The sequence below is a fragment of the Eretmochelys imbricata genome, chromosome 9 (genome assembly GCF_965152235.1).
Source record: "Eretmochelys imbricata isolate rEreImb1 chromosome 9, rEreImb1.hap1, whole genome shotgun sequence".
Classification (NCBI taxonomy): domain Eukaryota; kingdom Metazoa; phylum Chordata; order Testudines; family Cheloniidae; genus Eretmochelys; species Eretmochelys imbricata.
This window is the reverse complement of record NC_135580.1, coordinates 9,134,618-9,206,300: the sequence shown is the minus strand read 5'-3', so window position 1 is coordinate 9,206,300 and position 71,683 is coordinate 9,134,618. Positions and strand designations below refer to the sequence as shown.

The 71,683-nt window shown below is 45.6% G+C and overlaps 2 protein-coding genes across 2 annotated transcripts; both read right to left on the bottom strand.

The window, feature by feature from the left end:
- Positions 1-14,883: 14,883 nt before the first annotated feature.
- On the bottom strand, positions 14,884-30,080 carry LOC144270603 (fetuin-B-like). The gene is made up of 7 exons (XM_077827198.1): positions 29,859-30,080; positions 25,905-26,015; positions 24,153-24,240; positions 20,228-20,394; positions 18,853-18,966; positions 16,145-16,234; positions 14,884-15,459 (listed from the first exon to the last, which is right to left on the bottom strand). The coding sequence occupies exons 1-7, from the start codon at positions 30,078-30,080 to the stop codon at positions 14,884-14,886; spliced, it is 1,368 nt and encodes a 455-aa protein (XP_077683324.1).
- A 10,636-nt stretch (positions 30,081-40,716) lies between these two features.
- AHSG (alpha 2-HS glycoprotein) lies at positions 40,717-51,215 on the bottom strand. The gene is made up of 7 exons (XM_077826765.1): positions 50,997-51,215; positions 49,391-49,501; positions 46,654-46,738; positions 45,213-45,376; positions 44,809-44,919; positions 42,103-42,177; positions 40,717-41,001 (listed from the first exon to the last, which is right to left on the bottom strand). Exons 1-7 carry the CDS (start codon positions 51,213-51,215, stop codon positions 40,717-40,719), a joined length of 1,050 nt encoding a protein of 349 aa, XP_077682891.1.
- Between the last annotated feature and the right edge of the window lie 20,468 nt (positions 51,216-71,683).

Sequence of the window (71,683 nt, the reverse complement as noted above, 5' to 3'; positions counted from 1 at the left end):
CACCTGGAACAGTTGGAATTCCAGAAGCACACAGAGGTTGCAAAGCTCTTTCACAAAGAGTGGATATACCTATCTTCCCTGACATTAAAAAGGGCAGACGCCATCCCTACCATACGATCTTGATGCTTTCCCCCACCGACCGGCTTCACCTGTACCTTGTCTTGATTAAATTGCAGGCTTTTGGCTTCCATCCCAGATCACGACATATGGGTCTGATGTCAAGAAGATGCATTGCTGCATGTCATCTGCATACTGATGGCACCACAGATCAAGCCATAGCATGATGGGATCACAAAGACATTGAAAAGGAGGGGTGACAAAATGTAACCTCCCACTTCTGCCTAACGTACCAGCTATATGTGGGAAAATGCACTCCCAGTGCTGCCCTAGGTACTTGGTGCGACATCTTTGGATTATCAGGGTTCCTGAGCTGAACAAGTTACCAGCAGTGGAATATAAGAGTATAGCCCCATTTTGCCAGACTGGTTAACTGAAGCTGGATTTAGCTGATAGGGCCATATGACCTTTTCTCAGCCAGTTAACTTGTGTTTGACAGTCCAAAGATATAATAGGTATTATTCTACTATAGGCAGACATTAATGCTTGGTTTCCACAAAGATTTACAGTAGAATATGATAAGATTGCCCAGAGGTTCACATGGAGGAGGTGTTTGTGTTGAGACGTGATTGACATATAGCTATGGAGAGATACTCTTACTTGTCGTTTCATTGTGCTGTGGGAGTTTACAGGCCTCCCAATGTCTCCTAGATAATAGAGAGCACTGGGTTTCCAGCACATCCAGAGCCAAATAAAGGACTGATGAATTCCCCTGGAAAAAAAGAGCAGACAAAGTACGTTTGTATGTAACAAGTTTGTTGTGAAGGAGGCAATCTAATTATTTTTTTATATTTGGATTACCCCTTATCCCTCAGTTGGTCTTCCCAGACTCCTTGTTATGGGCTTGCCTGGGCTGACAAGGATCCAGGGTATAGGTGAGTGAGAATGGGGGTTGTTGCATTTTATTCCTTTTAAAAAGAAAAGGAGTCCTTGTGGCACCTTAGAGACTAACCAAATTGGTTAGTCTCTAAGGTGCCACAAGGACTCCTTTTCTTTTTGCGAATACAGACTAACACGGCTGTTACTCTGAAACCTGTCTTTATTCCTTTTGATTTTTAGCCAACAACACATTGTCCCTCGAACATAAATATCGCCATTCTTTACTGTATCTGGCCCATGCTACAGATACATCAGTTCTTGCTGAAGTCAGTAACCAGACCTCCCATCTGAGCAATATTTCCTACCCAGATTATCTGAGAAGGGCTGCTACAGAAGTGCAGTCGCTCCTCCAAAATCAAGAACCTGGACTCTGCAATGCGTCTAATCTGTGCTGGCCTGGAGAAGTCTGGAATCGAGATTGAAACCACGTTCCTTGTGTGGTAGCATGACGTGTTACTAGTTATTACTGGTCCACTGAAACAATCTGAAGTGAATCTTTAATGAAAAATTGCTTCAGTGTAACAGAATAACTCTTTATTATTGTGATGTCCACTAGTGCAACGGAAGTTAAACTAACACTTTTACTTCTATAGTGCCTTCCATCCAAAAGTGTTAATGTACTTTGCAAACACCAGTTTAGCTTCACAGAACACATGTGTAGAGGGCAAGTATTATTATCTCTTTTTTACAGATGTGAAAACTGAGGTTAGATAACTTGCGCAAGGTCAGAGTCTGTGATAATCAGGAACAGAACACAGATTTCTTAATTGTCAGTCCTGTACATGAATCACAAGCTCACTCTCCTTCTAAGGTTTGATTTGATTTTAATGTTTAGCCTATAAACCCCAATAATTAGAAGGTGCCAATGATGTTGGGAAAATGCAGGTGGGAAGATAAAGCCAAAGGGAGGGAAGCAGGGGAGACCATCAGGATCAGAAATATCTTACTCTTCCATATTGGGTTTATGGAATTCCATTGGATGAATGGCAAGAATTACTTGTATATGGACAAATCAGTCTTTTCTATAATATAATGTTCGGCAGTCTGAACCAGAAGGAACTCTCCAAAACTCAAACTGAAACCTGCTCTTAAAAATCTCCAATCATGGAGATTCCACATCCTTCCTAGGCAAACACCTGTCAGAGACGGTCTAATAATACTTAGCCCTGCCATGAGTGCAGGGGACTGGACTAGATGACCTCTCAAGGTCCCTTCCAATCCTATGATTCTATGACCCAGTAAATAATCTGGGGTTAGAGGCCCTGGGGTGGTTTCGGTTGGATCCTGCACCCAGCTGATGTTGGGTCCTGCCCGGCACTCACCCCACAGTGGGTGCTCCTGCAGTTGTTGTGCTGTGGGGCTGGCTGGGCTTGGCTTTGAAATATTCTGTCGACCCCAAGGGGTTGAGAAATCCTAGGCTAAACAGTATTGTTGAAATAATGGGTGTTGCACAGGGTAGAATTGTCAATGGTTGGGCTGCAAATAGAACAAAAGCAAAAGTACAGCGGCCAAAGGGACTAATTTTGCTGGCTCTTATGGCAAGGGTTGTATAATGTAGTGCTATTAATATTGAGGAGCTCTCATGAGGACTGATGTTGGCTGGCTCTTAGGAGCCTTGATCCTAGTTAGCAGGTGACCTTTACGTCAAGAGAGGAACTGGGCCAGAGAGATAAGGGTAATGGCCTTTTTCCTCTAGGTAATCACTTCACTTCCAGCCCAGATTTGTGGTTATAAGTGATTATAACATCAGGACTGCATATAGAGATATAGATGATACATAGATAGAAAAGGGCAACAAAAACGATTAAGGGTATGGACCGGCTTCTGTATGAGGAGAGATTAATAAGACTGGGACTTTTCAGCTTGGAAAAGAGACGGCTAAGGGGAGATATGATTGAGGTCTATAAAATCATGACTGGTGTAGCGAAAGTAGATAAGGAAGTGTTGTTTACTACTTCTCATAACACAAGAACTAGGGGTCACCAAATGAAATTAATAGGCAGCAGGTTTAAAACAAATAAAAGGAAGTATTTCTTCACACAATGCAGTTACCCTGTGGAACTCCTTGCCAGGGGATGTTGTGAAGGCCAAGACCATAACAGGGTTCAAAAAAGAACTAGATAAATTAATGGAGGATAGGGGTGGCACCTTAAAGACTAACAAATGTATTTGGGCATAAGCTTTCGTGGGTAAAAAACCCACTTCTTTCAGATGTATGGGTTTTTTACTCATGAAAGCTTATGCCCAAATAAATTTGTTAGTCTTTAAGGTGCCACCGGACTCCTCGTTGTTTTTGTGGATACAGACTAACACGGCTACCCCTCTGATACTTGAAATCATGGAGGATAGATCCCATCAATGGCTATTAGCCAGGATGGGCAGGAATGGTGTCCCTAGCCTCTGTTGGCCAGAAGCTGGAAATGAGTGACAGGGGATGGATCAGTTGATGATTACCTGTTCTGTTCATTCCCTCTGGAGCACCTGGCACTGGCCACTGTCGGAAGACAGGATACTGGGCTAGATGGACCTTTGGTCTGAGCCAGTATGACTGTTCTTATGTTCTTATGACATACATGAAAAGAGCTTGTGATCTCACCCCACTTCTTAGCTGATAGTTCCTAACATCACAGGTGGTAGCAAAGTGCTTGGGACAACTTGCAGTTTTGCATACCTTTAATAATATTTGGGCAAAATTGGATGGACATTATTTTAGCCATCCATTTGCAAATTTCCATAGAAAATTAGATGGATGGCATCTTACGCCTGAACAAATTTAGAAGGAAAAAAGGTGGCTATTAATTATTAGAATTGCTATAGTATATTTGTCTATGAAATACTGTGTTCATGGACACTATGTGAAACCTTAAAATAGATAGGTAGCTGGATAGATCTGACAAAGATAATTCTGGATTTGTCTATAAGGAGATATGAAAAATCAAAAACACAGGACCTAATCCTTGTCCATGACTGTAAAATACATTCTTGGGCTTATTTTAAACAGAAACATTTTTCAGACATTAATAATAAAAATCCTTTTAAAAACAGTAATAAACCACTAGCTATTCATCATGTTAATATGACATTAATATGTAATTAAGAATGCAATTTTGGGGATTTAATAGCAAAATTCTTTCATATGATTGAATTTTACAGCATAGGCCAAAATTTTCAAAAGTAACCTCTGATTTTGGGTACCCAACTAGAAACATCTTGGGACTGATTTTCAGAGGTGCTGAGCCCTCACAAATCCAAGTGGTTTAGGAGAGGTAGGAATACAGGTTAAGGTGATGGGGTACCACTGTACATCATGGAAGTGGTAAACTTCAAAGAAATACAAAGTGATAGTATGGACAAAACAGAATCTGTCTGGGTCAAAATCACTTTGGGAAAGGATTGTAAAAAGAGGTTCCGGTGGAATAGTATTAGGGGTCTGCCATAGACCCCCCAGGGTCAGACTTGGATATGGATAGTGATCTCTTTAATATTATTAGAGAAATAAATGCTTTTGAGAATTGTGTAAGAATGGGAGACTTTAGCTTCCCAGCTATAGTCTGGAGAATAAATGCTAATAATAGTGGCAGGACCCACTTATTTCTGGATGTGATGGGTGACAGTTTTCTTCATCAAGTCATCACTGAAGCAACAAAAGGTGAATGTGAAGTTTAATCGTAGTGTTAATAATAAAATACCATTTATTTAAATATTTTTGGATGTTTTCTACATTTTCAAATATATTGATTTCAATTACAACACAGAATACAAAGTGTACAGTGCTCACTTTATATTTTTTATTACAAATATTTGCACTGTAAAAAACAAAAGAAATAGTATTTTTCAATTCATCTAATACAAGTACTGTAGTGCAATCTCTTTATTGTGAAAGTTGAACTTACAAATGTAGAATTATGTAAAAAAACCCATGCATTCAAAAATAAAACAATATAAAACTTTAGAGCCTACAAGTTCAATCAGTCCTACTTCTTGTTCAGCCAATCGCTCAGACAAACAAGTTTGTTTACATTTGCAGAAGATAATGCTGCCCGCTTCTTGTTTACAATGTCACCTGAAAGTGAGAACAGGCGTTTGCATGGCACTGTTGTAGCTACGTAAGATATTTACTTGCCAGATGTGCTAAAGATTCATATGTCCCTTCATGCTTCAACCACATTCCAGAGGACATGCTTCCATGCTGATGGCAGGTTCTGCTTGATAACAATCCAAAGCAGTGTGCACTGACGCATGTGCATTTTCATCATCTGAGTCAAATGCCACCAGCAAAGGTTGCTTTTCTTTTTTGGTGGTTTGGGTTCTGTAGTTTCTGCATCAGAGTGTTGCTCTTTTGAGACTCGTGAAAGCATGCTCCACACCTCATCCCCCTCAGATTTTGGAAGCCATTTCAGATTCTTAAATCTTGGATTGAGTGTTGTAGCTGTCTAGAAATTTCAGAGTCGAACCTTCTTTGCATTTTGTCAAAGTTGCAGTGAAAGTGTTCTTAAAACGAACAACATGTGCTGGGTCATCATCTGAGACTGCTATAACATGAAATATATGGCAGAATGTGGGTAAAACAGAGCAGGAGACATACAATTCTCCCACAAGGAGTTCAGTCACAAATTTAATTAGCGCATTGTTTTTTTTAACAAGCATCATCAGCATGGAAGCATGTACTCTGGAATGATCGCTGAAGCACCAAGAGGCATATGAATCTTTAGCGCATCTGGCCCGTAAATATTTTGTGATGCCAGCTACAACAGTGTCATGCAAATGCCTGTTCTCACTTTCAGGTGACATTGTAATTAAGAAGAGGGCAGCATTATCTCCCATAAATGTAAACAAACTTGTTTCTCACAACCATTGGCTGAACAAGAAGGAGGAATGAGTGGACTCGTAGGCTCTAAAGTTTTACATTGTTTTGTTTTTGAGTGTAGTTATGTAACAAAAAAAAATCTACATTTGTAGGTTGCACTTTCAGGACAAAGAGATTGCGCTACATTACTTGTATGAGATGAAATGAAAAATACTATTTCTTTTGTTTATCATTTTTACAGTGCAAATATTTGTAATAAAAATAATATAAAGTGATCACTGTACACTTCATATTCTGTGTTGTAATTGAAATCAATATATTTGAAAATGTGGAAAAACAACCAAAAATATTTAAATTTCAGTTGGTATTCTATTGTTTAACAGTGCGATTAATCGCGATTAATTTTTTTAATTGTGATTAATTGTTTTGAGTTAATTGCATGAATTAATTGTGATTAATTGACAGCCTTAGTAATTAACCATTGGAATATCTTGCCAAGGAATGTGGTGGATTCTCCATCTCATAAAGACTTTAAATCGAGATTGGATTTCTTTTTAAAATATATGATCTTGTTCAACCAGAAGTTATGGGCTTGATGCAGGAATTGATAGATGAAATTCTCTGGCCTGTGTTATGCATGAGGTCAGACTAGATTATCTTCATGGTCCCATCTGGCTTTAATACTATGAATCTGTGGAAAACCAGGTACCCAGAAACAGAGTTCACTTTTTAAAACATTGGCCACACTGTGCAAAATAATAGGAGTTTTTTTAATCTAAAAAGTGCTTTACTATACTTTACTGTATTTTACAAGTACTTGTATTAATACATGTGACAGGGACACTTTAAATCTTTAGAATGATTTACCTGGCGAAGGAACACAATGCAATGATCCAAATGACCAGAAAGCTCCAACCACTATAGGGAGAAAAAATGTTATATCAGTTAGTAATTTGGATGAAAGTTTGATGGATCTTCTCTTAGGAGACATGAAAAAGAGACAGCTGCCTCAGTGGCATTATTCATGGCTTCTTGTGCACTCCACATGACCATTCTGCAGGCAGGCATTTGTACATGGGTGGTAGCTCTCTGTGTGTTATTCCCCTCAAACCCACAGGATTTTTACCCCAAAGTTAATACTCATGGAATCATTTACTTTGGCTTGCTCATACTTGGTGCTTTGGATCCCTTCAAGGGGGATTATATGGCGAGTGGTGACAGGAGGGCTCATGGTGCTGAGACTGTTGGAGCCACATTGCTATTGAGACAACAAGGAGACATAGGCCCTGGAGACAGCTTCAGGGCATAGGGCCTCACCACAGACAGCCCTGATGTAGCTTCATATTTGTGGAGTTGCGAAGTTTAGAATCTTGGATCCAAACTTCCACCATGTTTGATTCTGGGGTTTTGGTTTGGGGCCATCTCTCATGAAGAAACTTACAATTAAAAACATCTAAACAAAATCAGACTCAATGTGAAATGTAGTGGAATGCTCCGTTGCTTTGGCCATTTTAAAATTAGACTGATTAAAACACTTGTAACATACGGTACAATAGGATGGGCCAGGTTATTTAACATGCCTTTTCCAGCTCTGATTTCTATGGTTTTTCAGCTTTCTCAAATAGGTTAAAGAAAGATGGATATATCAACTGTCAACATGACATTTAGTAAAGGGATTACTGGAACAAAGCTGCAGGCCAACCAAGAACATAAATAAATAGCCCTCCCTGTCACCTTTCTGCATTTCTGCAAAACCCCACGTAACCTCCAGAGACAGGTATGCAAGGTAGAGTTCAATCCAGTCAGTAACCCCATCCTATTTGAGCTGCTGCAGGAACACGTTCTTCTGTGGGCTGTGGCTGATGTAATGAGAGGAACGTGAGTGTTTCCTGTCTGTTTATCCAAAAGAGCATATACAGTCAAAACACCTTACCACATAAGGCAAAGGACTGGAAGGGCCTTCCTGGGTTATCAAGTCTAGTCTTCTATTGCAGGTAACTCCATCATATTATCCTGTTCATAAACATATCAAGCTGCATCTTAAAACTAGTTAGGTTGTTTGCCCCAGAAGTCCTATTGGACAACTGTTCCAGAATTTCACTCCTCTGAAGGTTGGAAACCTTCTAATTTCCAGCCTTAATTTATTCATGGCTCATTTACAGCCTTTTATTTCTTATGCCAACATTGTCCTTTAGCTTAAATAGCTCTTCACCATCCCTGGTGTTTACACTTCTGATGTTTTTACAGCTCTAAGCAGGGTCTGAATGAGCTTTCCCCTGACATCTAGCCATGAACTGTGATCCTGAAAACTTTTCTCGGTATTTGTGCAGACACACCTACTCTAATTGTGTTCAGCAGACAGAGCTGCTTTGCCAAAGGGATCAATTTTGGCTGGTTTTTGGGTTACGATTCACTTTATATTGAATGCAGGGGTAATGAGATGTTATTTGTATTGTATGAGTAATGGGCAGCAGAACTGTACTTAGCATGCTCTGATTGAGAGACAAGTATCAGAAGGGTAGCCGTGTTAGTCTGGATCTGTAAAAGCAGCAAAGAATCCTATGGCACCTTCTAGACTAACAGAGTCATCCTAACCTGAACCTCATTTGCTAACCAGGCTAAATCCCAGTGAAAATGAGAGGGGATGGGGAAAGGTGTTCTTAGCTGATCGTGTTACTACTGCCTCAAGAGGCCTTGACACCATTTAATCCTCCTGTCTAGTGTTTAAAGACAGAAGTGACTGGACTCAATTGAGAGTCCTTGTTTCTGTTCAGATCTGAATCAGGCCTTAGGCATTCAACTTATGAAATGTTTCCTGAAATAGGCTACATCCTAAAAATAGCAAAAGTGAAATGATATAAGGAAGAATAGGGAGGAAGGAAGAAAAACCCTTTTGCAAACTACTGTCCCCATCACAGGCTGCTGTTCCACTGCCATCGTCCTTTGGTTCAGCAAAGCTGGCGAGCTCTTCCCAGGAGCTCACAGAGTTCTGTTTGAGGACATGCACTGAATCCTCACATCGTCAGAGTCCAGAGCCTAATCTTGCAGTCCCTACTCAGGAGAGTGACCTTTACACACTTTAATAGAACAAACTGATCAACTTGTAAATTGGATAAATCATGTTGATCAACTTGAAAACCAATGAGAAAAAAATGCTGCCAATGCCTGATGATTCAGGGAAAAGGGAAATAGCAAAACAACTTAGCCTTGGTCTACACTAGGAGTTGAGGTTGAATTTAGCAGCATTAAATCGATTTAACCCTGCACCCGTCCACATGACGAAATCCTTTTTTTCGACTTAAAGGGCTCTTAAAATCAATTTCCTTACTCCACCCCCGATACGGGGATTAGCGCTGAAATCGGTCTTGCCGGGTCGAATTTGGGGTACCATGGACACAATTAGACGGTATTGGCCTCCGGGAGCTATCCCAGAGTGCTCCATTGTGACCGCTCTGGACAGCACTCTCAACTCAGATGCACTGGCCAGGTAGACAGGAAAAGGCCTGTGAACTTTTGAATTTCAATTTCCTGTTTGGCCAGCGTGGCAAGCTGCAGGTGACCATGCAGAGCTCATCAGCAGAGGTGGCCATGATGGAGTCCCAGAATCGCAAAAGAGCTCCAGCATGGACCGAACCGGAGGTACGGGATCTGATTGCTGTATGGGGAAAGGAATCCGTGCTATCAGAACTCCGTTCCAGTTTTCGAAATGCCAAAACATTTGTCAAAATCTCCCAGGGCATGAAGGACAGAGGCCATAACAGGGACCCGAAGCAGTACCGTGTGAAATTTAAGGAGCTGAGGCAAGCCTACCAGAAAACCAGAGAGGCGAATGGCCGCTCCGGGTCAGAGCCCAAACATGCTGCTTCTATGATGAGCTGCATGCCATTTTAGGGGGTTCAGCCACCACTACCCCAGCCGTGCTGTTTGACTCCTTCAATGGAGATGGAGGCAACACGGAAGCAGGTTTTGGGGATGAGGAAGATGATGATGATGAGGTTGTAGATAGCTCACAGCAAGCAAGTGGAGAAACCGGTTTTCCCGACAGCCAGGAACTGTTCTTCACCCTGGACCTGGAGCCAGTACCCCCCGAACCCACCCAAGGCTGCCTCCCGGACCTGCCAGGCGGAGAAGGGACCTCTGGTGAGTGTACCTTTTAAAATGCTATACATGGTTTAAAAGCAAGTGTGTTTAATGATTAATTTGCCCTGGCATTTGCAGCTCTCCTGGATGTACTCCCAAAGCCTTTGCAAAAGGTTTCTGGGGAGGGCAGCCTTATTCCATCCACCATGGTAGGACACTTTACCACTCCAGGCCAGTAGCACGTACTCGGGAATCATTATAGAACAAAGCATTGCAGTGTATGTTTGCTGGCGTTCAAATAACATCTGTTTTTTATCTCTCTGTGTTATCCTCAGGAGAGTGATATCATTCATGGTCACCTGGTTGAAATAGGGTGCTTTTCTTAAGGGGACATTCAGAGGTGCCCATTCATGCTGGGCTGTTTGTCTGTAGCTGAACAGAAATGTTCCTCGCTGTTAGCCACAGGAAGGGGGGAGGGATGAGGGGCTAGCCACGGGGTTAGGGGGAGGCAAAATGCGACCTTAGAACGAAAGCACATGTACTATGTATGTAATGTTAAGAGCAAGGTTTACCGTGAAAGAGTGTAGCCACTGTTCTAGAAAATGTGTCTTTTTAAATACCACTGTCCCTTTTTTTTTCTCCACCAGCTGCATGTTTTTCAAGGATCATAGGATCTTCTCCTTCCCAGAGGCTAGCGAAGATTAGAAGGTGAAAAAAACGCACTTGCGATGAAATGTTCTCTGAGCTCATGGTGTCCTCCCACACTGACAGAGCACAGACGAATGCGTGGAGGCAGACAATGTCAGAGTGCAGGAAAGCACAAAATGACCAGGAGGAGAGGTGGCGGGCTGAAGAGAGTAAGTGGCAGGCTGAAGAGAGGGCTGAAGCTGAAAGGTGACGGCAGCGTGATGAGAGGAGGCAGGATTCAATGCTGAGGCTGCTGGAGGATCAAACTAATATGCTCCAGCATATGGTTGAGCTGCAGGAAAGGCAGCAGGAGCACAGACCGCCGCTACAGCCCTTGTGTAACCAGCCGCCCTCCTACCCAGGTTCCATAGCCTCCTCACCCAGACGCCCAAGAACGCAGTGGGGGGGCTCTGGCCACCCAGCCACTCCACCCCAGAGGATTGCCCAAGAAACAGAAGGCTGGCATTCAATACGTTTTAAAGTTTTAAACTTTTAAAGTGCTGTGTGGCCTTGTCCTTCCCTCCTCCACCACCCCTCCTGGTGCTTCTCTCCACCACCACTCCTCCTGGGCTACCTTGGTAGTTATCCCCCTATTTGTGTGATGAATGAATAAAGAATGCATGAATGTGAAGCAACAATGACTTTATTGCCTCTGCAAGCAGTGATCGAAGGGAGGAGGGGAGGGTGGTTAGCTTACAGGGAAGTAGAGTGAACCAGGGGGCGGGGGGTTTCATCAAGGAGAAACAAACAGAACTTTCACACCGTAGCCTGGCCAGTCATGAAACTGGTTTTCAAAGCTTCACTGATGTGCACCGCGCCCTCCTGTGCTCTTCTAACTGCCCTGGTGTCTGGCTGTGCGTAACCAGCAGCCAGGCGATTTGCCTCAACCTCCCACACGGCCATAATCATCTCCCCCCATACTCTCACAGATATTGTGGAGTGCACAGCAAGCAGTAATAATAGTGGGAATATTGGTTTCGCTGAGGTCTAACTGAGTCAGTAAACTGCACCAGCATGCTTTTAAACGTCCAAATGCATATTTTATCACCATTCTGCACTTGCTCAGCCTGTAGTTGAACAGCTCCTGACTACTGTCCAGGCTGCCTGTGTATGGCTTCCTGAGCCATGGCATTAAGGGGTAGGCTGGGTCCCCAAGGATAACTATAGGCATTTCAACATCCCCAACAGTTATTTTCTGGTCTGGGAATAAAGTCCCTTCCTGCAGCTTTTGAAACAGACCAGAGTTCCTGAAGATGCGAGCATCATGTACCTTTCCCGGCCATCCCACGTTGATGTTGGTGAAACGTCCCTTGTGATCCACCAGAGCTTGCAGCACTATTGAAAAGTACCCCTTGCGGTTTATGTACTCGGCGGCTTGGTGCTCCGGTGCCAAGATAGGGATATGGGTTCCGTCTATGGCCCCACCACAGTTAGGGAATCCCATTGCAGCAAAGCCATCCACTATGACCTGCACATTTCCCAGGGTCACTACCCTTGATATCAGCAGATCTTTGATTGCGTGGGCTACTTGCATCACAGCAGCCCCCACAGTAGATTTGCCCACTCCAAATTGATTCCCGACTGACCGGTAGCTGTGTGGCATTGCAAGTTTCCACAGGGCTATTGCCACTCGCTTCTCAGCTGTGAGGGCTGCTCTCATCTTGGTATTCTTGTGCCTCAGGGCAGGGGAAAGCAAGTCACAAAGTTCCACGAAAGTGCCCTTACGCATGCGAAAGTTTCGCAGCCACTGGGAATTGTCCCAGACCTGCAACACTATGCGGTCCCACCAGTCTGTGCTTGTTTCTCAAGCCCAGAATCAGCGTTCCACCGCATGAACCTGCCCCATTAGCACCATGATGCCCACATTGCCAGGGCCCGTGCTTTGAGAGAAGTCTGTGTCCATGTCCTCATCACTCTTGTCACCCCGCTGACGTCGCCTACTCGCCCGGTTTTGCTTTGCCAGGTTCTGGCGCTGCATAAACTGCTGGATAATGCGTGTAGTGTTTAATGTGCTCCTAATTGCCAAAGTGATCTGAGTGGGCTCCATGCTTGCTGTGGTATGGCGTCTGCACAGAAAAAAGGTGCAGAACGATTGTCTGCCATTGCTCTGACGGAGGGAGGGGCGACTGACGACATGGCTTACAGGGTTGGCTTACAGGTAATTAAAATCAACACAGGGGGTGGCTTTATGAGAAACAGAATGGCCCCCTCAAGGATAGAACTCAAAACCTCAAGGAGAGAACTCAAAACTGGGTTTAGCAGGCCATTGATTTCACGGAGGGAGGGAGGAGAAAATGAATACAAAACAAATCTGGTCTATTTATTGTTTTGATCCACTTCATCTATCTTTATACATCTTGCTGGCAGCAGACTGTGCAGTACGACCACTAGCCATCGTCATCTCCTGGGTTCCCGGCAGAAGACGGTGCACTACGACTGCTGGCCATTGTCTTCTGCTGGCTGTAGATTAAAAGACAGTGCACTGCCGGTAGGACTGAATTGCCATGAGACAAAACTTAAAAGGGAAATGACCTGGCTGAGTCACTCCCATGTTTGCCCAGGTGCCCCTGACCTCATCGAGGTCAGTTAAAAGAGACCCTGGACTATGTCGACAACGGCTACCAGTCATACTGCACTGTCTGGTGCCAAAAGGCAATAAACTGTTGCTGTGTAGCAATGCAGTACCGCGTCTGCCAGCACCCAGGAGACATACGGTGACGGTTTGCTGAGCGGGCTCCATGCTTGCCGTGGTATGGCGTTTGCACAGGTAGCTCAAGAAAAAAGGCATAAAACGATTGTCTGCCCTTGCTTTCACGGAGGTAGGGAGGGAAGGTGGGCCTGACGATATGTACCCAGAACCACCCGCAACAATGTTTTAGCCCCATCAGGCACTGGGATTTCTACCCAGAATTCAAATGGGCGGTGGAGACAGCGGGAACTGTGGGATAGCTACCCACAGTGCAACGCTCCGGAAGTCGATGGTTGCCTCGGTACTGTGGACACACTCCACCGACTATATGCACTTAGAGCATTTGTGTGGGGATACACACAATCGACAGTATAAAAACGCTTTCTACAAAACCGACTTCTATAAATTCGACCTAATTTCGTAGTGTAGACATACCCTTAGGTTTGAGGAGTGCTGGTGACTCAGCAGCCTGCAAAATTGGGGGAAAGGTAAAATATTGCTATTTTTGCTTTTTCTGGGAAATACACAAAGGTCTGCTTATAACTAGAGAAAGAAACTGTGGCTTTAGTCTTATCTATTAACAGTCAGAACCATCGCCCTTCTACCTGGCCACAACAAGAGTTCTATGTCTTTTATTTTTCCTTTTCTTTCTCCTGTCTTCTCTTTCATTTATATTTGTCCATTGTCTGTGTCTTGGCTGTGTCTGACTTTGGTGAAATTGATTAACAGACCGTTTTTTCTGCATGACAAAGTTAGTAAAGCACAAAGGTTTTGAACAACTAGGGCCTGATCCTCCACCAACTTGAACCTTGTGTCTTGACATCTGTGCGAAGATAACATTTTACACCCTTTTGCCCAAGTGTAAGTGATGGCACAAGATGCCAGGCAATGGAGAATTGGGGTTATGAGTTTCAAAGCAGTCTACGGGATTTAGGCACATCTCTTCCATTGAAAATAATAGAAAATGTGCGTCTAAATCTCTTAGATTGCTTTGAATCTCTCAATGTGGTCTCCCTGTGTTATTATTAAGGAGTTAAGCTGGAAATCATCAAAAGAACCCTAGTTTTTAGCACCAGATAACAGGATCTTCTTCCCTATTTACAGACTGTTGCCATACTCAGCCAGTGTTCTACCACTTGTGCTTCTGGAATGCTGAATAGCTAGCATGCCCAGGTTTCACATTCTCAAAGGTCTGTGAGCAGTAATGTTGAGACTAGCCAGGGGTGCCGTCCAACTTGGACTCCTGCTAGCATCCACTAACAGATGTTAGGGGACCTCAACAGATGTTAGGGGACCTCAACCTGCACCTTTTCAGGGTGGCAATAGACGTTGCTACTTAGTATGCTCTCCCCTGAGGCATTTGGACTGTGTCTGTCCAGCATTCTGCCTTCTTCAGGCTCCCATGCCTTGGTCACTGCTCTGCAGCTGCCCTTCACTAACGCTCTCCCCTGTTGGGAAAAGCCAGAGTTTGACCCCAAATTCTCTTGCTGGAAAATGCCTAATAAAATTCCTTATCATAACCAGTCCCTAAGATCACTTTAAGCCAACACAACACCAGAGACCATAACTATAAAGAACATTTTATTAATTGAAAGTTCTTACATGCCAATGGGAAACATGAACTTTATTCAGTCACAGTTTGTCGTGGTGATACTTCTATTTTGACGGGGTTTCTGGGAAGCAAAGGGAGGATGATGGGATTAACAAACTTGGGCTCTCCTGGGCACGCATCTGATTGCAAAGGATCTTCAGGGAAAGGGAGAATGGCTGGGCCAGTAGCAGGCTTGGTCAAGCCTGGCTTTCCTTCTGACCTGCCTGTCACATCAGTGACACCATGTGTGTCTGGAAGGGCTGGCACTGGCTTTGCCTTCTCCGGGGGAACAGGCTTTCCATCTATATGTTCGCTCTGATTTTCTGGTAAGGTGTGGAGAGACACAGTCTCCTCTTTAGCAGGGAGAACTTTAACCCAACCCACTGTTTTTTCCAGATGTGGGGAGAAGTGGCTGGCTTCAGAAGGGGAAGGATGCTGATGCTCACGTCTGTGCTCTTGCTTATGCTCATGGTTGTCGGGGTGCTTGTGGGGGTGGTGGTTCTCCTTCCTTCCATGGTGGTGAGGATGTTCATGCCTTTCATCGTCATCTTGATCAGGTTTTTGAGATCTACCGCCAGGGTGCTGCTCCCGTTCTCCAAGGGCAGGAGCCTAAATTGGCAAACAGCAAACACATGCATATATTAAAGCTACTTAAAAACATTTCTCTGATATAAAGAAAGGCTCAGACGTAGTCTGTACTCAGGATCAGTCCAAATTCCAGCAGTAATGCCAGCCATTGATGTAGATGCACTGGTGCAAACTCCTATGGTAGACAAGCAAAGCAACTGCAGTACCCGGGGGAGATTACCCTTGCTTGGAAGTGGGGTAATTCAGCTATTTATTAATTTCACTCTCCCTGTGTTATTATTATGATTGTTGCTTTAGTTCTGTAACTGTATTATTTTCAAATGCCTTGTAAATTGTTTGGGATACAGCTTGATTTAATGACTATGGGTATGCCTACCATGCAATCTGAAGTGTGAGTGCAGCACAGGTAAACATATCTGAGCTAACTTTGATCTAGCTAGCTCAAATAACAATCGCAGTGAAGTCATGGGCACATGGACTATATAAACCTGCTCAGGACCCTGTATTGTATTGTATTGCCTTTTTTCACCATCTGGCAAAGATCCTCTTATCACAAGTTTCTTTCTGATTTGTCTGATGCATTTCCCTTATGCATGCAGTCCATTACTTTGTGAATAATCCTAACACAAAATGATCACACTTTATTCATTCCAATTTTATTTTATAAAGGACCTTTTTGCAAACTTTTAGTTAGATGGAAAAATACCTGTGGATTGTAGATTTCGCAGGATATGCTGACAAACTGATGATGATCAATTTGACTGTTTATTACAGAGCCTTTGCACAAACCAGTATGCTGGAAAAAGAAATGGCTAATTAGGAGAAGTGAGCATCAAACCACAATGTATCACTAATATTTAGATTTTAACATTGTAAAATAGGAGATTATAAGAAACATAAGAATGGCCCTACTGGGTCAGACCAAAGGTCCATCTAGCCCAGTATTCTGCCTTCTGACAGTGGCCAGTGCCAGGTGCCCCAGAGGGAATGAACAGAACAGGTAATCATCAAGTGATCCATCCCCTGTCGCTCATTTCCAGCTTCTGGCCGACAGAGGCTAGGGACACCATTCCTGCCCATTCTGGCTAATAGCCATTGATGGACCTATCCTCCATGAATTTATCTAGTACTCTTTTGAACCCTGTTATGGTCTTGGCCTTTACAACATCCTTCGGCAAGGAGTTCCACAAGTTGACTGTGTGCTGTGTGAAGAAATACTTCCTTTTGTTTGTTTTAAACCTGCTGCCTATTAATTTCATTTGGTGACCCCTAGTTCTTGTGTTTGAGAAGAAGTAAACAACGCTTCCTTATCTACACTTTCTCTACACCAGTCATGATTTTATAGACCTCAATCATATCTCCCCTGAGCCATCTTTTTTTCAAGCTGAAAAGTCCCAGTCTTATTATGAAAGTCCAAACAGATTTAGCTCCATAAATACATTTGCATAGATGTATAGCTAGTGCAAACTTTTGGTTTTTGTGCTGGCAAAGTTACCTAGGAGGACAGATTTCCCAGATGAATTTTTTAATCTCTGAGAAGGATTAGATGACATGATGGTAAAAATGCTGGAGCTGCCTGTGCACCATCTACACTAACTCTGCTGTTATTACCAGTGTGGAACTGCTTTGGTGATAGGGGACATTTTCAGAAAATGCCATTAGCGGCCAGGCCTATAAAAGAGTATTAGATTACGGTTCTCAGAGAAAAAAATCTCTCTTCACACTGATCAAGGAAACCTTGGTAGAATACTGATAGTAACAACAGTGGGGCGCGTCTACATGGTGCCACAGTCCCGACTACAGGGGTCTGAACTGTAGAGAGTTCTAACGTGCTGTTCTCTAACTTCCTCACGTGGACGCCGCTGGGTGTGAACTAAAAGGTACCTAGTGTGTGAGAATGTAGTCCTATTTGGTATGGGACTACATCAGTGCAAACTAGCTGCCTTTTAGTTCACGCCAGCAGGGTCTACATGGGGCAATGAGATTGCAACGCATTAGAGCTCTCTACAATCCACATCCCCTGTAGTCTGAATTCCAGTATCATGTAGACAAGCCGTAGATTTATACATTCTGGTAGGTAGCACAGTTCTAATCTCAGTGCAGGCTGAGGTTAAGAGAACAGAATCGATTGGCTAATGTGCTAATTTAACCTTTCAGATGTCTTCAGGTTCCTTCCTCTAATTTCTGAAGGTTTTCTATATTTGACTTCTTGAGCACAATGTACATATATTGTGTGTGTATTCTTAAAAATTCATTATTTGTGGCTGCTTGTACAGAAGAAGCCCTTGAGAACTAATAACTTTTGCAAAGTACTAGCTGTTGTAGGAGCAGCAGTGATCTGTATGCTCTGTATGACTATGCTATGTATAACCTGTCTGCTCAAAAGGTCTGTTACACTTTTCCCCCACTCCCCTTTTGTCTTCTCTCCCTCTTTGAATACCTGTGAAGTGGCTTTCCCCCTCCCCCTCCCTCCTGGAATGCTTGTGGGATGAATGGGCTGGTTGAACAGCCAGAAGATCAGAAGAGCTCCCAGGTAGACAAGGTGTCTGGAACTCTAATTAGGCAGCGATTACACACCCAATGCATGGACATTGTCTGAGGTGGAGTGTGACCAACCAGACGTGGCCAAGTCATCTAGAGACACAGGCCATGAGGAACAGGTCCTTAAAAGGGGAAGGGGCCACGTGCTCAGGAGTGCACTCACAAGCTTGTACCTCCCGTGAAGGCCCTTCACCTAGACCGCCTGGCCAGTGGTTTTTCACCCCATTGCCTCAGGAAGACTTACCTTCATCACACCGTTCATCGCGGTGCTGTAGGACACTTACCTTGAAGAATCCTGACATCTCCAGTGCCGTGCCTGTCCTGGGAGCATAAGTATGCGAGTGTGAGTGTGACCCCCCACCCCTCTTCTTTTGAGCTTAGCTATCAGTATAATAAACGTGCTGCTTTCTGCCAGACTCTGGTGGGTCATTAGTCCTCCCTAAGCTTACCAGCTGGCCCAATTTCAGGTAACACTAGCTCCTCTGCTCATTCTGTACTGTATTTGTCTGTGCCATTTACGTTCATGCACTTCTGAACAGTTATCCAGAACTTTGTCTGGGATACTCGTCTTAGATTGTAAACAATTTGAGGCAGAAACTGTTTTCAGTTCTGTGTTTGTCAAGCCCCTGGCACAATGGGATCCTAATCCATGACTGGAGCTCTGAGGTACTACATTAATATAAATAATAAATAATAATCATATATAGGGCTTGATCCAAAGTCCAGTGAAGTCAATGAAAAGACTCCCATTGACTTCAGTGGGCTTTGGATCATGTTCATAAAGAAGAAAAACAGAAAAAGATAGGCAAAATGCTTAATGCAAAAATTATAATATCCACAAAGTTACGTATTTTTGCAAGCAGAATTACTTACAGCCAGTTCAGATGGGAGGGGCTTGCACTTGGAGACATCAGCAATGGATTCATTTTTGGAGCAGGATGTCTCCTGGATTGTAAACTCTACAAAGTGTGAAGGACCAACGACCCACTGTCAAAGTTTTGTATGAAAAGAGAGAGAGAGAGCATTGACCGTTATTTTTAGCATTTGCAAATTTGCCAGGAAGAGGAAAAGAAATTCATAATCCCAATCCTGCACCTTTTGCATTGAATGCAAAACTCCCATGAACAACAGAGGGAGTAGGGTTAGACTTCTGAGTTTGTTAGCTGTATTGCAGGAGAATATATTTTCCATATTCTCCGAATGCTGCCCGATAGCCTGATCCTTACCTTTTATACAGAATTCCCCGTGAAGTATCACTCTAGCTCATGCATCAGTCAAAGATGGAACTAGATTAAAATGCTTTTTTCTTTTAAATACTATTAATAATTGATATTTACACAGAGACTTTCATCCAAAGATCCTCATTGTGGCTCAACCAACTTTCTATCTGTAGGTTTCAGAGTAACAGCCGTGTTAGACTGTATTCGCAAAAAGAAAAGGAGGACTTGTGGCACCAAAGAGCTCACAAAAGCTCATGAAAGCTACAGCTACAGCTAAAGCTACAGCTCACGAAAGCTTATGCTCAAATAAATTGGTTAGTCTCTAAGGTGCCACAAGTCCTCCTTTTCTTTTTTCTATCTATAGGTATCACTTGACTCTGTCCTGAAATGCAGCCACTTCTGGGTTGGAAAATGGAAAAATGTAAACAGCACACAGTGTGTCCTGCAATATGCACAAGGTCAGACTAAGATGATCATGATGGTCCCTTCTGACCTTAAAGTCTATGAGTAACACTACACAACTGTTATAGACAGAGAGTGAAGTCTATCCATTTGAAACGAATTTTAGGGAGTCAAGATATGATTGTGAGGAACACATGGAACTATCCAGGACACTGATAATTAGCACTTCCTTACTGTGCAATGATATGTTTAAGCTAATTTGGTGAGTTGCAGGTGTGCACAGAAACGGACCTCTATGCTACACTAAATACTTTATCATCTGTGCCTTTTGTTAGAGGTAGGCCTGAATCAAAAGCCCAGGGGGTGCAAATTGCCAGCAGGGACAATGAACTATGGAGCTCAAATCTAGATCTGAATTTTGCAGCTGTCTCTTATCTCTATAATAAGATGAATCAAAGCCACAGATCTACACAGCCTCAAACTTTGAAGGGTTCAGAATCCTATCCTGAACCAACTGTTGGTGCCCAAGCCCATCTTTGCACCTTATAGAGTAATTTGTAAAAAGTGCAGCAGTTGTATCAATGCTTTCCAGGGCCCAAAGCGGCCTGTGTGAATCGCAGCCTTACCTGCATTGAAGCTTTGGTAACGTTAAGGACAGAGAAATGATGAGCTTGCTCACTTTCCTTGTTGAATTTGGCCAGGCTCACAGCAGCAGTTTCCAGGTACTTGGGCTCCGTTGGACAGTCAGGGACTGGACAGTCAGGGCAAATCCGTAAAAATGAGCTTGATGGAACTTTGTAGAAAATAACAAATACACGCTGATAAGACAGGTGTCAAAACACTACAGTCCCATTGACAGATATAGGTAGGTAAGTAGGTTGGTGTGCATATTTCATTCTTATTTATTTCTTTAGGGTTTCAAGCCCCAGCCCCACACATGCCCTTGGCATTTCACACAATTTCAAACAACAATATTTGATACAAAGGTTATCGCCATTGATGTAGCAATTGAACTGTCATGGGACACCCCCCGCCCACTAATCCACCCCCACAAATCCACCTCATCAGCTCGCCCCCTCCCCAAACACTACCAAATAAACAATAGAGGGCTTGGCTCACTGTGGAGCAGCAATTCTCAACCTATTTACCATTGTGGGTCACATTTGCAGCTCTCTATGTATTATGTGGACTGCATCCACACAATATATATACTGCCAGTATGGGCCTGAGGATGTCACATGGTCTGCAGCTCTGTGCTGATTAGGCCGCAAGCAGCCCGTGGGTTGAGAACCACTATTTGTGGGGGTGGATCATGGATCTAGTGGGAAGTCTCCATCAGCAAGGGTCCCTTAGAGCACCAGATGCACTTTAAAGTTTATTTCTCCTCTTGGAAACCGCAGAGAAGATAGTGGTGCAACAGCCCTTGCATTTCCCTCGGGAATGCCTCCCATGCGCCCCACATGTACACACCATCCCCTCCTCACAGAGGGCTGTGGTCCCTGCTTAGGGTGACCAGACAGCAAGTGTGAAAAATCGGGACGGGGGTGGGGGGTAATAGGAGCCTATATAAGAAAAAGCCCCAAATATCGGGACTGTCGCTATAAAATCGGGATATCTGGTCATCCTATCCCTGCTGGCAGTTTGCACCCCCTGCATCAATGGGGGCAAATCAAACCCAGATTTTGGAACTTATTGAGAGGTGTCAATAGATGAGCCCAAACCATAATGTTCCAATCTGGGTGTTTGGTTCAGCCCATTATAGACCTAGGAGTCAGCCGTGAAGGTCAGATCTAGATACAGACACTGGCAAAGATCAGGAGTATTTATATCTGTGGTTTGGTTTGGACTCATCTCTAGTGTGAAAAGTCTATTAGGGCAGATGCTCCAAAAGGAATGAAGAGAAATGACATTAATAATTTTGGTAGGGTTTGCTATCCCATGTCCATTGCTGTCCCAGGCCATATTGATTACCAGAGGGTACATGCTGGAAATAATAATAATGCATTTCATTTTTCTGCAGCACGCTAGGTGCTTTGCAGAAATATTCAATAATCTCATATTGAAATATGAGAAGCAACGTATCTAGTGGTTAAAGCAGGAAACTGAGAGTGAGGAGAAAAGGGTTCTACTCCCAACTCTGTCACCATAGGATCTTATATAAATTGCTTTGTCTCTCTGTTTAGTCTCTTTCCCTAATGGTAAAATTGGGATTATGATATTTAGCTGCTTTCGTAAAGCATTTGGAGGTCCTTGGATGAAAGGAGCTGTGTAGATGCAAATGAATTGCATTATATTCAAAGTGCCACGCCAAACACAAAAGTCTTTCATCCTCTTTTCAGTTCAAAGTCAGGACCTTTCTAGTTATGATGTGTACCCATATTGGTCCTAAAAGTCCTCAGGATCAACAGCTTGTATCCTTCTGCCCTGAGAAAGTGAGGTAGGGCAGATGCCATTGAGAGAAAAATAATATGAAACACCATGATGCCATTTTTACAGTCACTTCTCAGAGTAGAGCCACACTTTAAGTAGAGCCCTGTACAGATACAAAATTTGTATCTGCATCTGATCCATGATCCACAAGAATGGTCCCTGGATATCCGTGGATTTGCTGGGCTCTATCTTTAAGCATTAAGAACATAAGAACTGCCTATTAATTTCATTTGGTGGCCCCTAGTTCTTGTGTTATGAGAAGGAGTAAATAACACTTCCTTGTTTACTTTCTCCACACCAGTCATAATTTTATAGACCTCTATCATATCTCCCCTTAGTCATCTCTTTTCCAAGATGAAAAATCCCAGTTTTATTAATCTCTTCTCATACGGCAGCCGTTCCATACCCCTAATAATTTTTGTTGCCCTTTTCTGAACCTTTTCCAATTCCAATATATCTTTTTTGAGATGGGGCGACCACATCTGCATGCAGTATTCACGATGTGGGCATACCATGGATGTATATAGAGGCAATATGATATTTTCTGTTTTATTATCTATCCCTTTCTTAATGATTCCCAACATTCTGTTCGCTTTTTTGACTGCCGCTGCACACTGAGGGGATGTTTTAGAGAACTATCCACAATGATTCCAATATCTCTTTCTTGAGTGGTAACAGCTAATTTAGACCCCATCATTTTATATGTATAGTTGGGATTATGTTTTCCAATGTGCATTACTTTGCATTTATCAACATTGAATTTCATCTGCCATTTTGTTGCCCAGTCACCCAGTTTTGAGAGATCCCTTTGTAACTCTTCACAGTCTGCATGGGACTTAAATATCTTGAGTAGTTTTGTATCATCTGTGAATTTTGTCACCTTACTGTTTATGCGTTTTTCCAGATCATTTATGAATATGTTAAATAGGACTAATCCCAGCACAGACCCCTGGGGGACACCACTATTTACCGCTCTCCTTTCTGAAAACTGACCATTTATTCCTATCCTTTGTTTCCTATCTTTTAATCAATCACCAATCCATGAAAGAACGTTCCCTTATCCCATGACTGCTTACTTTGCTTAAGAGCCTTTGGTGAGGGACCTTGTCAAAGGCTTTCTGAAAATCTAAATAGACTATACCCACTGCATCCCCCTTGTCCACATGCTTGTTGACCCCCTCAAAGAATTCTAATAGATTGGTGAGGCATGATTTCCCGCTACCAAAAACATGTTGACTCTTCCCCAACAAATTATGTTTATCCATGTGTCTGGCAATTTTGTTCTTTACTATAGTTTCAACCAGTTTGCCCGGTACTGAAGTCAAGTTCACCGGCCTGTAATAGCCGGGGTCACCTCTGGAACCCTTTTTAAAAATTGGCATCACATTAGCTATCCTCCAGTCATTTGGTACAGAAACTGATTTAAATGATAGGTTACAGGCTACAGTTAGTAGTCCTGCAATTTCACATTTGAGTTCCTTCAGAACTCTTGGGTGAATACCATCTGGTCCTAGTGACTTATTACTGTTTAGTTTATCAATTTGTTCCAAAACCTCCTCTAATGTCATCTCAGTCTGGGACAGTTCCTCAGATTTGTCACCTAAAAAAATGGCTCAGGTTTGGGAATCTCCCTCACATCCTCTACCGTGAAGACCGATGCAAAGAATTCATTTAATTTCTCCGCAATGGCCTTATTGTCCTTGAGTGTTCCTTTAGCATCTCAATCATCCAGTGGCCTCACTGATTGTTAAGCAGGCTTCCTGCTTCTGATGTACTTTAAAAAAAAATTGGTATTACTTTTTGAGTCTTTGGCTAGCTGTACTTCAAATTCTTTTTTGGCCTTCCTAATTGTATTTTTGCACTTCATTTGCCAGAGTTTATGCTCCTTTCTATTTTCCTCACTAGGATTTAACTTCCACTTTTTAAAGAATGCCTTTTTGCCTCTCACTGCTTCTCTTAATTTGTTGGTTAGCCACGGTGGCTCTTTCTCTTACTATGTTTTTTAATTTGGGGTGTACATTTAAGTTGAGCCTCTATTATGGTGTCTTTAAAAAGTTTCCATGCAATCCTTCCATGCTCCCCCAATCTTTTATTGTAAGAAACATATTAAGAATAACATACCTGGCTGTAAAGTGCACTCATAGCTATGCAGGTGAACAATTCTCCCTGGCTTGTTAATGTAGAGGATTGCTTTGCACTGCCCAAAACTCTAAAGGAAAATAAATATGTGCTGTGAATGTAGGCGGAATTTAGTTTTGGAACCTGTCAGTAGCCATAGAGCCTCTAAACAGTGCATTCTTCTTCATACATTTATATCATTCTTTACAAAGAAAGATTCTGAATTAGTGTTCAGCTAAGAATTAAGCAAGTTTATCTCCTGAAAAGACCTTTCAGAAATAAAAAGCCAGATCCTCAGGTGGTATAAATCAACTTCATTCTGTTGACTTCAGTGGAGCTATGCCCATTTATACCAGTTTAGAATCTGACTAATAGGTTCAGATTCTCAGTTGGCCACTAAGTACGGCTGAGAAGGGGGAGCACAAAGGAGATGGTTTTGGCTCCCTGATCATAGGGCTGGTGCTACATTTGCGCATTGCCAGTTAGCTGCCCAGCCTCCCACACAGTTCTTCTGGCAACTGGGGATTGCTGGGGTGCACTGGCACATTTCCTTTTTCTTGGCTTTGCCCCCTCTATTGGGGACCTTGAGGGATGTATACACAGAGCCCAACCATCTGAAAACAGCTGGAGTGCAGCCCAGTGGAAATGTCCTACCCACTCCCGCTATCTTCCAGCCATGAGTCTGACCCTTTTCCATGCTATGTTGGCAGCAAGGAGGGAGAATGGCATAAAAGTCCGTACATCAGCTGTATGGCTCTGGAGGATCACCCTCATACTACAGTGAGCCTGGGTTGATTATGCTGGCTTAGCATGAGTTTATACCAGCAGTTGTAAAAGAATCTCACCCAGTATGTTCATGCTATCAGTGACTTTAAATGTTAATGCTCAGGCGGCCTCTTGAGTATTTCCCCTTGTGGGATCAAGGCACCTGTGCTGGGAGCTTCAGAAATCTTCTGATGGACAGTGTCCATTGGGGCCACTCAACCTTCACTGTTTCTTGCTTTGTGGAGGGCTCCAGAGGTATAAAAGATGTGGAATCCAACCACCCATCAGTTCCTTCTAACCGCCAAAGGAGCTGCTGTGATGGTCAGGAAATTTTTATTTTTGAATTTCAGGCTTTTGTTTAAAAAAAATAAAAATTGCTTGACAAAAGCCAAACATTTTGTTTGTTTGTTTTTAACCAAAACCTGAATATTTTCATCATATGCTAAAACAGTCTTTCATGCAAAATTCCTTTCCCATGAAAATATTTTGTCAAGAAAGTATTGACTGGCTCTAGCAGTGAGCCCAGGTTGCTTGCTGCATCCGTGAGGCTTAGCTTGTTGTTTGTTCTTTCTCTTTACTTTTTCAGGCCTCTAGTTCGTTAGATTGTCAGAACAAAGAATAAGCATTAAGATGAATAAAGTGAGTCTCTTTCATTCTTCCTTTGTCAGGCTATTTTCAGAGAAACCCGTACAGGGATTCTAAACACTGCTTAACTTGCATATTTACCAGGAGCTGCTTATTAGATCTGGTTGGGAAAAAAATGTTGACATTTTGAATTTGAGAACTCTTATAAACTGGTTGGAAAACAGTGAAATATTTTCATGGAAATGTTTTAAAAATATTTTTTATTAACAAGTTTCAAATTTTTAACCAGCCAACTGCTTGTAAGAACCATCTGTGCAAGGATCTTTGCTTCCTTCAGTAATAGCTGAGCCATACACTCCCATGTACACTTAAATCTAAAAATAAATAAATAAAATAAATCCTTACCGTTTCATGTATAGCTCTGTTCTTACAATCCTTCCACAACCTTCTGCTGAGTACGTGGCATTCGGTTTCTACCACATCCAAGGTGAGATAGAAGACAGAACCAGTGATTTTCTAAACACAACGTAAAAGGGGTTATGTCACAATTTCACCCATCACAAAGAAAAGGGAATAACAATGAGTGATGGACAAATGTCATAAAGTTCATACAAGCACCTGCAAAAAAGCTGGAAATGTTGTGGGCCAAATCTTCAGCTAGTGTAAATCAGCATATGCCAGCTGAGGATCTGGCCTGTAAGAACATGCTGTCTTGAAATATTTCTAACGCTTCCAGCCCTCAGTGAGGTCAGAATTATTGCAAGAACAGCCTTTCTTTGAGTTATTTTCCCCCTTCCTGTTCTGGTGCCAGCCAGAACCCAAGAACGAGGATGAACCATGGTAATGGGAAATTGTTTTAAAAATAGTTAACAGAACTTTATGGTTTGGTTGAAATTTAGGTCTGTTCTAATTTTAGTGAAAACAAAATAATTATCTATGGATATGTTGTGTCAGTAAATAAAGAACGTATATTGCTGAAGTTTCCGAGCATGCATGCGGCATATGACTCAGAAGCATTCTATGGGATAGAGCACTGGACTGGGACTCAGGAGACCTAGGTTCTATTCCTTGCTTGGCCATTGGCCTGCTGGGTGACCTTGGACAAGTCATTTCCCTCCTCTGTGCCCAAGTTTCCCCATCTGTAAAATGTGATATTGATACTGATCTTCCCTGGTAAAGTGCTTTTGAGATCTATTGAAGGAAAGTGCTGTATGAGAGCGAGGTATTATTATGGAAAGAGGCATCGCAGGCATCTCCCATGCTTTGCCATCACTGTACAGATACAATATCATGTTTATTTGCTGCTAGAAATGTTCCACTGGAAAAAAACCATCTCAATGGTCCACCTCAGGACAATAGATGTAGTGCAAGTGGGTTAGAGAATGCTGGTCCTTCTGCGGATGAAATCAGATGTGACTTTTACCAATGTGCAAGGCACCGAGGTACTGCAGTGACACATGTCTTTAAAATGTAATGGCTAGTGGCTAATTTAGATTACAGATTAGATCAGTGGTTCTCAACCTATTTACCATTGTGGGCCACATATCCAGCTCTCTATGTGTTATGTGGGCCGCATCCACTGAATATATATATTATCTGTATGGCCCTGAGAATGTCACATGGGCTGCAGCTGTGTGCTGTTTGGGCTGCAGGTTGAGAACCACTGGATTAGACAAACAGTAGAACCAGTCAAAGAGTATTTGTCAAGTTCTGAAAATTTCAGTGTTTTTTGTCTCTGCGTGCCACACTTGGGAGCCAGACTCATTATTTTTGAATATATCTTGTCTTAGAAAAACATTCTTCTGAATATCACAGGTGAGCAGATAGGAATGGAGGGATGTACAGAGAATCTGAAGTTGGTATCTGAGCTTCCAAATTAGTCACCCAAGTATTTGGAGCACACACATTCTGCATCAAACAGGTGTATTTGCGATCAAACACATGTTCAATGTCAGATATGTCTATTCTGCTGAATCACACAGACTGGTTTTGAAGGTTGGGTGAATTCAAGAATATTTAAGTGCTTAAATACAATCAAACTGAACCAAAATCCTTGTTTTACCCGCCTGGGCCAGTTCTAGCAGGCAGAAGGGCTATGAGTATACTGTACAGTCCATGTCAGTTTTATGTACTGACTTTCAGATGCATCAGCTTCCAGTGGGGAAAGGCTAGTTCAGGATTTATTCAGTGGCGAGCAGATCACAGAGCATTTCGTTACCCTTATTTTTTATCTCATAAATAAGGTTATTAAGAGGGAACCTTTTGAGATCTGTTTAGTATTGGATAAAGCCTGATTTCTGTTTTCTACACAGGCATATCCCTTGCTTTGATTCTGCTGACACTAACATGACCAGTCCCATGCATGCTGGCAAGTCTTGGAGCCAGAAGGGAGTTGGCAACCACAGGTCAGCAACTCTTTGCGGGGGTGGGGGGACCTGTTAAAAACAGTAAAAGAAGAAGGTAAATATGTTCCAGTATCTAATGATTACTTAAGATCTAGTTAAAAACCTGTTACTGAAGTACATTGATCATCATTTCTTGGGAATGAAGGGCCCTGTCCTACTCCCATTTGAGTCAATGGCAAAAGTCTTAAAGTAGGATCAAGCCACAGATCAGGTAGGGGCAGATTTGAATCTGAAGGCAAAGTGAAAATGTTTTCATCACAGGTGGTGATCACAAACATGAGGGGGAAAGAGAGGGTATGGCTTTTCCACTGATTTAAATCACAGGCAAAGAGTAAGTTTCTCAACCCTTTCTGAGGAACAAAGGTGTCAGTGGGATCTATTAACATTTTTTAATAACATGACCTATTTGAATGCACTCTGTATGTTCCATTTTCACAGAGGCACAAATGTGATACAGTCTCATTAGTCCTGTTTGTGCTTTTGGCTCAGCTGCTGGGTTTAGTTGATCTATTTGCTGTTATATGCTGTGGTTTTGCACATTTTTTAGAAATAAAAGAGTAATAATCAGTAAAAATAACCAAACAAACCAGGACACAAGCTACTCCTTAAAGGTAAAGAGTGAAGAGGCAATGGAAGTGATGAGAGCCAATATTAAAAAAGAGGCCCAGATTCTCCCCTGTGCTGAGACATGCCTTGCACAGGAGGAGGTGGATGGACCCATCAGGGAGCAAGTGCCTGATGGCACATCTGCAGCAGACCTATCATAAAATAGAGTAGACTAGGGGCTGCTCTCATTCATGTCATCTGGCAGTAGGTCCCAGTGGACCATTCTCTAGCTGGGGATTGCCAGAGCACACTGTGCTCTGGCCATACCTACAACATACCTCTGATATATCCATTGTGATGGAGTCAGTTCAGGGTAATAGCTGTGCTGATTCTATGCCAGCTGAGACTGACTCCATGTGGGAAACTCTCAACTGACCTGATCTGGTTGCTTTCTGGTCACTTTGAGCCACCTGAGCAGTGCAAAGGGTAGAGAATGTGGCTCAAAGAGCAGTGGAACATGTGTGCAACTTTATTGACCCAATTCCTGATCTCTGGCAGATAAATTTAACCATGGCATTTTCCTGTGTGAGTTGCTGGAGTCTTGGAGGGTAGGAAATAGTGACAAGTCCTAGTAGATGTGGGAGATCTTTAAATATCTGGCAATGGAATTTCTGTTCAGTTACAGCGCTGTAGCCATTAAACAATGCAAGTGAGTGCACAGATACGATTATATCAGTGTGCAGTAGAGGAAGGGGGTGTTACTCCCATGGTTATACAGTGCCTTACATATTGGGGCCTGGCACACTGATCCTGGCTGTGCCTCCTTCACGTTATTGCAATTCAAACAATAATAAATAAAATAGTCACACACAGAGATATACTTTCCCCTTAGATCTAAATTTATTTTTAATTCTGACCTGGTTTCAAAGCTCTCTTGGCAAGTCAGTCTTCAATGAGGTGCCCAATTGTATGTGAAAAAATTCCCTGGGCCCAATAGGCTATTGCTCTGCACCTTGTATAAGCAAGTATATCTGAGCCAAGTGGGTACACAATGTTATTAAATGACAATGATGGTGTTTCACTCCCACTGGACAGATGCCAATGATGGTACCAGGTGCATGGCCAGAGAGAATCAGATCCTCCTGCTTCCAATTGTCCTACTTGCTTTAAATTGCTATTGTGAAATTATTTCCATTCATTTGTGGGTGAAGTTGCCACTGCCCTGAGAGTCCTAGGAAAATTTAGCTTTTCACGTTTTCTACACATCAGAATGAATTCCCAGCCTTTCTGAAATGTCTTTCTGAGCATTCCTTGGTTCAAACCCCCATTGCTAGGGCAACTGGACAGTATGTACAAAGTACACCCCCCTCCCCGGGACAAACGCTACCAGAATGAGAGGGTTCGTTACCTGGGGATGTTCTTGGACGCTGAAAATTCGATAGAGACCAAGCACGTAGCCTTCTCTTTGGTTGGCATTGATCTGGCGCAGAGCCAGATCTGCAGCTGCCTCTATTGCAGAGTCGTTACACGCAGGGGAACGTAACAGAGATGGTGGTTCCGTGACTGGAGGAGAGACAGCCCAGGAGCATAGCAACTGAATGCCAAAGAGAAGCAAAACGAGCAGGGTCATTCTGCTAAGTAAACCAGTTAGGCAGATTGGAAATGCTATAACCTCTGGGAAGCCACAAGAAAGAGGCCAGGGCCAGCCTGCAAGAATGAACTTTTGAAGTGGAATCCGGACTCTTTATATACTTTGTTGTCTCCTCAAACAACACACTGACCATCACCTTTAAACCTGCATACATGGCAATTGCAAACACCAAGTAAATGATTAGAAGGTTGTACATTCAGTGCAGCTGCTTATAGACCAAGGCCAAATTTTGCTCTTGGTTTCACATGTCCAAGGTGGATTTCACTGGGCAGTCCACACACATTTAACCTCGCTGATTAAAATTGGTCTGTATGCTGTACTCTGAGAGCAAGATCTGTTATAAAACGAAGGACCAAACTCCAGTTGACTTTAACAGAATCAGGATCAGGACCAAAGTTTGGGTAACTGAATTTACACTTTTTATTTTATAAATTAAATATATATAGAAAAAATAAAATAACAAGCCTTCATAAAACGTACAGAGCCATGTGTGTTTGCAATGGAGAATGCAGACCTGCCTCACAGTAAGAGTTAATATAATAATAGGGATATGGCCTAAAACAGGGGTTCTCAAACTGTGGGTCGGGACCCCTCAGGGGGTCACGAGGTTATTACATGGGGGTTCGCGAGCTGTCAATCTCCAGCCCAAATCCCGCTTTGCCTTCAGCATTTATAATGGTGTTAAATATATAAAAAAGTGTTTTTAATTTATAAGGAGGGTCGCACTCAGAGGCTTGCTATGTGAAAGGGGTCACCAGTAAAAATGTTTGAGAGCCACTGGCCTAAAAAGACCTATGGGCCATACCATGTTGCTTGTTTTTAAGCAGAACTCTCCACTGACTTCAGTGGGGAGTTATGATGATAATTCATTGCAGTGAGCCTGAAGTGCCAAGTGCTTCCCAAACATATAGACGGACACAGTCCCTGCCCCAACAAACTGAAATACTAGTGGTAGACATGACGCACAATGAGAGCTACTACCATAGGTGGGAGAAGATAGGAAGATGGGTGGACAAAGTTTACCCAAATAAGGTCATGCAGTTACATGTCTTGTTACAAAACACATACAAAGCAACTTCTCCCCAACTCACTAATATCCCCTTCCTGGGGCTGTTGCCCTCTTAGTCAGCCCACACATCCTTCTTCACTGACACCCACCCCACTACCTGGCCTTCCCTGCTTATCCCTCATCCTCTCTGTCAGCATCCAATCACCTCTCCTCACTATGAAAACCTCCAGCTTTACCCCGTCCTCTCCTGCCATCCCACTCTCCACCCTCACTCCAGTGACCACCCCAGGCAATTCGTCCTGCAAACATGCCGTACCTACCTCTGACAATCAGCACAAGTTCCCCGCCCCTCCACATTACTGCTGATTGTGAAGACTGCTCCCATTTCCTCCTCTCCGCTCCCCACATGTGAACAGGCACCTGGAATTGTCTCATTGTGGTGCTGAGGTGGAGGCAGGTGCCTATTAGCAGGACACCAGATAACCCCTATACTAATAAAAACAGCGAGATTTCTGTTAACCACGGGCCAAACCCAGTGCTGATACGGCTATAAATTACACATCAGGTGTGAGCTGGCCAGAAACAGGGTGTACATGGTAAACTGTCTAACTGGCATTGATGAATGTAAACTTCCATGCCCAGGGATTGCTGGGGTGGAGCTAGCAGAAAAATCAACTAATAGGAGAGCACAGGATAAACTAGAGGGAGGGGTTGCTTTATCTTACAGCCTTTAGGCAGTGGCATCCTGCTAACACACCCCCTTGGTGCCTGTGAAAATTACACTTGTGTTACATGCTCATTTAATGCCGTCTTGGTGCAACAAACATGACTTTTGCACTTTCACTCATTTTCTGACCAATTTACCACCGCCGTTTATGTCCCCACTAAATTTGGCCCACAGGCCAAATAGCAGTGGCAGCTCCTGACACCAGGTTTGGTGTTCAACGACAGCATGATTGCCCCCCTAACACCATCAGCAGACTGGCTCCCAGGAAAGACCACTACCTCTCTCCCCTCTGCCCAGGCACTGACGCCGCCTATCCCAGTTTAGGCTGCAGGATGCAAAAGGAATATCACAGCTTTGTGGTGTTTATAAGACGACAAGCCAGGGGATCAGGTAGATTGCTGTTGCCATGGTACTACTTTAGTTTTAAGTGTCAGCACGGATCAATGCCCTGGCTTTCCAATAACACTCAGATAAAAACTTACGGGCTCGTTTCCCCCATTACTGATTTTTGAGGTTTATCCATCAGCCTCAGAAGTTGCTCACTAGTTACTTATTAACTCTCAGGTGAGTTTCAAAATACAAACAGAAGAAGGTCACAGAAATTCCTTCCAAAGCAAAACTGGTTTGAAATGACCGAGGAGTCGACTGTGGTTAGCCCTTACATTGCTGCACTGTTGGAGAGGGCTAGATGGACCATGGATCTGACCCAGTGTGGCCAGCCTTATGTTTGTAAGATCCTGGGAAGGAAGGGTGCTATGAAAGGGGAAAGACAAAAATGGTAATGTGTTTTAAAAATGATTTTAGTGCAGGTGAAAAGTGCCAGAGAAACGGTCCCAGCAAGTGAAGGCAGCAGCAGCGTTGCAAACTCCCTTACGCTGCCTCCTGCCACCTTGCTTCCACCCTGTCCTGGACAGTCCTCCCTCATGGGCAAAGGGTGATAATTCACTCTCTGTTTCCATGAATTTCTTGGCCTCTCTGCCGACACTGCCGACAGGGTTGCCAATTAGTGCTGGCTGTGCTCTTGGCTCTTATGGTGGGGAATTGTTACATTCTTGGTTCTGTTCTCATTCCCTCCCAACAGAACATCAGAACGACCATACTGGGTCAGACCAAAGGTCCATCTAGTCCAGTATCCTGTCTTCTAACAGTGGCCAATGCCAGGTGGTTCAGAGGGAATGAACAGAACAGGTTATCATCAAGTGATCAATCCCCTGTCGCCCATTCCCAACTTCTGGCAAACAGAGACTAGGAACGCTTCAGAACATGGTTTTGCATCCTTGCCAATCCTGGCTAATAGCCATTGATGGACCTATCCTCAATGAACTTAGCTAGGTATAAACTTAACTGGGTATAAACAGCTTTTTCCTTACTGTTAAGTAGCTGATCTTAGCGCACCAACAGAAACACAGACATAGCAAAGCTCAGCACCTCCTGCTGGAATTCACACAGAATACCCAGGCAGTAACAAAGCAGCCTGGCAATTGAAACTGGTGAAAAGTGCAGTGAGTTAATGATGCAGATCTGACACAGCTGTTCGCTCTGTTATTCAAAGAAAGGGAAAAATTTTTGGTTGATTTGTTAATTGTCGTTTCTAGATCACTCATCACCATAACGTGATGCCAAGCACAAGGGCATCAGCTAGAAGCAGTTGGGGTGCGTACACGCAGGACTATATTCTGAAGAGGGAGAGAATAACAGTGTTTAAAGCCAGTGGTTTACAAAGGGGGCAGATGTCAAGGAGAGGGGAGAGAAGTTGTGGTTATTAATTGCAGCATTAGATCAACACAAACCATTTTCTGATTCTTCCATTTTACTGATAGGAAGGAGAGTGAGTGTGTACGTCAGGAGGAGGAGGGGAGCAGTTCAGAGCCTGGAAGCAGCAAATCTGCTTTGTGCCCTTGTTGTGCTACTAAGAAAATGCAGTAAGAAAATGATTCCTGCTACCATATGATTGCATAGGGACCTGTAGAGATTCCAGCTACAAACACATGCTCAGTCCTGCTAAGGAAGGGAAGCTTTTCCCGAGCACAGGGAGCATCATATGTGCCCTCGGTAGGGTAATACACGCTGCACTATGCTCAGGACTACGGTGACCAGATGTCCCGTTTTTATAGGGACAGTCCCGTTTTTGGGGACTTTTTCTTATATAGGCTCCTATTACCCCTCCCTCCCTGTCCTGTTTTTTCACAGTTGCTATCTGGTCACCCTACTCAGGACTCCTCATTGGAGTTTAGTGAAGAGAAATCCAGAATGTAAAAATACAATAATATAGTCCTGGTGCTGAGGTTATGTGAATGTAAATAAAACAGTAACAATCTAGATAGGGCCTGCACTGTGTTGTACTGATGTGCAAGAAATGAGTGGGTGTGACGAAGGCATATGGAATCCCCCCACCCCCAAAAACCAGCAGGGCAGAATCTCTTGGAAGGAAATAGCAGGAGATATGCACTCACTAGTGCACCAGGTCACCAAGGACAGGTGTTAGCTGTGTTGCTTAATGCACTACTAGACGGTGCTCAGCTACTAAGGCAATGACTCTGAGCAAAATATAGAATGGAATAGACATGTGGTCTGCAGATTTGGCAGCACGTCCAGCTGGTTAGCACGTACGCAGCAGCCAGTGCCACTCCTCTTCTGAGAGGCACCAGTGTGTGCCCTGCACGTTCCCCCCCCAGGCCTCTGGAACCCTGGCCTGGTTGGCAGGATTCCTATAGAAAATGGCACACTGGCCATTTTCTCTGATCATCGTCACTGCATTAGGCAGGGTATAATTTAGCCCTCATATATGCGAGAGAGGCAGAGAGAGACCTTGCCCTGGTCTACACTAGGACTTTAGGTCGAATTTAGCAGCATTAAATCAATGTAAGCCTGCACCCGTCCACATGATGAAGCCCTTTATTTCGACTTAAAGGGCTTCTAAAATCGATTTCCTTACTCCACCCCGACAAGTGGATTAGTGCTTAAATCGGCCTTGCCTGCTCGAATTTGGGATAATGTGGACACAATTCGACGGTATTGGCCTCCGGGAGCTATTCCAGAGTGCTCCATTGTGACCGCTCTGGACAGCACTCTCAACTCAGATGCACTGGCCAGGTAGACAGGAAAAGAACTGCGAACTTTTGAATCTCATTTCCTGTTTGGCCAGCGTGGCAAGCTGCAGGTGACCATGCAGAGCTCATCAGCAGAGGTGACCATGATGGAGTCCCAGAATCGCAAAAGAGCTCCAGCATGGACCGAACGGGAGGTACGGGATCTGATCGCTGTTTGGGGAGAGGAATCCGTGCTATCAGAACTCCATTCCAGTTTTCGAAATGCCAAAACCTTTGTCAAAATCTCCCAGGGCATGAAGGACAGAGGCCATAACAGGGACCCGAAGCAGTGCCGCGTGAAACTGAAAGAGCTGAGGCAAGCCTACCAGAAAACCAGAGAGGCGAACGGCCGCTCCGGGTCAGAGCCCCAAACATGCCGCTTCTATGATGAGCTGCATGCCATTTTAGGGGGTTCAGCCACCACTACCCCAGCCGTGTTGTTTGACTCCTTCAATGGAGATGGAGGCAATACGGAAGCAGGTTTTGGGGACGAAGAAGATGATGATGATGATGAGGTTGTAGATAGCTCACAGCAAGCAAGCGGAGAAACCGGTTTTCCCGACAGCCAGGAACTGTTTCTCACCCTGGACCTGGAGCCAGTACCCCCCGAACCCACCCAAGGCTGCCTCCTGGACCCAGCAGGCGGAGAAGGGACCTCTGGTGAGTGTACCTTTTAAAATGCTATACATGGTTTAAAAGAAAGCATGTGAAAGGATTACTTTGCCCTGGCATTCGCGGTTCTCCTGGATGTACTCCCAAAGCCTTTGCAAAAGGTTTCTGGGGAGGGCAGCCTTATTGCATCCTTCATGGTAGGACACTTTACCACTCCAGGCCAGTAACACGTACTCGGGAATCATTGTAGAACAAAGCATTGCAGTGTATGTTTGCTGGCATTCAAACAACATCCGTTTTTTATCTCTCTGTGTTATCCTCAGGAGAGTGAGATATAATTCATGGTCACCTGGTTGAAATAGAGTGCTTTTCTTCAGGGGACACTCAGAGGAGCCCATTCCTGCTGGGCTGTTTGCCTGTGGCTAAACAGAAATGTTCCCCGCTGTTAGCCACTGGGAGAGGGGAGGGTTGAGGGGGTAGCCACGCGGTGGGGGGAGGCAAAATGCGACCTTGTAACGAAAGCACATGTGCTATGTATGTAATGCTAACAGCAAGGTTTACCCTGAAAGAGTGTAGCCACTGTTTTATAAAAAGTGTCTTTTTAAATACCGCTGTCCCTTTTTTTTTCTCCACCAGCTGCATGTGTTTCAATGATCACAGGATCTTCTCCTTCCCAGAGGCTAATGAAGCTTAGAAAGAAAAAAAAACGCACTCGCGATGAAATGTTCTCCGAGCTCGTGCTGTCCTCCCACACTGACAGAGCACAGATGAATGCATGGAGGCAAATAATGTCAGAGTGCAGGAAAGTACAAAATGACCGGGAGGAGAGGTGGTGGGCTGAAGAGAGTAAGTGGCGGGCTGAAGAGAGTAAGTGGCGGGCTGAAGAGAGGGCTGAAGCTCAAATGTGGCGGCAGCGTGATGAGAGGAGGCAGGATTCAATGCTGAGGCTGCTGGAGGACCAAACCAGTATGCTCCAGTGTATGGTTGAGCTGCAGCAAAGGCAGCTGGAGCACAGACTGCCACTGCAGCCCCTCTGTAACCAACCGCCCTCCTCCCCAAGTTCCATAGCCTCCACACCCAGACGCCCAAGAACGCGGTGGGGGGGGGCCTCCGGCCAACCAGCCACTCCACCACAGAGGATTGCCCCAAAAAAAGAAGGCTGTCATTCAATAAATTTTAAAGTTGTAAACTTTTAAAGTGCTGTGCTTAAAGTGCTTTGTGGCGTTTTCCTTCCCTCCTCCACCACCCCTCCTGGGCTACCTTGGTAGTTATCCCCCTATTTGTGTGATGAATGAGTAAAGAATGCATGAATGTGAAGCAACAATGACTTTATTGCCTCTGCAAGCGGTGATTGAAGGGAGGAGGGGAGGGTGGTTAGCTTACAGGGAAGTAGAGTGAACCAAGGGGCGGGGGGTTTCATCAAGGAGAAACAAACAGAACTTTCATACCGTAGCCTGGCCAGTCATGAAACTGGTTTTCAAAGCTTCACTGATGCGTACCGCGCCCTCCTGTGCTCTTCTAACCGCCCTGGTGTCTGGCTGCGCGTAACCAGCAGCCAGGCGATTTGCCTCAACCTCCCACCCCGCCATAAATGTCTCCCCCTCACTCTCACAGATATTGTGGAGCACACAGCAAGCAGTAATAACAGTGGGAATATTGGTTTCGCTGAGGTCTAAGCGAGTCAGTAAACTGCGCCAGCGCGCCTTTAAACGTCCAAATGCATATTTTATCACCATTCTGCACTTGCTCAGCCTGTAGTTGAACAGCTCCTGACTACTGTCCAGGCTGCCTGTGTACGGCTTCCTGAGCCATGGCATTAAGGGGTAGGCTGGGTCCCCAAGGATAACTATAGGCATTTCAACATCCCCAACAGTTATTTTCTGGTCTGGGAATAAAGTCCCTTCCTGCAGCTTTTGAAACAGACCAGAGTTCCTGAAGATGCGAGCGTCATGTACCTTTCCCGGCCATCCCACGTTGATGTTGGTGAAACGTCTCTTGTGATCCACCAGAGCTTGCAGCACTATCGAAAAGTACCCCTTGCGGTTTATGTACTCGGCGGCTTGGTGCTCCGGTGCCAAGATAGAGATATGGGTTCCGTCTATGGCCCCACCACAGTTAGGGAATCCCATTGCAGCAAAGCCATCCACTATGACCTGCACATTTCCCAGGGTCACTACCCTTGATATCAGCAGATCTTTGATTGCGTGGGCTACTTGCATCACAGCAGCCCCCACAGTAGAGTTGCCCACTCCAAATTGATTCCCGACTGACCGGTAGCTGTCTGGCGTTGCAAGCTTCCACAGGGCTATCGCCACTCGCTTCTCAACTGTGAGGGCTGCTCTCATCTTGGTATTCATGCGCCTCAGGGCAGGGGAAAGCAAGTCACAAAGTTCCATGAAAGTGCCCTTACGCATGCGAAAGTTTCGCAGCCACTGGGAATCGTCCCAGACCTGCAACACTATGTGGTCCCACCAGTCTGTGCTTGTTTCCCGAGCCCAGAATCGGCGTTCCACAGCATGAACCTGCCCCATTAGCACCATGATGCATGCATTGGCAGGGCCCATGCTTTCAGAGAAATCTGTGTCCATGTCCTGATCACTCACGTGACCGCGCTGACGTCGCCTCCTTGCCCGGTATCGCTTTGCCCGGTTCTGGTGCTGCATATACTGCTGGATAATGCATGTGGTGTTTAATGTGCTCCTAATTGCCAAAGTGAGCTGAGCGGCCTCCATGCTTGCCTTGGTATGGCATCCGCACAGAAAAAAGGCGTGGAATGATTGTCTGCCGTTGCTCTGACAGAGGGAGGGGCGACTGACGACACGGCTTACAGGGTTGGCTTCAGGGAGCTAAAATCAACAAAGGGGGTGTCTTTACATCAAGGAGTATTTCAGGCAGGACTTCACGGAGGGTTCCAATAAGAAATGGTGCACCTAAGTTATTGTTCTTATTGGAACGAGGAGGTTAGCCTGGCCTCTGATTGATACATGGCTAGATTTACCTCGCTGCACCTTCTCTGTGAGTGACTGCAGTGTGACCCAGAGGAATGAGTCCCCTAGACAGGGGAGGAGGCAAATGAGTACAAAACAAATCTGGTCTATTTCTTGTTTTGATCCACTCCATCTATCTTTTACATCTTTGGCTGGCAGCAGATGGTGCAGAAGGACTGCATGCCATCCACATCTCATGGCTGCTCGGCAGAAGATGGTACAGTACGACTGCTAGCCATCCTCATCTCTTGCCTGCCTGGCAGAAGATGGTACAATACAACTGCTAGCAATCCTCATCTCTTGCCTGCCCGGCAGAAGATGGTACAGTACAACTGCTAGCAATCTGTATCACCTGCCTGCTCACCAAAAGACGGTTCAATAGGACTGACTGCAGGACTAAAGAGAATGACCTGGTCAAGTCACTCCAAATTTAGTCCCTGCGCCCATGTCTGTCCAGGCGCTCCCAGCCGACGTGGCCAGGAGCACCTCGGACATGACGATGATGGCTACCAGTCGTACTGTACCGTCTGCTGCCACAAGGCAAGGGGTTGCTGCTACTGTGTAGCAATGCCATACCGCATCTGCCAGCACCCAGGAGACATAGGGTGACGGTTACCTGAGCGGGCTCCATGCTTGCCGTGGTATGGCATCTGCACAGGTCACTCAGGAAAAAAGGCGCGAAACGATTGTCTGCCCTTGCTTTCACGGAGGGAGGGAGGGAACGGGGGCCTGACGATATGTACCCAGAACCACCCGCGACAATGTTTTAGCCCCATCAGGCATTGGGATCTCAACCCAGAATTCCAATGGGCAGCGGAGACTGCGGGAACTGTGGGATAGCTACCCACAGTGCAACGCTCCGGAAGTCGACTCTAGCCTCGGTACTGTGGAAGCACTCCGCCGAGTTAATGCACTTAGAGCATTTTCTGTGGGGGGACACACACACTCGACTATATAAAACCGATTTCTAAAAAACCGACTTCTATAAATTCGACCTTATTCCGTAGTGTAGACATACCCCTTGTCTATTAGCACAACAGTAAATGGCAGGCACGATCCTGTTACGGTCACACGGGGCTGCCTGCAGATAGCATTTACTTTAAATAGATATCCCCTCGCATACCTACACAGACACAGCACATCATAATCTCCTGCCAGGAGAGCGAGCACCATCAGGTGTGCCTGTTCCTGAACTGCAGATGCTGCCAGCATGTTGCACTACTGCAGAGCAGCCTGCAGCAAATGTCAGGTGTGTCTAAGAGACTCAAGGCCTTGCAGTTTTATTTATTTAACTAGTTTCAGAGTAACAGCCGTGTTAGTCTGTATTCGCAAAAAGAAAAGGAGTCCTTGTGGCACCTTAGAGACTAACCAATTTATTTGAGCATGAGCTTTCATGAGCTACAGCTCACTTCATGCTCAAATAAATTGGTTAGTCTCTAAGGTGCCACAAGGACTCCTTTTCTTTTTATTTAACTAGGGAACAGGAGGAAGCCTGGCCATCTTATTGTTACATTATGTGCATTCGGCTACAGAGTCCATCTCTTTGTCTTTGTAAACGAACACGGACGTCATCACTCATGATGTCATGCCCAAAAATAATTTAGGTGCTTTAAACAAATATTAAAGGCAGGCACATGCCTCAAAGAACCTGTGAACTAAAATAGACAAAGGATGGGAGGGAAAGCGGAAGACCACACTTCCCATTTTCCCCAGAGTCTTTTCTGCCTGTGGATTCAGAGCTGTATTGGCCTGATTTTCAGACGTGCTGAGCACCCACATATCCCACTGAAGTCAATTGGAGCTGCAGGTGCTCAGCGCCTTTGAAAATCAAGCCCAATATATGACTCATCACCCCCCGAAGCAGGTTACTGAGCAATTAAGAGAGGCGATGTAGATAATGCATATGGATAGAAAGAAGGCAAAGAGGCATTTATGTTTAAAGTTTTATTTGTAAAACACCTTTGTTTGGTTTTCGTATCATGAAGTTATGGGTTTTACAGCAGCCACAGTATGTGGTCACCTACTTTTCAGAGCAGATTATTGTGAGCTTTCAATCACTTTCATATATCGGGTTGAAACCCATTGGAGCTCAGCGATTTGAGCGCACTCAGACACTTATTCTTGGCAGTGTGTTCTGAAAGTGGGTTATGCCACCAGCTAACCCTTTATCAGCTGGCTAATGTACCTTATCCTACACTTGGAAATGTCGTATCCTCCCGGGACACAGAGGGTGTGTAGGACCTGAACCTACAGGGGAAGGAGGGACGGTTGGATCAAGAACAGCCCCAACTGCTCTTTTGACCACAGGAATTGCTGGTTGTGGACTAACAGAAGCTTCTGCAGAGCTGGACTCTGATGTATCATCGACTGAGCCGTGGTAGAAATGCCTGAGGTCATGATGCTTGAAGCCTTGTACCAGGGTGGGAAGCTGTCCTCCCAAGTGATTGTGAATCAGCTGATGGTGGGTCACTCCAGGCTGGAAAAGAAACCCATCTGTCCTGTTTGTGTGCTCTGTGCCTTGGAGTTTATCATATATGGGTACTATGGTTTTGACTAGAGATGAACCCAGAAGCAAAGCCCCAGATCCAAAACATCCCTGAACTTTGGAAAAGGTTGACTCCAGATTCGAACGCAAAGATGGGACCTGGTATTGCACATTCTTTAATAATCAGTAGCTCTGTGGGGTCTACTTGCAGTTGCATCAGAATAAATCCTGAGCAATTCCTATGAAGTCAGTGAAATACTCAGATCCAGATGCTGCCCTAACCTGCACGTTACTTCCCCCCCTCTCCTCCCCTCCCCATAAAACATCTGCCATTGCTACCACTGGTACAGCTCTACTGCTGGTATCAATGATGGGGATACGAGGCCAGAGACCAGCATTTTGACTGCCATGTCATTTAACCCTGCTCAGAGCAACAATGTGGCTAAAACACAAGCAGACGCTTGAGCCCCAGTCTACATGGGCACTCTCGTTATTACTATCAGTGAAGGTGCACCTGTGGTAGCAGTGATGGTAAAATTTAAGAAAATATCTAATATAGATTTTATTCAACCAAATCTAGGGACTGTTAGCAAAAGTTCCAAGTAGAAGTGTCAATCTCATGGCCCTTTTAATGTCAAATATGGTTTACTGCTAGTCACGCCTCAACTCTTGTTGAACACAATTTGTCCACTGGTATGGACAAGACCAAAGAGTATTTAACAACTAATTCAGAGAGTGTGATAGACACCTGTTAGAATGAGGGACGGATCATGCTTTTTAACAATGGACCTTGAGCACAGGTTGGTCCAGTTTGCGCATAATTATAACCATATTCAATCACAGTGAAGGGGACCAAAGTGAAACTATGTTTGATGTCAGGTGACAAATGTGGCTCAATTTCCAGCACAGAACACCTTAAGGCAGCTGGGAAGGAACTCAGACTAAGCTTAATAGATTAAAGTTAACCCCTGGTGTTGCACCTAGAAACTAGTGCAATCAATGGAGGAAGAGCTCGCTCCTGGACAGGTGCTCCAAATAGTTTTAAGATTGTGGACATAGTCTGAAAATAAAGAATGTATTTAGAGTTGGTACCTGATGTTCATAAATTGCACAGGACACTGTGATGTTGTTTTTGGTTAAAACTGCTGCATTGCAGAAGCCAAATTGCTGTCAAAATTAGAAGACAATTAGTTAAAGAATCCATAGTTAGAAAGTGGAAGATAGTTGCATTACAATACCTAAGGGATAGTACAGTCTGCAAAAAACCCCTAACACCTAAACATTGTTTACATATTTAAGCTGTAAAATGCTTACTTTTGAGGCCGGTTCTGCTCCGATCGAAGTGAATGGCATAATTGTCTTTAAATGTACAATCAGGGCATGTCTACACTTACCTTCAGAGTGATCTATCCAGCGGTGGTCGATTTATCGCGTCAAATGAAGACGCGATAAATCGACCGCCGAGCGCTCTCCCGTCGACTCCAGTACTCCACCGGAGCGAGAAGCGTAGGTGGCGTCAACGGGGGAGCGTCAGCAGTCGACCTACCGCAGTGAAGACACAGCGGTGAGTAGCTCTAAGTACGTCGACTTCAGCTACGCTATTTTCGTAGCTGAAGTTGCATAACTTAGACCGACTTAGCTCGCCCCCTCCCACCCCTCCACCCCCCAGTGTAGACCAGGCCTCAGTGAGTATGTGTTAACACCCTGTTAGCACTCTTCCAGTGCGGTGCCCAACTGTCCGTGTGTGCATGCAAGGAAGGTTGCATGGACAGCCAGCTAAAAGATCCACACTGTAAAACTGCAGTTAATTGATACAGATGAGAAAGATGAAGAGCTGAGTACACACAGTAGTTGATCCTAAGGTGCTAGGGAGCTTAGGTATCAAAATAAAGTGCACTAACAACACTTAATCTGAAGCACTTCAGGGTAGGGACCACAGGTGCCGACTTTCTTCTTTCCGGGTGGGTGCTCCACCCCTGCCCTGCCCCGAGGCCCTGCCCCCACGCCGCCCCTTCCTGCAAGGCCCCTCCCTCGCTCCGCCTCTTCCCTCCCATGCTCCTCCCCCTCCCACGAGTGCGTCCTGCCCTTGCTGTGCCCCTTCCTTTCCCCCCCCCGACCTGCTCCCTCCTTCCCCTTTCAGTGTCTCCCAGCCACCGCCAAGCAGCTGATCGGCGGGTGGCTGCGGGGGCGGTGCTGAGCACCCACTGTTTTTTTCACATGGGTGCTCCAGCCCCGAAGCACCCTGGAGTCGGCACCTGTGGTAGGGACTGTTCTTTTGTTGTGTGTTTGTACAGGGCCTGAGCACAACAGGGCTGGGTCTCCAGGTGCTCGTGCAGTACAGCTAAGAAAGGATAACATGCACCATGTTCAATAAAATGTTCCGTGCGAATGATCCCCTGGCCTCACCCTTTGAAAATGTCTCCACTAGAGTACATCAACGTATAACTCCTGTACGATAAAGGGAGGTAAAGATTTGACGTGGTCTTGGAAATCATGTCACGGACAGGATATGCCCAGTGATGAGCTGCCAAAATCTTAACAACTGGTTCCCTCCTCACCCCACGAGGGGGTGGTTGCCCACTCCCGCCCCCCCAGGGACTCCTGCCCCATCCAACCCCCCCGCATTCCTTGACGCCCCTGCCCCCAGGATCCCTGCCCCATCCACCCCCTCCCCTGTCCCCTGACTGCCCCCAGAACTGGGCAGGACGGTCTTGTGGGCCACTGTAGTGGGTGCCCACCCCGCCCCTAAGAGCCAGAGGGACCTGCCGGGGGGCGAGGTGGGGAGACCTAGCAGTGCTTACCTGGGGCAGCTCCCAGGAAGCATCTGGCAGGTCCCTCTGGCTCGTAGGGGCGGGGGAGCGTAGCTGGGGGGGAGCAGGAGGAGCGGCCGCTCCCCCACTGATCACATCAAAAGTGGTGCCTTAGGCACCGACTCCCTGGGTGCTCCGGGGCTGGAGCACCCACGGGGAAAATTGGTGGGTGCAGAGCACCCACCGGCAGCTCCACACCCCGCGCCCGGCCCCAGCTCACCTCAGCTCCGCCTCCGCCCCTGAACGCGCCGCCCCGCTCTGGTTATCCGCGCCTCCTCGCCCCCTGCGAATCAGCTGTTTGGCGGGAAGCCTGGGAGGGCTGAGAAGCAGGCCGTGGCTTCATACTCAAGCTGAGGGTGGCGGAGGTGAGCTGGGGCGGGGAGCGGTTCCCCTGCACTCCCCGCCCCCCGGCCCTGGTTACCTGCTGCGGTGCAGGCGGCCCTCCTTGCACCCCCCGGCCCCAGCTCACGTCCGCCTCCCTGGGCCTGAGCGGGAAGCCGCGGCCTGCTTCTCAGCCTGCCCCAGCTTCCCGCGCGAACAGCTGATTCGCGGGAAGCCTGGGGGGGCAGAGAAGCAGAGCGGGGCGGCGCCTTCAGGGGAGGAGGCGGAGCGGAGGTGAGCTGGGGCCAGGGGCGGGATGGGGAGCTGCCGGTGGGTGCTCTGCACCCACCAAATTTTCACCTTGGGTGCTCCAGGGCTGGAGCACCCGTGGAGTCGGCGTCTAAGGTGCCGCTTTTGGCCGGTTAAATTTAGAAGCCCTTTTAGAACCAGTTCTCCCTCGCGGAACAACCGGTTCTAAAAGCGCTTCTAAATTTTACAACCGGTTCTAGCGAACCGGTGCGAACCGGCTCCAGTTTACCACTGGATACACCCTTTGCACCCTATCTCCATGTAGGGTCTAATCCTGTACAGAATCAGGTCCAATATAAGCTGGCTCATCTCAACCTCTGAGTTGGATTGATCAGGACTAAAGTCTCAGCATACTTACAGCTAGATCCGTAGGCAGCAGCTGACAGTCATCCACATGATCCTGGGCATCTTTTGCTGAGCAGTTTGTGACAACAACGGCAAACTCAACAGAGACAATGTCCGGGAAATGCTGATAAAACATTAATACTATTTAATTGTCTTTGTAGCATGAAACTACAGAACTGCCAAGGAAATATAAAGGGGTGAATTTTCTAAGAGGTCCATGTAGGTTTTAGCTCTGCGTCTCCCTCTGAAGTCTGTGGGAATCACATGGCTAGATGTCACAGAACTCTTGGGAAAATAACACCATGTTTAGCACAAGCCAAACTTGTTTGCAAACACAAGCAAATAAGTGTTGCATAATAACCCAGGAGGGATGTTCTGTTTTGTAATATAGCAAAGGATCAGAGTTTCAACAATTACCTGAATTTGAGCTCGTCCAATTTCAAGGAGTTTAACGTAGGCACCATCTGGTCTTCTGTTATACTCACTGAGTGCAAGGTCAACTGCATTTATCACCTGAGTGTCATTTAAAAGTGCTAATACTGGACAGTCGGGGCAGATTTGAGTAATATCTTCAACTGAATCTGTAGATGAAACAAGACAGGTTATATTTTGACAAGATTACAGGTTATACTTGAATGCGTTGTAGATCTGGTCTGTGGGTTACGGTATTATTTTTATACCCTGTTCCAAACTGCACAGCTGGTGTTGTTATGTTATGGGAAAGAATCACTGAATTCTGGCCCAGAGATGGCAACCTTTCACAGATGGGGGGATGTGCTTTTGCATGCCAGCTCCTTAAGTCTTTATTTAAAAAAATTCCTTCTGATCTTCAGTAGCTCTCCAGGTTCTTATTCATGTTTAATCCATCCTCACTCAGACAAACTACCGGTGACACCAGGGAGAGTTTGTCTAAGTGAAAATGAGTGGGCTTCAGCATTTAGCCCATTGTTACTGCTGAAAGAATGAGATTAATTAAATGAGATTCTAAATTACTGGAAATTGGGTGGGTGGGGGTGTTTCTCCCTGACTAAAATTAGTGCTTCTCTTATGAAATTTGCCAGGGTAGGAGAATGAGTGGATGGGGAAAAAGGTACTAGATACTGTCCATAACTACAGCTGTCCAATTCCATTGACTTCACTGGGCTTGCACAAGTCTACATGAGGACAGAATTTGGCCAAGAATGTCCTATGAAAGTGCTGTTCAGCTGGTGGGTTGCAACCCAGGAATGGGTCACTATGGGGCAGCAGGAGATGGTTCACCTCTGGCTGAGAAAGCAACAAAATCTCTAGGTAACTAGAACCACCACAGGGAGCCCAGGCAGTGGGATCAAGGAGCAACTTGCTTTCCCACTCTATTCCCTTTCCTGCTGCTGCTGTTCTGGTTGCTGCTTCTGACCCTGCTCTGTTCCTTCTGGCTCAACACCCATAGAGCATCAGTTCAAGCTATCCTAGCAGTGCCCATCTCCTGAGGTAAGGAACCATTATCAGCCCCATTGTACAGTTGTGGAACTGAGATGCAGAGAGGGTTAGTGACTTGCCCGAGGTCACACAGGAAGATCACAGGAGAACAAGGACTTGAATGTGGGTCTTTCACAGCCTAAGGCAGTGCCCCAACCACTGGGCCATCCTTCCTTGCTAGTGGACTTACATCAGGGAAAAAAAGGACTTCTAAGATAGCCAGTCTTGGGAAGCCCATTAATTGGCATGTTCTTCAATCTCAGAATGCTTATACACCTCACTTTGCAACACTTTAGAAGCAGAAGGACTAGAGAACCATAAATACCCCCAGAGTTTATGATGATAATATTCCTGTTTCCTCATCACCAACCCCAACCCTGACAAAGAACAAAGACTTTACCTGGAGTTGAGTGACATTTGATAGATAATACAGAAAAGCTTCCCTCCAACTTGAGCAATTTAACCTCACAATCGCCTTCAACAACCTGGAGGTACAAAAGCAAAGGGTTACATCATTTACATAAGTTAACAACTTCTCAGAAAGGAAGCAGGATTAGAAGGGGACAGATATTTTATTAGTGAGTGCAGGGGAATGAGGCTTGGCATAGCGTTTTCCTGGCAAACCCAGTCTGATTGCTTGAGTGCCTGCTAAACCATTCCCAGGGTGTGTGGTTTATAAAAGGCAGAGGTAGACCCTGAGCTGCAAAATTGGGTCCAAATCCAGATGTCAAAATTCTTGGTAGTTAAGAGGTCTCCAGGACCAGGAATTTAGTTCAAGTCTTTCTCGAATAAAAATGGTCCAAGAAAGCAAACAATTTCAACACAGGTTTCAGAGTAGCAGCCATGTTAGTCTGTATTCGCAAAAAGAAAAGGAGGACTAGTGGCACCTTAGAGACTAACCAATTTATTTGAGCAGAAGCTTTCGTGAGCTACAGCTCACTTCATCGGATGCATTTTTTCCACTGGATGCATTTGATGAAGTTAGCTGTAGCTCACGAAAGCTAATGCTCAGATAAATTGGTTAGTCTCTAAGGTGCCACTAGTCCTCCTTTTCTAATTTCAACACACTTATTTGTAAACAAAGGCTTCCTGCAGAGCCACCACTAATGGTCGCATAACCCTCTTCTGGTCAATGGCATGGTGGCAACGGAATGTGCTGACTGTGGATTCAGACCCAGCCCTGAACTGTATTGCTTGGGCCCATCACTAGAAACAGCAAGCGAAATTCTGGCTCTGTTTTCCACTCAACCCTCGCTCAGGCAGAACTCCCATTGACTTGTATGAGTGTTTTGGCTCAGAAAGGTTTTTAATTTGGGCCCAATGGTCATAAGAGGTGAAATTCACCCCTATGCAGAGGGTCACTTAAGATTCAATTGAGCCTTACTTAAGGACTTTAACCTTGTCTGTACTTGGGATTTACTCTGATTCCACCGTGGGTGGCCAGCCACAGGTGCACCTGCACCAGTACAAGGCCCAGGTGCAGCCAAGGAAAGTTGTGGTTTGCACTGGTGAAGCTTACCTTAGTATCACGTGAAGATGAGCTCAACTGGTGCAAATCACAGTTTCCCTTGTCTACAACTAGGGTTTTACTGATGGCTGAATCCTGAGCGCATGCAAGCCTTAGAATGTGCACAGGCCATATGTGGAAAGTTTCACCCAGGTTGGATCGGTATTTTATCAAAATTACTCTAGTGCCTTCCCTCCTGTTGAAAGGTGGCATAACAAGACCAGACGGAAATCCAGGAGATAATCAGGGGCAAGGGGGGGAACTATAAGGGGGTGAGGGAGGGTGAGAAGGTAGCCTCAGCATGAAGGGGTTGATTGCTCATATTTGAATGACTGGGAGAAAGAAAGGGCACCATGCTTTTAAGTGATGTTTGCATTGCAGTCCTTCATGGTTCCCCACCAGTGTTGCAACAGGCTGTGGTTGAAACCATTCCAGAAGCAACAGCAGCACCAACTCCCTGACCTGTGCAAACAGAGATCCTTTCCAGAGAACTATGTTATAGTTTAGCCATCTATTCTCCACTTCCTTCCACACCCCTTGACACTTCCGCAGTTATAACATGGAGGGGGGTGTGGAGGGGGGAGCCCTTCAGGGGAAGGGCGCTAGAAACATTTTGGTTGAGTTCACAGGTTTAACCATAGGTGGATAGGGCCACTGTGTGTTTTCTTAGGGTATCTCTATACTGTAGCTGGGAGCAAGCCTCCCAGCCTGGCTAGACAGACTCATGCTAGCAGGGCTTAAGCTGGTGCACTAAAAATAGCAGTGTGGATGTTCCGGCTCAGGCTGCAGCTTGGGCCATGAAGCGTAGGGGGTCGGGTGGACTTGAAAACCTGAGCCAGAACATCCACGTTGCTACTTTAAGTGAGGAACTTAACAAAAGGTACACAGAATGGGCTCCCTGGACGGTTACAGTGCGCTACAAGGACATCAACTGCTTTTGCTGCTGACTTTGGGAAGTAAACTAGAGGTCTGCCCATTCATGCAGTAAGAAAGCTAGCTTTCCCTCACTCTGTCATGGTGTCATGGTGTGGATATATGTAAATGTCTTTCTTAGGGCTCTAATTTTGCACTAGCTCACTTAGGGCACTGTCCTGCTGTCGGATATGCATGGTAATGGTCAAATTTGTGAATCAGCTGTGTTTTTTTCTCTGATGTGTGTGGATTTGCCATTGATTTTTCCCTTTGTTTGGAGGAAGGAGGGCAGCTCTGTAGGCAGAAGAACTGACTTCTATTCCTGGCTCTGCCACTGAGTTATTGTGGGTTGTTCAGCAAGTCACTTTAATCTCTTTGTGCCTCAGTTTCCCCTACCTGTAAAATGAGGATAATATTAATCTGTTTCACAAAGGTATTGGAAGGTTTAACTAATTAGTATTTGAGAAGTGCATCCATCTTCTTGAATGGAAGCCATTAGAGAAAAGTAAAATGCCAAATATTATTATTATCTATGCATGTAAGGAGAGCAGAATATCAGCTTTGAACTTTACAATATGAGCTTTACAAAGGTGATCTCAGAGGATACTTTTGCCCTGTAAAAAGAGAAATCCCCAGTCAAAGCTTGTCTTGCCCTGCTATAATCAACACATACAATTCACATTTATCCACAGAGCTAATGATAATTTCAGACACTTACATGATCTGTCCGTGGCCTTACGGTACAATTTTCAGCGGGCAGGGGGTTCACGATGTGGCATACAGTCTCTAATAAGTCAAGTTCAAGCTCAAATATCTCTCCAGAAGGCCTCTGGAAGGAAAAGAAATTATTTTCACTAATTACTTCCATAAACATCACCAGATTTCTCCCATTGAGCTAAATTCTAGTCCCTGTTGCTGATTTCAGTTGAATAACTCTAGGTTTTCACTAGGGTAGCTGAGATCAGGTACTGCCCCATAGTGTTGAACTCTATAAGAAAGATGGGCCAGACCTTTAGCTGGTGTAAATCAACATAGGTTCATAGACATCAGTGGAGCCATACTGATTTGCACCAGCTCAGAAATTGGCCCCACGTATCTAAAGTGACCAATCTGAATATAGTGGGTTGTAAGGAGAAGAAACCAGAAATCAAACCCAGTTCTCCTGAGTCATTTAGTTTCCTACTGTCCGACAGTCCTTTAAAAGTGACATGCAGCTTTGCTGGCACAAAAACTACAGCTGAGTAATTCCATAGTGTTAGGCAAGGTACCAGACAAACTGCATGCCAGGACAGGCTCAATCCTGCTGGCTTCACTCAGGCAAAAGAACATGTCATCAGCCGGTGAATATTGAGCCAGTTCCTTTAACTTCAATGGAGAGATGCTGAATTGCAGCTGCTGAGCATTGGCTCAGATACCCCCATTGCCTTAGGACTGCAGGATCTGTTTCAGCTACACTTATACCTTTTCAGCTACAGCATTAGTCACCTGAGCACAAAACTAGGCCTCAGATATTCCTGAGTTCTAAGCTTGGCTCTGCCAACTGACTCCATCTGTGGCACTGGGGGTCATACCTGGGGCCTGATTCTTTTCTCACTTATTCAAGTGTAAACCAAGAGTAATTCCCCTACAGCCAATGGGGTTATACTGGTGTAAAACGAGAATGAGTGAGAGGAGAATTAGACCCTGCTGGCCCAGTGAATTATTGTGTGTATAAAGCCAGGGTGTGAAGATACAGAGCACCAGCTTGCTGCACAGTAACGTCCTGGGTGGACACTGCTACAGTGATGTAAAAGGCCCGTCACATAAATGAAAATTCAGGCCACAACTGCTTATTCTCAGTTTCCCCGTCTGCACAGGGAGGATACTGGGCCAAATTCAGACCTGGTGTAACACCATTAATGTCAGTGGAGCTACACTAGGAATAAATTTAACCAAACATTTACATACCTCACAAGGTTAATCCTCACAATGTGGGGGCCCAGATTTACTGGTAGGCAGATAAATGAGGATTTTATGTGTCTAAAGGCCAATCTGCCCTAACAAGGAGATCACATTTGTAAATTGGGCCCCTCATATTACTATATTAATATCGCTCAACACCTGTCTCTCTTTTTAAAAAGACACATTTCATCCGAAAGATAATGGGCCTGATTCTCATCTGGTGTAAATCAGTGTAGCTCCATTGCTATCAATGAGGCCAGGCCGATTTACGCCAGCTGAGGACCTCACCTATATTTATCTCATCAACCATTTCTAAGCCTTTTGTGTCTGAAGCATTCAACTTCCCAGACAACCTTTTTTCCTTTTTTTAGTGTAGCACTTACCCTGGGCAACACTTTGATCTTCTCAATGATGTTCAGTGCGTACTTGTATCCATGAGGATGATGGGCATTGATGTAGTTCAGAGCTATGGCAGCTGCTTCTTCAGACTCTGGGTCATCACAGTCAATGACCCGTGGGTCCAGGGGATGAAAGGGAGCCAGGGGTACAGCTCTGCAGCTTAGGAGCGGAACAAGCAACAGTAAAGCTGCTACCACCTTCATGGCACAATGAGCAAAGCTGCTCCCTTTCAGTATAACAGAGCTAGGAACAATGTTCTAATGGCAAGATAGAAGAAGCTAGAGGAGAGTCTCGTTTATATAATATACCACAACAAAAATTTGCATAAGCACAGGATTAATATTTGTCCCAGTTCCAAGAAGCTACTGCAAACAATGAAAAAAGAAAAGTAAATATGTTAGAACATGAAACTTGCTGATTAATATTAGCCAAAGTACATTTTATCAGGCAGGACATTGCAAAATCTGTTAAAAAGAAGACAGCATCAGCAAAATGTAAGACAGTTTTAGGAACTCTGTTTACCGTGAAGTGCAGTGCATGAGAGAAACAAGTCCTACTGCTGAGTTATATTGCAGAATTCAGATGTATTGTATATGGGCCCAATCCACTGAAATCCTGAGGTGTGAGGCTCATATCACCCTGGTGTAAATCAGGAGTAAGTCCAACAAGATCAGTGGAGTTAGCGTGGCATAAATGAAATCAAAGTCAGTTCCATGGGGTCAAAATCAGTGATGAACTAAATTATTATGTATGTTTTGCCACTGACTTCAATGGCAGTAGCAATCGGTACATAGGTTCCTAACTCTATCGATTACAATAAATTCAGATTTCAGTTATCCTGTGGTAAACCTGGAATAATGCCAATGACTTCAGTACAGTTACTCTAAATTTACTCTGATGTAAATGAAAGCAGAATATGATCCCGAGTCAGTGCCTTCAGTGGAAATTTTATTGGAATAAGGAATACAGACTTGAGGATTTGGCCCATGGAGTAAGACGTGTTCCCCTTTCCTCTATGGTAACAAGCCAAGGGCAAAATCTTGGAATCATTACTCACATCTATAGTCACATTTAAATTAGTGGGACTAAACATATAAGGATGGCAGGATCAAGTCCCAAGATATACAAGCCAAACAAAAACACGACACTATCAACAGTGTAGGAAGAGGCCCAGATTATACAGTAATAGGTGCAGAATAATAAACTAGACAAATAGCTTTAGATGTAAAATGGGGTGTGGAGTTATCTGTGGTGAGGTGAACCAGGTATTCTTTGAAGAAATTGGTTAGCATTGTCCAGAGTGTTATATGCTAGCAGCAAAGGGCTCGTAATTCTAGCAAACAAAAACCATAAACGGTGGTTAGGTGTGGACATACTAGGCCTCTTAAAATATTAGCAGGTAAAGGTACAAGATCCAATGACTGAAAGGTGAAGCTAGACAAATTCAAACTGGAAATAAGGAAGACATTTTTAACGGTGAGTGTAATAAAACTTGTAAACAATTCACCAAAGGTTGTAGTGGATCCTCTGTGATTTGAACTCCTTAAATCAAGGCTGGACATCTTTCTCAAAGATGCGCTCCAGCTCAACCAAAGTTATAGGCTTGAGGTAGGAATAACTGGATGCATTTTCATGCCCTGTGTTATGCAGGAGGTCAGACTAGATGATCATAATGGTCTCTTGTGGCTTTAAAATGTAATAATCTATATGTCCATTAAACCCTTTTAAGGAGTTAGCTAATTAGCTTTAGAATCAAAACACATGAGGAGTGGATTTCAAAAGGTTCAAAAATTTCATTCTGTTCTCTTCAGATAAATCTCTCTGAGTGCTTAGCTGAATCTGCTAGGTCTGTAAAACTGGGCTGGAGATCATGTAAGAATAGGCTCCATCACTGGCAAATTTTAAATCAAGACTGGACTTTTTTTTTAAAAAAAAAAGCATGTGCTTTAGTTCAAATGGAATTATTCTGAGGCAGTTCAATGGCCTGTTTTATGAGGTCAGACTAGGCTACCACAGGGGTCCCTTCTTGCCTTGGAATCTATGAATCTTGTGAATTAACCTTGCCATATCTGTTAATCTGTCATAGTCTGTGGTGCCCAACAGGAGGAATTTAAACAACTCCCTCCTTAGCATACAGAATGCAGCTGTTTCGCGTGGCAAGCCTGGGAGGGAGGGAGGAGAAGCCAAGTGGCGGTGCGCTCAGGGGAGGTGGCAGTGGTGAAGCGGAGGTGAGCTGAGGCGGGGAGCGGTTCCTCTACCCCCTCTGTTACTTCCTGTGCTCCCCCCCACCCTTGCTCACCTCCGCTTCGCCTGCTCCCCTGAATGCGCTGCCTCTCCCTCGCCTGAGAGGGAGGGGGGAGAAACAGAGCAGCGGCGTGTTCAGGGGAGCAGGCGGAGCGGAGGTGAGCTAGGGCGGGGGGTTGCAGGGGGGGAGCCGCAGGAAGCAATGGGGGGGGGAAAAATGCGGCACACCCAGGCGAGGAGGCGGGGCCGGGCATTTGGGGAAGGGGTTGGGACGGGGCGGAGTTGGGGTGGAGCCGGGGGCGGGGGGGGCGGCACGAAAAAAAAAGCAGGGGCGGCCAAAAATTTTTTTTGCTTGGGGCAGCAAAAATCCTGGAGCCGGCCCCGAATGTACCCAGCTTAGTAAAACAAACTTTGAGACAGAGTGCAAACATATTCACATCACAACTAATATGCAGTCAAATGGGAAAATATTTGAGTCCAGGAGGATCACAGTGTGTGGGTGGCACTGCACAGAGCATTGGTCCCAGCCAGTCTCTTGACGGTCACCTTTAAGCAAGGTATTGGTTTTGACCTATACACCCTTTAATGGCTTGATAGCTATCTGCATGACACACCTCTCTTTCTACCATTTGATTCTGCCACAGTGGAGATCGGTGGAGGTGCTTGAGTGACGAGGCCCCTTCTTCATGGCCCCTTCCCATCTCCACGAGGGTCCTTTAGACTTTGAATTTCAGGCCTCACCTTGGTCTGAATGGCTTGAATCTGCTGACCTTTCCCGCATGTTGTAAAGCCTATATATTTGGGCAGGCATTTGGGGGAGGCCTGAGGTTTGTGGGGGCTGGATAGGGATGGGGAATTTTTATGGGGAGACCAGCATTTGTAGAAACTGAGGGGGGAAACGTTTGGGGGCAGCTTGTTTTTATGCAAAGAAAGGCCCCAACAGTAGCTACTGCTGTTTTTGTCCTGGTTTGATTGTATTTTAGCTATTCTGTTGGGCACCAAGAACCTGGGACAGACCTTCCTTTTGATGTTCACAGATAGAAACTGAAATGGATACATAAAACAAATAGTTCACACAGCAAAATAAAGATTATTCTAAACCCCCTTTGAAACAGCTATTGTGTCTGAAGTACTAGATAGTCTTGTGGTTGAGGCCGTGCACCGGGGCTCAGTAGATCTGACTTCAGTTCAAGCTTTTGCTTCAGACCTCCTGTTTGAGCTTGGCTAAGTCATTTAGGGGCAGATTTGTAAAGGTATTGAAATAGGTGGGAATTAGGCACTTGGTCTCTGTGTGTCAGTTCCTCTCTCAGGGGTGTTGCAAGGATAAAATCAATAACAGTTGTGAAATTGTCAGATATTATGCTGCCCATAGAAGTAAAATATTATCTCAGATATTATGGGCCCATATAAGTAAAATGATAAAGCCCCTACCACTCATATGGTGGTTTACATCTTCAATGCACTGTCCATTTATTTTATTTTTCAAACTTCTAAAATGTCAATATAGGTGCCTGTCACAGGGTGGCTAGTTCTTTAACGGGAGATGGGCCTCAGTCCCACCAATGACAACCAGCTCTCCTCTCCAAGGGGGGAAAATGAAGAAGGTCACATGGCTCTAGTTGGTCATATGACCTAGTAGAGTTCTAGGGTAGATAAGGGAGCGGCCCAGGGGAAGACTTTGTGTGAAGCAGAGGGCAGGGCAGGGAGGCTTGAGACACCAGGCTTGAATCATTGGGTGATGCTTCCTACCTCAAGTATGGTAACTTTTTATAAACCAGGCATACACAATATGAGGTGTACAGTAGAAAGAAGTTTAACAACAGCGCATTAAGTGGTTAATCAACTACTTGGACCATCTCCTGCTCTATAGAACACTTCCAATCCCTGCATTAGAGACTGCTTTTTCTTTACCAGATTCTGTTGGCCCTTTGTATCCGGCCTAGTGCAGTTTTGGTTTAAACTCTGTGTGTGGGGACGTGTGGGGAGGTCACCTTCCCACTTTTAGATCCGAGGGACTTGGGAGCTTTAAAAATAATACATAAAATAATTGTAGAATTTCATACATGTCCTTATGATTAGGAGTCACTCTGTGGGAGGAGTGGTTTTTGTCTGGTTACATTAGGAAAGTATGCAGAGCAATTCAATTCCTGCACTTATCCCTCCCTCATCAGAATTATCCGAGTACCTTCCAGAAAGGCATTGAGCAACATGATTGGCACTTGTCCTGGGTGATTCTCTTTTTTTTCCCAGTGAGAAAATCATATGAGGTTGTCTGGTTTGGGTTTTTGATTTTGACTTTTTTCTTCCCATTTCCTCATTTTCTCTGGCATGTGTTGATTCTGCAGCCAGTAGCAATAACATATTTTCTTTTGGGGGTTTCCAACTCCTCACTGAGTCTTGCCACATGTTCTGTCCTGATATGTAGGTCCTGTCCTTCTGGTTTCCTTACTATAAATGCAACCTTTTCAACCTTGTCATCGAGGCATTCATTGCCATGCAACTTATGCCACGTTGTAGGGCAACCATCACCATGGCTATTGCATCAGCCCTGCAGGTATTTCAAGGTGCTATTAAGTCTTGCTTGTCCAACTTGAAGGACAGAGGGCAAGTTCCATCCATAATAGGATGAGTGGCAATTATGGCAGCAGACACACGCGTCTGCCTATTGAGGCTGAAGTCAGCCTTTAGGCTGACCATCAACAGTCCTTATTCTACAGTTCGGGTTTCCAGCCTTCATGGTTGCCAATATTGACAGTTGCCTACCATCCCAGTGTCTAGTACAGTAACATGCAACATAACTTTAAAAGGGATTGCAGAGCAGAGGGGGCATTGAAACAAATCCAGCAAATCTTCAGATTACATAAAGGAGCCCTCCAAACTAAACATGCCTACCAGCTAAGCAAACAAAAACCCATGGATGAAACTGCACTCCTCCCCTCCCACTGAACAACATAGCAGCCCAAGAAAATGCAAGAGAACCTACAAATGTGGAAAATCACACAACTTGTGAACAAAACTGGCTGTAGTGATGTCCCAAGAGACTTGCAGCTCCTTAAATTGAAACACCCTGTTTCAAAATATGGAAGGTTTCCAAAGTTCCACTCATCATAAGGCCTATTGATCATACTGTCACTCCATGACTATCCACAGATCACTGACTCATCTCCCCATTTGAAAGAGGAAGATTAGTGTTCAGTGTTAGAGGGCTTATTCCTTCACCCACTTACTTCCCTGGTCCTTCTTGCATGAACAGAGAGCAACAATACCCGAAGTCCAAAGGTGCAAACAATTCGATGTTTATTGGGGTGAACTTCCAGCAAGCATGATTCCAGTTTCCTTCCTTAGTATCCTCCTTCCCAGCTCTGACACCACAGAGCCTTACACCTGTGTTCCTGTTCCCATTCCTACCCTTAGCCAAACATGATTCCAACTTCCTTACTCCCATTCCCTGTTCCCATTTCCCCCTTTTGCAAAACATGATTCCAATTTTCTTACTCCCATTCCCTGCTCCCATTTCCCACACCCACATGCCCATGCCCACCCCCACCCACACCCAGTCACTTCCTCATTGACTACAGATTATATAGTAAAACTTGAGTTCTGCTTAGCTATACCTTAACCAATCATTTTCCTGAAATTTAACTAACCAATCCTAACATATTGTAACATGATTATGTAACCAATTATATCCCACCACCTTAATTAGTTTACACCCAGCAAAATTAATTATACAGCAGACAGGAACAATCACAAAACCAGACAGAGATTATACAGACAAACAACAGCAAAGTGGGAACTATAATGACAAGACAATACAGAAGTGAGGATTTCACATCCCAGCTATTGATAAGTGAGTTCTTGCCAGACAGGATGCTATCAAACTAAGTTTCCTTTTACATTTTCTAGGCACTTCCCTTTCTCTGGAGGTGATAGGAACTATCAGGACAGGATTGTATTCCTAACAGCCGAATAGCACCTTATTTCAGTGTGACTAGTTTGGAATGTGAGGATGTGACTGTTTGCTTCCCAGCTTATGGCTGCCTCTGCTGCTTAGCCAAAGGCCTTAGCCTAAGAACAGGGCCTCAGACTGTCACAGTAAGAGAAGGCCCTTACACCAGCAGACAGTGATTTTGATTCTTTCTTTTATACCTCTATCACTAGCCAAGTGATAAGAATACACCTAAATTCTTAGAGTATAGGCCTTTACAGACAGGCCTGAATATCTATATCCTAACATTCAGGACACTTGAAAATACAATGTTAGATTCTTCTACTTAAAGCAGTTTCAGGAGACTTAAATGTGCAATTTACATGGATGCCGTCATGTCTTATGATGCAGTCAGTCTCTGATGGTGAATTCTACATGATAATCTTGGCCTTAGTGAGCCAAAGCCTGAATTTACTAACTGTGTTAGGGAAACCTAGTGCACTGTATTGAACCACACATTGTCAGCTAAGACCAGAAAACAAGTTCAACCCTGGTTTGAGCAGGTGTCATTCCCACTGAGGTCAATGGGAGGAGCAATGCACTTTTATTGCTGGGCTGGATTTGACCCTTAGTTTATTAAGTGAAATAAACTACTCATAAGAATACGTTGTTGCTGCTTAGATACAATGGGCCCCTTTTGTAAACTTCTCAATTTGCACATGCAGAGCTGCACATACAAATGATAGGAGGTCCCATCCTGTTAAAGTCTGCGGTGACAGGATAGACAGCAATGCTGGTGGATGGCCACAGGAAGGATGGTAAAGCTGGATTTTTTCTTTCCTGATTCCCACCCTAAAAAAGGCAACACCTTAGTCTGGGGAACCATATGCAGGACATGATAAACCCAAATGAAAACCCCTGTACAAGACTTACACAGTTCTCACAAATTGGATTTTGGTTTAAAAATACTACAGGCAGAGTTAGTTTTGTAGGGGGAGGGGAAAGTGTGCAGAGTGGGTCCCACTCCTCCATCACACACGTGCTCTTTTGGTTGCCCTTCAGCCATTTGGCTGGAAAAAACTAAGAATAAAAAAGAAAAAGAATAAAAGTTATAGGAACATTTTAGTTTCCTTGGGCGGGGATTGTTTAGTTGTCTAAAAAAATATTTAGGGTCCATTGGAGGTTAGGGAAAGTGAGTCTTTTCTGCTTAGTATAGCTTTTAATTTCCATATTGACTTTTTTGTTTAATGAATTCCCTAAGAAAATTCACATGCCAGATTTAAAGCTCTGACTCATGTTGCAGCAAAGTCATTGGACGTGTTGCTTTCCATGTTGAATTTATGAAGAGTCCGAATAACAGCAGACATGAACTCCAGGCTGTCTAGAGCAATAAACGTGAGGCACTCTGAGCGGACACTGGTGACCTCCTCCTTAGTACCTACAGAAAAAGGAGACACAGGTGTTAGTACCGTTGGCTGATTTGAAGCACCATGTACTGTTGCATTTGTACAAAGAGAGGGGCATCACCTGCTTTTCGTTGTACAGAATTGGTAATTTGTTAAATCTTGTAACATCTGGTAAATGAGATCTGCACTGTTCAGCCAGAAATGCAGAAACTGAGAGTGGTTAGGTTCTACCAACTGTAATGACAGAGAGCGTATGTGTAAATGAACATAACTGGCAATAGTAGGCCACTGCTTTTATGCTCACTGGCTTCTGAATAAGATGAGAGAAAATACATCACCAGAGCCACATCTGTGAGGCTCAAGGGCTTGGCAATAGACATCTTAGCCTATCCCTTCGAGCTCTCCTTTTGGATATCTGGCTGTCATCTTAAACTGTACGTGCCCTAAAAGAGTTCCTTACCTTCCTACCCCCCATTATGTCACTGCTGATGGTGCCATCCTCCTCTCTGCTCACCAGGCCTGTGACCGTGGGGGGCCATCTTTGATTCCTCTTTCACCTTGTCTCACCCACCCCAAATCATTTCCAAATCCTGTTCCTCTTCTTCCAAAACATCTCTAAACCCCATATCTTCTCACTCTGTAACTAAAGCTATAACTCTTTTGTCCAGACCTCTGATTGCCTCTCGTTTTGATTACTGCAACTTCCTCTTCTGGCCCGCCTGACACCCGGGTTGACCTTCTCAAGTCCCTACCAACCACAGACACCTAATCTCCTCTCCCTAGCCTGTCACTGTTACCATATCCTGTCTCTCTCTGAATGATTCCCCTTTCCTCAAAATCACTGAATTCAAGCTTCTGTCCTTACCTTCAAAGCCACAAGTGACTCCACACATCTGCACTCATCTGTTTTGTCTGTCCACATTGCCCACCCTCCCCCACACACCTCCTCCTCTCTGTCACTGATGCCTTGTCAGACCATTTGTTCTCTGATAAACATCCCTGTGCCTTTTACACACAACACACATGAGCATGTCACTAAGGCCATTACCCTGTCTGTATTCAGATGCCTCCTGAAGACCCACCTCTAATCATGTTGCCTCTGAGTATCTATAATGGCATGGTTGTAGACTTGTGTAACTTGGAATTGTCTGCTTCTTGATTTATGAGACATTTGCCTAGGCTGTGCCCTTAAGGGCATCTGTGTTTGTGCGACCAGGTTTTTCATGAGCACTTGTGTATGAATATTGGAGTGCAAAGCAGAGATGGACAGTCTTATTCCAAATGAACTTTGAGTGTGACACCAAGGACAAGCAGAAACCTTGTGCATCATTTTAACTTGCTTTGTAAAATAATGGAATATAAGCAATGTATGTAGCACTTACAGCATGCTTGACACTGTACAAAATACAGAGGAATGCCTGGTTCCTGCCTGGAGCAGCAGACTTCTGTACCATGGGTGGCGGGTGTCAAAGGCCAGGGCAGGCTAAGCCTCCCATGACCCAGGCTGTGGCCTCGCCCATGTTCCTCCCCAAGGCCCCGCCTTCCCTTCCCCTCTATCCTGAAGCCACAGCAGTGAGCAAACTATGGCCCATGGGCCACATCCAGCCGATTTAATCTGGCCCTCAAGCTCCTGCTGGGGAGCGGAGTCTGGGGCTTGCCCAGCTCCCAAGCTCCAGCTGGGAAGCGGGAGCAGGGGCCGCTCCGTGTGCACGGGCCGTGGCTCTATGAGGCTCCCAGAAGCAGTGGCATGTCCCCCATCTGGCTCTTATGCATAGGGGCAGCCAGGCGGCTCTACATGCTGTCCCCGCCCCAAGCGCTGCTCCCGCAGCTCCCATTGGCTGGAAACTGTGGCCAACGGGAGCTGTAGGGGCAGCGCCTGCAGACAGGGCAGCATGCAGAGTCACCTGGCCACGGCTCCGCGTAGGAGCCAGATGGGAGACATGCTGCTGCTTCTGGGAGCTGCTTGAGGTAAGTGCCACCTGGAGCCTGCACCCCTGAGCCCCTTCTGTGCTCCAACCCCCTACCCCAGCCCTGATCCTGCTCCTGCCCTCTGAACCTTTTGTTCCCAGCATGGAGCACCCTCTACACCCCAGAACCTGCACCCCCAGCTGGACCCCTCACCCACCCTGTGGCCCAATCCCCTGCCCCAGCCCGGAGCCCCCTCCCACACTCCAAACCCCTTGGTCCCAGCCTGGAAGACTCTCCTAAACCCCAAACCCCTCAGCCCCACCCCAGAGCCCACACCCCCAGCCAGAGCCCTAACCCCCGCCCCAGCCTGGAGCCCACTCCTGCACCCTGAACTCCTCATTTCTGGTCCGCGTCCCCAGCCAGAGCCCTCAGCCCCTCTCACACCCCAACCCCAATTTTGTGAGCATTCATGGCCCACCATACAATTTGCATACCCAGATGTGGCCCTCGGGCCAGAAAGTTTGCCCATTCCTGCTTTAGGAGGAAGATGAGGGTGAAGACTTCCGAAGTAGCACAGGGGATTTAGCTAGACATTTTCCATTGACCTGCATTATCTCACTTGGCATGTTTACATTATGTCCTCAGTGTCACAATTGAGTGTTCAGTGTTGAAAAATAAAAAAATTTAAAGCTAATTTTACAACACCGGGTCGCTAACACCACTTACCACAGATCTTCAAACAAAGGGTGGAGGTGGTAGAGTAAAAGGCTGTTCACCAGCTATTGTCAATGTCCATCTTCTGACTTCTAATACTGCCGTCCTGGTTCTCTAGGATGGGAGAGGTGGGGCAGGCTGATGACCGCTAGGTGAATAGATGAGTTACTTGGGCTTTGGGGATGTAAAGCACCACTCCATGGAAGTGCTAATCCTCAGCGGGAGGGTGGGGAGAATTCCATCTACCAGGATTTCTGCATCCCCTCGGAAAGAAAGAAACGAGCGCGGACACAGATTGTTATTACTTCACTGCTGTGATCCACCACATCACATTCCTTCTCAGAGTAATTAAGCCAGGACTTGAACTCTGAAATACCCAGGGCTGGGGGGAAGGGAGGGGGTCAGTGTGTTAATATACCTAGTGTCATTAGAGGCCATTTCAAATAATGCTGCTGATGACAGATGGATGTTGTTGGTAGCTCATTAGACAACGCAATGACTGAGACATCACATTCCTTTCAACAAGAATAAACCTGGACCATTTGCCATTGTGCAGGAAGGGGGAGAAACATTTTTCTTTTTATGATTCCCTCCCCTCCTGCATCCTGTGTAGATTTCAGACAGTGCCAGCTATCAGGCCTGTCATCATATGTGGCTTTGCTAACCTGAATAGTTCTGCCTCAACAATCAAGGATTAAAGCAAAATCCAAGCAACAGGTATATTGTGTATAATATATGAAAGTATCCTACTGTTTGATGAAAGGCCCGACTTCACAGTCCCCCCCAGGGTGTGTGGCCCCTGGTACAATACTTGCTTTCTAGCACAGACAGATCAATGTAGTACACTTTTCCTGCTGTCCCCTGGAAAGGTAGGGAACAGGCAGTAAACATGATGGAAGATGTTTTTAGGTTGCGCTCTCCTCAGGGCCTGTATCATCTGTGTTTAGACAGCACCCTAGCACATTTTGGGTGTGACCGCAATCTAAATAATAAATCATCATCACAATCCATCCTAAGCAGCTAGTGCAGAGGTGGGCAAACTACGGCCTGTGGGCCACATCTGGCCCACGGGACCATCCTGCCTGGCCCTTGAGCTCCTGGCCGGGGTGACTAGCCCCCGGCCCCTCCCCTGCTGTCCCCCCTCCCCCACTGCCATGTCACCGCGTGGGGAGCATGGCTTGCGCCCGCCCACCTCCCAGGCTTTCCAATAAGCCAGTCCTGCCACTCTGAGTGGCATAGTAAGGGGACGGGGGCAGGTGAGGGAGTGTTCAGATAAGGGGCAGGAGGTTCCAGGGGGCAGTCAGGGGATGGGGAGCAGGGGGCGGTTGGATGGGTCGGGAGTTCTGGGGGGAAAGTTGGGACGGGGAGCAGGGGGGGTTGGATAGGAGGTGGGAGTCCCGGGGGCCTGTCAGGGGGTGGGGGTGTGGATAGGGGTCAGGGCAGTCAGGGGGGATGGTTAGGGAATGGGGTCCCAGGGGGTGGTTGGGGGGGGGTTCTGGGAGTGGGTGGTCAGGGGACAAGGAGCAGGGGGTGTTGGATGGGTCAGGAGTTCTGAGCGGGGCAGTCAGGGGGCGGGAAGTGGGAGGGGGCAGATAGGGGCAGGGGCCAGGCTGTTTGGGGAGGCACAGCCTTCCCTACCCAGCCCTCCGTACAGTTTTGCAACCCCGATGTGGCCCTCAGGCCAAAAAGTTTGCCCACCCCTGAGTTAGTGAATAGTGTACAACTTGTTAGCCCCAGTGTAAACCGAAGAGTCAAATTAGAGAAATGTCAAAGGTAAACGAAGAGCTGAAGAAGAGCTCTGTGTAAGCTCGGAAGTGTCTCTCTTACCAGCAGAAGTTGGTCCAATAAAAGATATTACCTTGCCCACTTTGTTTCTCTAAAAGTAAACCAAGTAATAAAGTAGCCTTATAATACTATGAGCAGCCTGTTTATAATCACAGTAGGTATTTATTTGGCACTTTCCCTCTCCATAGTGTGTTTGCAAACCTTAACAGGAGGAGTTGGCGAACAGGAGCAGCTAACGGGAGTTTTGCGAGGGACTTCTCCAGGTGAAGGAGGGGCGACTGGCGTGACCTGAGGTAAGTTTGTTGTCTGTTGTGTGTGTGTGTGTTTGTGTTTGTTGTGGTGTGCTTGCTGCTGGACTGAAATATACCGTGTGGTCTGTTTGTTTGGACCATGTGTTGACCGTTTGGGTGATGAGCCTAGATGCCTGTTAGGCAAGGCTGAGAGCTGAGAGCTTCTTAAGAAGGCGTTGATCCCTAAGCCCTTTTAGCACTCATCAACCCTTAACCAGGGGGCGGGGCTACTCAGGAAAACCAGGGCTGGAAAAAGCCGGCTCCTAAGCGATCAGAGGAGCTAGCGAACAGGGGAGTTTTGCGAGGGAGTTTACAGAGGGGGAGTGGCAGAGTGGGGGGCTAGATACACTTACCATTCCTTAAACTCCTTTAAACTTAAGGCAAAAAACACCCCCTGATAAAAACAAAACCTCAACAAAGGAACTAAGATCAGGAGCAAAAAGAGAATGCAGGCAGAAGTCCAGCAACAGAGTGGGGGCTACCCAGTTTATTGCACCCAATGCACCATATATGATTACCTGCCCTTTGGACAGGTGGCGTATGTGTGCGTTCAGTGCAAGGAGCCCCTGGCCCTCAGACACCGTGTACAGCCTTTGGAGACCAGGGTGGCTGAGCTGGAGGAGCTAAGGGAGACAGAGAGGTACATAGATGAGACTTTCCGGGACATAGTAGAACCGTCCCACCCCAAGTCTGACAGCCTCTTTGCTGTTGAGGAAGATGAAAGCCTCAGGGAAGGAGAACACCCAATGGAGCAGAGGGAAACGATCCCATAGTTGGGACCCTCCTTCCAGATGATGTTGTGGTATCCTCTTGCACTGAGGCTACCTCTCCGGGGAAGGGAACTCCAGCTATTAGGAAGAGACAGGTATTAGTAATGGGCGGTTCGATCATTAGAAACATAGATAGCTGGGTTTGCGATGACCTGGGAACCGCATGGTGACTTGCCTGTCCTGTGTGAAGGTTGTGGATCTCTCGAGGCATCTAGATAGACTTATGTGTAGTGCTGGGGAGGAGCCGGTGGTCGTGGTACATGTAGGTACCAGTGACATAGGGAGGGATAGGAAAGAGGTTCTGGAGGCCAAATTTAGGCTGCTAGGTAAGAAATTGAAGTCCAGGACCTCCATGGTAGCATTCTCTGAAATGCTTCGTCCACGCGCATGACCAGTTAGACAGGCAGAACTGCAGGGTCTCAATGCGTGGATGAGACGATGGTGTATGGAGGAGGGGTTTAGATTCATTAGGAACTGGGGAAACTTTGGGGAAAGGGGGAGCCTATACAGGAAGGATGGGTTCCGCCTAAAGCAAAATGAACCAGATTGCTGGCGCTTACCATTAAAAAGGTCGTAGAGCAGTTTTTAAACTAAGGGCTGGGAGAAAGTCGACAGGTGTGGAGGAGCACATGGTTCAGACAGAGACATTCCTTAGGGGAGGATCTACTAATGGAGATTCTCTATGTCCTAGTAAAGGGGAGAGGATGTAAGATGATAAAATGCAGGTAGGATCTGATGAGAAAGGATCAAATGAAAATAAGTCTCATTCAATTACATCATGTAATGGGAGACAGCTAAAAAGTGACATGTTTTTAAAGTGCTATATACCAGTGCTGAAGTTTAAATAATAAGATGGGTGAACTAGAGACCCTTCAATGACTGCTTCTTGGAGCAGCTAGTCCTGGAACCCACCAAAGGAGAGGCAATTCTTGGTTTAGTCCTAAGTGGAGCCCAGGATCAGGTCCAAGAGGTGAATATAGCTGGACCGCTTGGTAATAGTGACCATAATATCATTAAATGTAACACCCCTGTGGCAGGGAAAACAACACAGAGGTCCAGCACTGTAGCATTTAATTTCGGAAAGAGGCACTACACAAAAATGAGGAGGTTCGTTAAACAGAAATTAAAAGGTACAGTGCCAAAAGCAGAGGTGGGCAAACTACGGCCCGCAGGACCGTCCTGCCCGGCCCCTGAGCTCCTGGCCGGGGAGGCTAGACCCCGGCCCCTTCCCCGCTGTCCCCGTCCCCCGTAGCCATGCTGCCGCACGGGCAGCACAGCTTGTGCCCACCCACCTCCAAGGCTTTCCAATAAGCCTGTCCTGCCGCTCTGAACGGCATGGTAAGGGGCGGGGTGTGTGTGTGTGTGGTTGGATAAGGGGCAGGAGGTCCCAGGGGACAGTCAGGGGACAGGGGAGTGGTTGGATGTGGCAGAGGTTTGGGGGGGGGCGGTCAGGAGACAGGGAGCAGGGAGGGTTGGATAGGGGTTGGGGGTCGGGGGGGTCCTGGGAGTGGGGGGAGAGGGAGAAGGGGGGGTTGGGTAGTGGGTGGGGTTATGGGAGGGCAGTTAGGGATGGGGGTCCCAGGATGGGGGCAGTCAGGGGACAAGGAGTGGGGGAGGGGATTGGATGGGTTGGGGATCCCAGGGGGCCTGTCAGGGGGCAGGGGTGTGGATAGGGGTTGGGGCAGTCAGGGGACAGGGAGCAGGGGGCATTGGATAGAGGGTGAGAGTCCCGGGGTGGGGGGTCTCAGGAGGGGACAGTCAGGGGACAAGGAGCGGGGGGGGGTTGGATGAGTCAGAGGTTCTGAGGGGGGCAGTCAGGGGGTGGGAAGTGGGAGGGGGTGGATACCAGGCTGTTTGCGGAAGCACAGCCTTCCCTACCCGGCCGTCCATACCGTTTTGCAACCCTGATGTGGCCCTCAGGCCACAAAGTTTGCCCATCCCTGGCCAAAAGTGAAATCCCTGCAAGCTGCGTGGAAACTTTTTAAAGACACCATAATAGAGACTCAACTTTAAACGTATACCAAAAATTAAAAAACATAGTAAGAGAACCAAAAAAGTGCCACCGTGGCTAAATAACAAAGTAAAAGAGGCAGTCAGAAGCAAAAAGGCATCCTTTAAAAAGGTGCCTAGTGAGGAAAATAAAAAGGAACATCGTAAACTCTGGCCACTGGAGAGTCCAGTCAGCAGCCACCACTGTCTGGCCACCAAGCTCTGAAGGCAGCAGCGCTGAAGTAAGGGTGGCATGATATGGTAGGGTGGCTACTGGCGGGGCGCTGCCTTCAGAACTGGGCGCCTGGCCAACAGCCACCTCTCTCCGGCTGCTCAGCTCTGAAGGCAGCGCAGAAGTAAGGGTGGCAATACCACAACCGCCCCTCCCTAAAACAACCTCGTGATCCCCCTGCAACTCCCTTATGGGTCTGGACCCCCAATTTGAGAAACTTTGGTCTCCCCCATGAAATCATTATAGTACAGGGTAAAAGCACATAAAAGACCAGATTTCACAGGGGGGAGACCAGATTTCACGGTCCTGACGTGTTTTTCATGGCCATGAATTTGGTAGGGCCCTATGTATAAAAGTGTCCAAATACCGAGTTATTCAGAAATAGCTATTGCAGTTTAAATTCACCCCCTATCTTAATCCGAATTAACTTTCAAGTCAAACAAGCCCTCAGCGTATGATGGGAATAGATAGTCAGACACACTGCAGGAGCAGTAGGTAGCTGCAAGATGATTAGGGGACTGGAACACATGACTTATGAGGAGAGGCTGAGGGAACTGGGATTGTTTAGTCTACAGAAGAGAAGAATGAGGGGGGATTTGATAGCTGCTTTCAACTACCTGAGAGGTGGTTCCAAAGAGGATGGATCTAGACTATTCTCAGTGGTAGCGGATGACAGGACAAGGAGTAATGATCTCACTTTGCAGTGGGGGAGGTCTAGGTTGGATATTAGGAAAAACTATTTCAGTAGGAGCGTGGTGAAACACTGGAATGTGTTACCTAAGGAGGTGGTGGAATCTCCTTCCTTAGAAGTTTTTAAGGTCAGGCTTGACAAAGCCCTCGCTGGGATGATTTAATTGGGGATGGTCCTGCTTTGAGCAGGGGATTGGACTAGATGACCTCCTGAGGTCCCTTCCAACCCTGATATTCTATGATTCTATGACCATGACTGGCACACTAAGTAGTGGTCACGCACACCAGCTGTCTAGCCACTGGTGAGCGATCTGGAGGTATCACAGCAGAAGTGAACTGTAAGGAGGAATGTGAAGCGGGACAGTGTTGCGAGTTTGCCGGTTATTACCATTGGCCCTGGAGAAAACGCGAAGATGTGCATAAGGGTAACTGGGGGGGAGATTCAGGAAGGCTCTTTTTAACCCATTGAAATAATCTAGGCCAGGAGAATGTACAGGAGGGACAGAATGGAAGTGTTACAGATATTTTGCTTCAGAATAAAAGAATTTATTGCTGCCTCTCCCAGACAGGGTTATTTGTCATGCCCACATTTTTATTTAGCTACTAGGCTATGTTATACCACTGATTTCTACATAGAACTTCCCAGGAATAACATGGTGTGGCCATCTGAGATGGGAATGAGGCACTGTGACCTACTGGTTCCAGTATAGGACTGGGATTCAGGGCTTCTGGGTTTTGGTCTCAGCTTGGTCACTATCTGGCTTTCTAGCCAAGTCACTAAACCTTCCTTTCCCTCACTTTCCCTGTCTATAAAATGGGGATACTGGTACCTTCTGCACAGTGGTGTTGGGAAATTTGTAAAGGGGTCTGAGATTCTTAAATGGAAAGTACAAAGTATTTTCACTGAGCCCAACTGCTGCATTCCTGGTGTAAGATTTTTTGCCATCCACTGCGTGGGGTTTGTAAGGTAGCATTTAGAAGCAGGGTCAGATCTGTTCAAGTATTCACACAGATAAGAAGGATCATATTCCCCTACCAAAGCCTCTTCCCTAGAGCCTCTACAGATGGGATAAACTCAGTCTCCTAGTCAGCTGTCCCATTCGCCATGAATTTTAATCCCACAGTTACCTGGGAGCTATTATTGCAGCCATAATGGCTGTTGTATTTGCCTACCTAAGAAAAGGAAAAGGAAAACATACCTCCATCCATGTACAAAAACTGTTTCAGCCTGCATCAGAAGCAAACAGTACGTTTAAAAACAAATATGTACTTACTGTCAATATTTCACAAAAAAAATGTTTTTGAAAGGAACATGGGCCGTGTTCCAGCAAAGGTTTATAAGAACTTAATTTAAAATACTGTAAGAGAAAATGGGTTAATGGACAAAGTTTAAATCAACAGAGCAATTTCTTTCTTTGTGTTTGTAAAACCAACACTTTCTGATGTAATAATTAAAAGTTCATGGTCAGTTTATTCCATTGAAAATCTGAAAAATATTTCTGGGGTATGTCTCCTTTTCCTTAAACCCAGATTCTACAGCCTCATTGCTCGGACTGAGGCAGGGAGGGGCAGCAAACTGGCCGCAAAACCACCCGGAGAAGACGGAAGTACTACTTATTGGCAGGGGAAAACACTGGGAGCAGTTGTAGAGTTAGTATCTGTACCATCTATTGAGGGTGTATGCCTGCTTCCGTCTGGCTCGTGATCCCATTTGAGCCAGGGCCACACCTGGATTCTTGCGTAGCCTCTGGTACCTTTCACCGTTTATGTAGGGTGACCATAAGTCCCGTTTTGACCGGGGCAGTTCCTTTTTTTAAGTCCTGTCCCGGCCATACCAACATTTTTGGCAAAAGTGGGGCCTTTGTCCCGTTTGCTCTTGCCAACTTGATCAGGTGGCAAGAGCAAACGGGACAAAGGCCCAATTTTGTTAAAAAAAGTGGGGTGTGCAGGAACATGTGGGGGAGGGGGATGAGCAGCAATGTCAGCCCCATGCGGGGGGCAGGGGGGAAGACAGGGCTCCAGCTGGGGGAGGGGAGACGGGGAGACAGGCAGGGCTCAAGCAAGCAGTGATTCCAGCCCCAGCCTTGTGGGAGCGGGGAGGGAAGGCAAGGTGGAGAGGGCAATGCCAACCTCAGCCTTTGGGAAATATGGTCACCCTACATCTATGGCTATTCTGGAGATTGTGATTAGTACTGTTTAATGCAGACCTCACAATGCTCACCCATGCCTTTGTCACCTCCAGGCTAGACCACTCTCCTGTGCTCTACGTAGTGCTAATCTTGAAGTCTAGCTGGAAGTCCCAGCTCGTGCAGAATGCATCTGCCCAGCTCCACAGCAGGGTGTGCTACTGTGAACACATAACACCTGGCTTCTTCTTTGCTTCCATGTATTCTTCAAAGTGTGGGCAATGACTGTTGGCCCTGAATGATCTGAAACTGCCAGTCACTCTATAGCATACTATAGACGTTGAAGTCTGCCGACAGACTCCTGCTCTGGGGTCTGTGTGTGTGTGTGTGTGAGTGAAAACCGTCTACTCCCATTGGCAGGATGTTCTCATAGAATCATAGAATCATAGAATATCAGGGTTGGAAGGGACCTCTGGAGACCATCTAGTCCAACCCCCTGCTCAAAGCAGGACCAATCCCCAATTAAATCATCCCAGCCAGGGCTTTGTCAAGCCTGACCTTAAAAACTTCTAAGGAAGGAGATTCTACCACCTCCCTAGGTAATGCATTCCAGTGTTTCACCACCCTCCTAGTGAAAAAGTTTTTCCTAATATCCAACCTAAACCTCCCCCACTGCAATTTGAGACCATTACTCCTTGTCCTGTCCTCTTCTACCACTGAGAATAGTCTAGAACCATCCTCTCTGGAACCACCTCTCAGGTAGTTGAAAGCAGCTATCAAATCCCCCCTCATTCTTCTCTTCTGCAGACTAAACAATCCCAGTTCCCTCAGCCTCTCCTCATAAATCATGTGTTCCAGTCCCCTAATCATTTTTGTTGCCCTTCGCTGGACTCTCTCCAATTTATCCACATCCTTCTTGTAGTGCGGGGCCCAAAACTGGACACAGTACTCCAGATGAAGCCTCACCAATGTCGAATAGAGGGGAACGATCACGTCCCTCGATCTGCTTGCTATGCCCCTACTTATACATCCCAAAATGCCATTGGCCTTCTTGGCAACAAGGGCACACTGCTGACTCATATCCAGCTTTGCATTCACTGTCACCCCAGGTCCTTTTCCGCAGAACTGCTGCCTAGCCATTCGGTCCCTAGTCTGTAGCTGTGCATTGGGTTCTTCCGTCCTGAGTGCAGGACCCTGCACTTATCCTTATTGAACCTCATCAGATTTCTTTTGGCCCAATCCTCCAATTTGTCTAGGTCCCTCTGTATCCTATCCCTGCCCTCCAGCGTATCAACCACTCCTCCCAGTTTAATATCATCCACAAATTTGCTGAGAGTGCAATCCACACCATTCTCCAGATCATTTATGAAGATATTGAACAAAACCGGTCCCAGGACCGACCCCTGGGGCACTCCACTTGACACCGGCTGCCAACTAGACATGGAGCCATTGATCACTACCCATTGAGCCCGACAATCTAGCCAACTTTCTACCCACCTTATAGTGCATTCATCATTCTCACGCAAGGTACCCTGCAGATCCTCAAGGTTTGCCAGGGGCCAAGTCTAGGGAGGGTCAGAATGCTGCTGCACAACCCTTGTTTACTTGGTTAGCTCTGGTATTCTCTGGGTGGTTTTTCTTTTTAGGGTTTATCATTTATCCATGGTGAAATGATATGATGGTTGCCAGCATCTCTGTAGGAGGCAGTGATGATTAATGCTAATGGATAGTTTTGCATAAGTTATGGCTCCTTTGCTTAAAAATAAACAAGGATCTGCTACAGCAATTGGCATGCTATGAACTGATTAAACAAGTACATAAAATCTGTGGGCTAGGTCCTCAGATGGTGTAAATTGGTGCACCTCCATTGGCTTCAGTAGGGCTATGTCAGTTTACTGTAGCTGAGGATGTGGCTCCAAATGTATATATATATATAGACAGAGAGTCAATGTTGAAAATGAAGATGTAGGAGTATGAAAAACATAACAAGCTTTTGATTAAAATTGAGCTTGCTACTTTATTACAAAATTTCCAATGTTGGGTCTACAATAAACATGGTATGAGATTTGACAGTCTTGTTGTAAATCACGTTTGGATTGGTTAGCAGAATCTACTGCAGCCATTTCGGAAGCAGCGCACGTGCAGTAAATATTAAGGAATAGGCCACCTTCACCTGGAGTAGGTGCATGCAATTCCGTTGACATCATTGGAGTTGCACTTGCTGGGTTTTAGCCCACTGTGTTATTTCCATGCTGGTCAGTTGCTGGGAAGAGAAATGAATATGTTTTGTGTTCAAATCTGAACCAATGGAGGCTTTTGAGGTGGAGGAGGTGGTGAGTTCTGAGTTCTCTATTCATGCCCAATGTAGACGATGTTTGCCGGTTGAATGGTATTTTTGTTAAGGAAAGAACCTTAGTCAGACAATGCCCGCTACAATAAGACTAGTGGGTAGGTTGCTCTAGGTTTCACTACCACCTCTAGATTTATTATTTATTATTATTTGTATTACCATAGCATCTCAGAGAGTCATGGACCAGGACACAGAACAAAAAAGACAGTCTTTGTCCCTAAGAGCTTGAAATCTAAAGG

Bases quoted from the DNA above. Each gene is read 5' to 3' on its own strand.
- LOC144270603 (XM_077827198.1), bottom strand. From the start codon at position 30,080: ATGACCCTGCTCGTTTTGCTTCTCTTTGGCATTCAGTTGCTATGCTCC. The intron at 16,235-18,852 runs GTAAGTAATTCT...TTCTTTTTCCAG, and splicing joins CCCTCCCATCTGAACTGGCT to CATACTGGTTTGTGCAAAGG. The intron at 15,460-16,144 runs GTATTTTTCCAT...TTGCCAATTTAG, and splicing joins GCGAAATCTACAATCCACAG to GCTCCTGCCCTTGGAGAACG.
- AHSG (XM_077826765.1), bottom strand. From the start codon at position 51,215: ATGAAGGTGGTAGCAGCTTTACTGTTGCTTGTTCCGCTCCTAAGCTGC. The intron at 45,377-46,653 runs GTAAAGTCTTTG...TTTCATCTACAG, and splicing joins CAAATGTCACTCAACTCCAG to ATTCAGTTGAAGATATTACT. The intron at 42,178-44,808 runs GTAAGTATGCTG...TAATTTTGACAG, and splicing joins TGCTGCCTACGGATCTAGCT to CAATTTGGCTTCTGCAATGC.